Raw genomic sequence first — 72,089 nt, 5'->3', positions numbered from 1 at the left:
TAGTTCCCTGGAACTCTCCCTCCCCTTCCTCCCCTTTAGAACTCTTCTGCTTGGTCTGGAACTTCAGAGATGGACTTGGACATTAGTCTGCTGTCTTCCCAGGCCTATTTTTTCTTCCCAAATCTACATTTTCTTCTTGGGTGCATCTGTAAAAAAAAAAAAAAAAACCTAGAAAACACACTTGTGCAAGGGAGTTTTTTCATCTGAGAAAATAGCAGCATGTGTCAAGACCAGTCAGCCCTTGGCAAAATTATGAAACAGCAATGTTTATCTTCTGAGAGGGTGGCCTCCCATTAGATGTCTAGGAGCCCCATTCAGTAGGATTTTTCTTAGTACATGAAAACAAAAACTGACAAATTCGGTCACATTACAGTGTGAATCACTTAATATGATTAATTTTATTAATTACTTAACTTAATGTGTTAATTTTGCTGAATAAAGCAAACTTTCTTTTCCACCCAACATTTGTCTCTTGAGTATTGGCTTTCCAGTGGCGAGCAGCCAAACTTGGGTTTGTTTGGTTTTTTTTTCTCAATAATCCTAGCTCCTTTGCTAGATGGAATGCTGCCTAATTCATGAATCATTGAGTAAAGGCAATTAGATCTTCAAATTTACTCAGCTTAATTTTGTTTTTAAACAGCTTTCATACCTGCCATTGCCTCCCCCTGTAAGGGAAACAATCTTGCTTTGCTGCCAGTCACTGCAGCAAGATTGTTCGCTCACCTCCACAACATCCAGTTCAGGCCCCAGTGAGAGGTGACCCCATTTTCTACACTTTGAGAATAGCTGTGGATATAGTTATGCTGCTCCTTTTCTCTGTGTCCATTTCAGAAATTGCCTAGGTGTAAACCTTTTAGTCTCTTTGTAAGTCAGCTTCATAACCTTGGGCAAGTCATTAACCATAGTTCCATTTATTCATCTATAAAATGTGACCCAATGTTCTTTAGTGTTTTCCAGATTTCAGTCATGTGAATAGCATCTTCACAATTTCTGCCATATCTCTACACTATCTTATTGCCCTCTTACATATTGTATCATATCTCTCACACCATATAATTATTTTATTAATATTTTTCTTTAAAAAGACTAACTTATAAAACCTCACACTTACCCTATATGAAAATTAACAAATAAAATGTCAGATGTGATATGCTAGTTATATCACTCCAACATACTTTAAAATAAATGCGTAACTTTTAAAATAAAAAGTTTCCATAGATCATAAAAGTTCATCTTATTACCACCATCCTTTGTGAGACTCTTATGTGGTTGAAAAGCTATGAAGATTTGAAATCAGACAAAGTTTCTGATTTAGAAAACTGTCTTTGGCCCCTAATATGTGATCTTGGCAAGTAACCATATAAGCTGTTAAGAAGGTTAATTAAGAAAATGTTTAGGGTTGGCACTCAATAAATGCTGGGTTTTCTCTGTACCTCAGTTTTTATATCTGTGAAATGCATCCTAGTATAAATGGAAAGGAGCAAGGGCTTTGGAGACTAGCCAACAGCATTAAAATCCCAGATCCAGTTACTTAACCTCTTTGAGCCTCAGTTGTCTCTCTTGTAACTGGACATAATAACTAATTTGCATGAGGTTGTTGCCAGGATCAAAGATGATACATGTAAAATGCTTAAAACGTGAAGCACTGTATAAATGATAAACATCGATATTATCAATATTGTCTTCCTTAGTGCCCACAGGCAAAATAGAAGCAGACATCATCCATTGAACAAATAGAAAACAACCCTATTATCTTCTATTTCATGTTCTGCCTCTCTTCCTTATGTCTGATAATTTCTTTGGTAAACAGTCAGGGATCTACCACAGAAGCTACTGCTGGAACCAGGCAGTGACAATACCAGAATGAGAATGAAATGCAAAGTCAATCAGCGTCCTTCAAAATATGACACAAGAGTTAATATTTGCAAAGTGCTAAGAATAAGGCATGAGATAATATACGCTCTCTGTTAAATGCATAATCTAAGGATTAAAAAACTCACCCAGAAAGCACTGTGGAAATATAACAAAGATAAAAAAAGAAGAGTGATGTAATTATTGAATAATCAGGACATACCCATGATCCCACATGAAAAGGTTTATGTGTCATTCAGAGAGAAATGGGGTTAATGGAGAGGAGTTAGTAGGGACAGAAGGAGAAAGGAGTCCCCTTGTATTCAAGGTTAAAAGATAAACTCACACAGGCAAACTGGCCTGGATGGATCTTTGGATGCTTTTTAGCAAAGGAAAACTAAGCAAAACCAAATAAAAATGAAATGGGGCCTCACAAAGTGCTGTCTCTTCCTACACTGAGGTGGGAGTATAGGAACTCAGAGGGCTAAAACAGATGTAATAATGAACAATAATGCAATCCCTTCATTGCTCAATCTTTGTAGCAGTCATTGATGAAAAAAGTCATCTTTTTTTTTTTTTCTGAACCAGTTATCTTCCTACTATGAATTGCTTAATTTTTCGTCCAGTACAACGTCAGTAGGCTTACTGTACAGAAATTATGAAAGCAAGCCTAGCTAATTAAAGAGAGGCTTCACATCAAGCCTGAAATTAGTATTTTCATTAATAATGAATTGATTCACTAAGTATAAAATGTAAAACAGCTTGATATAGGACATCATAAAAATGTTTTTAAGTAAAATATACTTAAAAGAAAAGCCCTCTTGATTTTAGTGGGAAAATGTAGACATTATAAAAGTCATTAGTAAAAAAACACTAATTAAAGCGTAGCTTCATGAAGAGAATGAGTACACAGAGAACAGTTTGCAGTAGTCTTTCAAAGCCCAAAATCACGTTGCTTCTGAGAAACAACTTGCATGAGATCAATCATCACTAATCATCACACACCAAATGGCATTTTGTTCTGAAAATGCATTGTTTAATTAAAAAAATACTTCAAATATTATTTGGCAATAATCAGTTACCTAATAACAATGTTACAATGTTTGGTTGATTTATTTGTTTTATGCCGTCCTTTTCTTATTACTTTATTTTATTTTATTGTATGCACTTATTGGCTTCCTACTGAGTCTCTTTTTTCTAGCTATCTTTTAATTTTTCTCAGTTTTTAATCTGTATGATATGGTTCACTTCTGCTTGTTTCCTGATTTACAGCTGCACCTGCACCTTTTTCACCTGTGTTTATGTTCCCTAATCCTTCATTTAGTTCCAGAGCCATACAATAAAGTAGCTAGAAAATGAAGCTCAAAATTCCAATTGGTCCATTCCAATTCCGTAACTTGCCCTGCAGGATATTGAAGCACAAAGCTGTATGTCAAACCCTGGTAATTTAGTTCAGCATTTAAAAGCCCCAATACAATTAGACCATTGTCATACAGATACAGATTTAGCATACAAGCTTTACAAGCTAGATCAACACAATCAAAATAACGGATGTTTTGGAATTACTTTAACAATGCCAGAAAAAAAGCCCATCACTAACTCCTCCTTTTGACTGAAATTCTTCCCAAAGTCACTCTAACTAAAATTTCATATTAAATCAATATTATTTGAAGGCTTCAAGCACTCACATTAGAGTGAAAATTAACAAATAAATTTTACATGTGTTGTCTCACCTACTTTTGGCTTTAATAAGGATGAAAATAAGTAATTTGTATGTATTATGTTGTAAAACTTTATTGAGTACTTGTTCATCATTTTATTTTAACAAGGTGGGGAAGAACCATAAGTTAAGCAATATAAGTACAAATTCAACTTTTTTCCTAGGGGAAAGAAAAGACCTATGAAAACACATTAGAGATAACTACAGCAGGCCATGAAGGTCCAAGATGGCAGATCAGGTAAATGCTATGCCTACTGCCCTCCAGGATCACACCAAAATTACAAATAAATTATAGAACAATTAACCTAAAAAATCATCTGAAGACTAGGTGAACAGAACCCTTCTAATTAAGGATATAAAGAAGAGGCCACATGGAGACCAGTAGGAGGGGCAGAGACCCCATACCCACAGGTAGTGGTTGAACATGGGGAGGAACATCTTAGTGATGGAGGTATCCCCTGGAAGAGGGAGGGCCCTAGTCCCATGCTGGGATTTCCAGCCCAGAAGTCTTGTGCTGGGAAGAGCAGTTCCCACAAAACATGGCAGGGAAAATCAGCAAGGACTCTGTACTTCCATCACAGTGAGATGGAAGGTGGCTGGAAACCCAGACACCCTCTTAAAAGGCTCACACACAGACTCACTTGCAAATCTCACCTGGTCTTTGGTGGAGGAGCAGCAACTTGAGAGGTACTGGAGACATCCCGGGAAAAAAATGAGTTGTGTGGATTTGGAGTGAGGGCTGGCTGAACCAGAGCCATTGTCCCCGTGTGGAGCCTGCCTCATGTGTAGCCTAGAGGAGGGCTCCATCTTTTCCATGTTGAACCCTTTCCCAAAGGACCAAAACTGAGACCACCTTGGTCTGGTAAAATCCACGCATGTGCATGACCTGGTGATGCCCTGTGTCCCCATCCTACACTGCTGGTACTACATCACCGGGTACACTCCTGGTTACTGGGTGCCAGCCTAACCCCGTAAGTTGTAGGTGCCTTTTATAGCAGCAGATGGCCTGCAGTTGCCTGGGAAACTTTTGGGGATGGGCAGTGAGCCGTAACCTGTGCTACAACCTCTCTTGGGCAGATCTCGGAGACCTGCAGGACTGAGGTGAGTGGTGCCTGGCCATGGTGTTCTGAGGGTGTTTTTGAGAAGTGGGAACAGGCTCAGCACTGGTGCAAGAGCCAAAATTACACTAACTTTATAAACATCAAGGCCCACACCCTGTAACTCACTGAAACCCTGCCCCATCCACCTAGTGCTGCATCACCCAGGGCACTCTCAACACCAGGTCAACCAGCTTGGCCAATACACCTAAGGTGTCTCTCTCAACAGGTGAGCCTCACGGGCATCTGGCAGGTGGCAACAGGCATATGGGGCTCTGGACCAGTTCCTAACCTGTCTCAAGCCCAATACAACTGGCAGCTGGCCTTGGTTCACAGTGAGGCCACCCCAACATGCCTCCAGGTCCAGCACAGAAAGCAACCAACAACATATAGCTTTGTAGCTCCTACCAGGTAGCCCTGGGCTGGTCACAGGCAAGGCTGAAATTGACCTGCGTGGGAGTCCCTCCCAAGAGACATGAGAAACAGCACACCCAGAGGCCAGCTTCAGACCACAACAGAGCACTACCAGGTTAACCCCACATGCAGCACACCCAAAGAGTGCTCTCAACAAGCAGAAGAGCCTGTGAGGGTGAATCCCCTTCTGAGGGGTCACCCCTCACACAAGGGCTCATGCACTGGGCATAGTCAATCCTGAGTCAGTCAGACTGGGAATCAATCCCACCCACTGATTCACCAAAAGCAATCAAGTCTCAACCACCACAGGAGAATACACACAAAGCACATACAAGGGACACTCCTGGAATACAAGCACAGGTGAATAGGAAGACAGTGCCAATGGATCATACAGGATACCCAGAAAAGACTGAGAGACATAGGAGATCTACATAAAGCAAACACAGAAAGGCAGCCAGAATGAGGGAACAAAGAAAGACGTCCCAAATAAAAGAACAGTAGAAAACTCCACAAAGAGAACAAAATGAACTGAGGCAATGCACATACCAGAGAAAGAGTTTAAAACACTGGTTATAAGAATGCTTAAAGAACTTAGTGACAATTTCAATAAACAGATAGTAAACATAAAGAATGACATAGAAACCATTAAAAAAAGACCCAGTTAGAAACAAAAAATACGATAACTGAAATGAAGAATACACAAGAAGGAATCAACAGCAGATTAGATGAAGCAGAGGATCAACTCACTGATTTAGAAGACAAGATAGCAAAAATGCTTAACTGAAACAACAGAAAGGAAAAATAATTTTAAAAAAGGGTAATTTAAGGGACCTCTGGGAAAACATCAAGCATAACAACGTTCGGATCATAGAAGTACCAGAAGGAGAAGAGAGGGAGCAAGGGATTGAGAACCTATTTCAAGAAATAATGACTGAAAATTTCCCTAACCTGGAGAAGGAAATAGACATTCAAGCCCAGGAAGTGAAGAGAGTCCCAAACAAAATGAACCCAAAAAGACCCACAGCAATAATTCAAATGGCAGAGGTGAAAGACAAAGAGAGAATCCTAAAAGCAGCGAGAGACAGACAATTAGTTACTTAGAAGGGAGTTCCCATAAGACTATCAGTTGATTTCTCAACAGAAACTCTGCAGGCCTGAAGGGAGTGGCACAAAATATTCAAAGTGATGAATAACAATGACCTACAACCAAGACTAATCTACTTAGCAAGGCTATCATTTAAAACTGAAGGACAGATATAGAGCTTCCTGAACAATAAGAAGTTAAAGGAGTTCATCACCAACAAGCCAGTATTACAAAAAATGTTAAAAGGACTTATTTAAGCAGAAGAAAGGACAAAAAAAAAAAAAAAAACCACCAAAGATAAAAAATATGAATAATAAAATGGCAAAAACTATGTACCTATCAATATCACTTTAAACATAAATTGATACTCCAATCAAAAGACCTAGGGCGGTGGTCGAATGGCTCAGTTGGTTAGAGCGCGAGCTTTTAACAGCAAGGTGGCTGATTTAATTCCCACATGGACTGGTGGGCTGTGCACCCTCCAACTGATTGAAAACGGTGACTGGACTTGGAGCTGAGCTGTGATCTCCACAACTAGATTGAAGGACAATCACTTGGAGCTGATGGGCCCTGGAAAAATACACTGTTCCCCAATATTCCCAAAATTAAAAAAAAAAAAAAAAAAAAAAAGACATAGGTAGCTGAACGGTTAAGAAACAAGACCCAGGCATATGCTGTCTACAAAACACCCACTTTCGATTGAAAGAGACACACAGACTGAAAGTACAGATAGAAAAAGATATTTCACGCAAATGAAAAAGAGAAAAAAGCTGGGGTAGCAATACTTTTATTGGACAAAATAGACTTTAACATGACGACTATAGTAAGAGACAAAAGAAAGACATTATTAGGTTGGTGCAAACTTAATTGTGGTTTTTGCGATTATTTTTAACCTTTTAAACCACTATCATGTTTGTACCAACCTAATACAGAATAATAAAGGGATCAATCCAAAAAGAGGACAAAATCCTAGTAAAAATTTAGGCACCCTACATAGGAGGAGGCAAATATAAAAAAAACAAATGTTGAACAACATAAAGACAGAAATCAACAGTAACACAATAATAGTGGGGGACTTTCATATCCCACAGATGCCAATGAACAAATCTTACAGTCAGAAAATCAACACGGAAACAACAGCCTTAAAGAACACACTAGACCAGATGGATTTAATTGATATATTTAGATCCATTCACACCAAAGTAGCGCAATATGCATTCTTTCAAGTGCACATGGAACATTTTTCAAGATAGTCCACATGCTAGGCAACAAAACAAGACTCAATAAATTTAAGAAGATTGAAATCATATCAAGCATTTTCCCTAACCAAAATAGTATAAAAGTAGATATCACTTACAAGAAAAAAACTGAAAAATAGAAAAAAATGCATGGAGGTTAAATAACATGCTACTAAATAATGAAGAATCAACAATGGCATCAATGAAGAAATTTAAAAATGAATTGACACAAACAAAAATGAAAATACATTGACCTAAAATAGAGGGTCCACAGCAAAATTGTACTCAGAGGAAAATTAATAGCAATGCAGGCCTTCCTAAGAAACAAGAAAAATCTCAAATAAACTTTACACTTAAGTCTAACTTTACACTTAAGGGAACTGGAAAAAGTACAGCAAACAAAGCCCAAAGTGACTAGAAGGAAGGAAATAATACATATCAGAGTGGACATTAAAGAAATACAGGCTAAAAATAAAATACAAAAGATCAATAAAACAAAAAGCTGTTTTTTTTGAAAACATAAAACTGACAATCCTTTAACCACACTCATAAAAAAAAAAAAAAAAAAAAAAAAAAAAAGACAGAGAGAGAGAAGGGCATGGATGGTTGGCTCAGTTGGTTAGAGCCCTGTAATGCTGCTCATAACACCAAGGTCTCTGGGCCAATTCTCACATGGGCCAGTGGGCTGCACCCTCCAATCTAGAATGAAAACAATGACTTGAATTGGAGCTGATGGGTCCTAGAAAAACATACTGTTGTCTAATATTCCCCAATAAATATTTTTTTTAAAAAAAAAAGTGAACCGTAAAGTAACTATTAAAAAAAAAAAAATCAGAGAGGACCCAAATAAATAAAATCAGAAATGAAAATGATGAAGTGACAATGGACACCACAGAAATACAAAAAAATTAATAAATAAATAAAAATAAATAAAAAAAATACTATGAGTAACTTTGCAACAACAAAGAGCACAATCTGGAAGAAGTGGAAAATTATAATATTATAAGGGGAGATGACATCATAGAAATGGCGGCGTGAGGTGAGCGTCTTGAAACCTCCCCTGGAATTTACAACACATTGAACAACTATAATTCCACAAAGGACTCCCTGCGCAGCAGACAGGAAAGACTAAGAGACGCACAACTGAAATTATGTAAATGTGGGCAAATTGGGTGAGCAGGGAAGGAAGAATCGGGAAGCAAGGAAACACTGCCTGAGATGGCACAGGATGCAGACCGGAGCTGTGAGCTTCCTGCATTCTGGGGCTACCACAGCCATGGGAGAGGGAAGAATTTGGACTGCTAGTGTTCCACTTATGGCCCACAGTCCCGCCTCAGGGATCAGCATATAACATGGCTGAACCCAAAGATCACGGCAGAGACCTCAGAGCAAAGACTGAGGGAAAAAGCATGAAAATGGTGGTTTAAGCACTCACTAACAAGCAGAGGAAACAAGGCTTAGGGATGGAGCCTAGCCAACCTCTCCCTACCCTCACAGAGCTCACCCCACCCCCACCTTCCCAGTGCTAGAGGCAGAACAATAGCAGTGTCAGATCAAAAGAACAGAATACTTCCAGTTCTGAGAACTGCAGCTCACAACCATGGACTCTCAGTCCAACTATAGTTCTGGTGAAGGGAGGGAGCCCTGGGGGCTCTGCTGGTTGTTGCCGCCATTGCTTACAGCCACCTCTCACAACAAAACCCACCCCTGCCTCCACCTATCTGGATGCAATCCTGCAGGGGTAAACAGACCTGCTGAAACACACAGGCCTTGAATATGGTGCACGAAGAGCTTTGAAACTTCAGAAGTTTCCACATCCCCCAACGAAGGCAATGCCCTGAGACCCAGGCAACCTGCTCACAGAGGAGAAGCCCACCTGACAGGGAATGCCCCCATTGTGTGAGGAGCCAGAACCGTGCAGAGAAAATATAACACTATAGCATGAGAGACAATAAAAGGCTGGAGTCAAAGAGAAAATAAAGCATTCTACTGGAAATCACTTCCTACCAACCACTTCCTACCAACCTCTTGCAGAACCTACTCCTGTAGATGTCTAGGAAGACAAATAATAATTCATCAATTGCCATGAATAACCAAGTCTACAAGACAGTCCAGAAGAAAATGAAAAGTCTCCAGAAAATGAACTTAAAGATATGGAAATATGTGACTTAAATAACAAATTCAAGATTGTAGTTCTGAAGAAACTCAACAAGATGCAAGAAAACAGACAGGCAGTTTAATAAACTCAGAAACACAATCAAAGAACAAAGAGATTGAAATTGAAAAAGAACCATGTAGAATGTCTGGACATTAAACACTCAATGAAAGAAATGAAGAATGAAATAGCCAGCTTAGGTAGGGTAACAGAGCTGACCAGATGAAGGAAAGAATCAGTGACACAGAAGATAGAAATCTGCAAATGACACAGATGGAAGAAGAGAGAGACTTGAGACTTAAAAGAAATGAAAGAACTCTACAAGAACTTTCTGATTCCCTCAGAAAGAGCAATATAAGAACAATGGGCATACCAGAAGGAGAAGAAAGAGAGAAGGAAACAGAGAATATATTCAAACAAATTGTCGATGAGAACTTTCCAAATTTGTGGAAAGAACTGGATCCTCAATTCCAAGAAGCAAATAAAACACCTAATTATCTCAATCCCAACAGGCCTTCTCCAAGAGACATTGTATTGAAGCTGTCTAAAATCAACGACAAAGAAAGAATCCTCAAGGCAGCCAGGGAAAAGAAGACGGTAACCTACAAAGGAAGCCTATTAGGTTACCATCAGATTTTTCAGCAGAAACTCTACAAGCCAGGAGGGACTAGACTCAAATATTCAAACTATTGAAAGAGAGAAATATATCCAGCAAGAATAATATATCCAGTAAAGATATTCTTTAGATGTGAAGAAAGATTACAACATAAAGGAAGCTGAGGGAATTTTCTAACACACGACCTGCACTACAAGAAATACTGTAGGAGGCCATTAGACCATCATAAACAGTGATAATTTGTAACAACAAAAACATGAAAGGGGAGAGAGTAAAAGTCTAAACCAGTAAAAGGGAATGGAGAAAGGAAGCATGCTGAAGAAAATGGAATACTCTAAATATGAAACTTTCTTTAACATAAACTTAATGGTAACCACTCAAAAAAAAAAAAAAAATCCAGAACTGAAATATGTGACATAATAAGAAGAAATAGAGGGGGAAAAATCCTACAATACCATCACATGAAATAATGAACAGCAACAAAAAGGCAAAGAAACAATGGAAACACAGTCCTACCAAAAAACCAAAGATATAATGATAGGAAATCCTCATATATCAATAAACACACTAACTGTAAATGGACTGAAATCAGCAATAAAAAGTCACAGAGCAGCGGATAGGATCAAAAAACTAAACCCAACCATATGCTGCCTCCAAGAGACACATCTCAGCTACAAGGACAAATATAAACTCAGTGAACGGGTGGAAATTGACACTCCAAGCAAATGGTATTCAAAGAAAAGCAGATGAAGTCATAGTGACATCAAATGAAATAGACTTCAGGATAAAAAAGGTAACAAGAGAAAAAGATGGACATTTCATAATGATAAAGGGGACTATAAAACAAGAAGATACAACAGTCATCAATATTTAGGCCCCCAATCAGGGAGCACCGAAATATGCCAAGCAACTACTAACAGAACTAAAGAGAGAAATTCACCAAAACACAATTATAGTAGGGGCCTAAATACATCATTGACAGCTAAGGATAGATCATCCAAACAGAAAATAAATAAAGAAATATCAGCTCTAAATGACACATTAGATGAAATGGACATAATTGACATTTATAGAGCACTTTATCCTAAAACATCAGAATGTGTATTTTTTCTAGCATACATAGAACATTCTCAAGGAGAGACCATATATGGGGACATAAAACCAGCCTTAGAAAATTTAAGAAAATTGAAATCATACCAAGCTTATTTTCTGATCACAAGGTTTTGCAATTTGATATCAACTGCAAAAAAGAAAGCAAGCAAAACAAGAAATATGTCAATATTAAATAACATCTTTTAAAGAATGACTGGGTCAAAGAAGAAATAAAAGGAGACATCAAAGAATACATAGAAACAAATGAGAATGAAAATATATCCTATTCAAAATTTTTGGGATTCAGCAAAAGCAGTTTTAAGACGGAAATGTATGTCATTACAGGACTAGCTCAAGATGCAAGAAAAATCCCGGGAAGCAACCTCACATTACACTTTAAAGAGCTAGAAAAAAAAGAACAAATGAAAACCAAAGTCAGTAGAAGTAAGGAAATAATAAAAATCAGAGCAAAACTAAATGAAATAGAGAAAAAAGACAATAGAAAAAATTAATGCAACAAAGAGCTGGTTCTTTGAAAAGATTAATACAATTGACAAACCCTTGGCTAGAATCACTACAACAAAAAGAGAAAAGACAAATAAACAAAATCAGAAATGAAAGAAGGGAAGTTATCACGGATGCCACAGAAATACAAAGGATCATCCAAGAATATTATGAAGGATTATATGCCACCAAATTCAATAACCTAGAAGAAATGGACACATTCTTAGAAACATATAGCTTTCTAGGCTGAATCATTAAGAGTTGAAAAATCTAAATAGACCTATCACCAGTAAGGAAATTGAATCAGTCATCTGAAACTTCCCCAAAGCAAAAGTCTGGGACCTGATGGCTTCACTAGTGATTCTACCAAAAATTCAAAAAGAATCTAACAGCTGCCCTTCTCACACTCTTCCAAAAAATACAAGAAGAGACAATAGTCCGTAGCTCATTTTATGAGGCCAACATTACCCTGATACCAAAACCCAGTAAGGATAACACAGAAAAAGAAAATTACATACCAATATCTCTGATGAATACAAATGCAAAAATCCTAAGCAAGATTCTAGCAAATCAAATGCAACATGCATGAAAAAGATTATACATCATGACCAAGTAGGATTCATCCTGGGGCATAAGGATGGTTCAACATATGCAAATCAATCAATGTGATACACAACATAAACAAAACAACGGACAAAAAAAAACATGATTATATCAGTGGATGCAGAAAAAGCATTTGACAAGGTACAACATCCACTGATGATTAAAACACTCATAAAATAGGTATAGAAGGAAAATAACTTAACATAATAAAAGCCATACATAACAAACCCTCAGCTAATATCATAATTAATAGTGAAAAACTGATACCCTTTGCTCTATGTTCAGGAACATGACAGGGCTGTCCCCTATCACCTCTGCTTTTCAACATAGTGTTGTAAGTCCTCGCCAGAGCAATCAAGAGAAAGAAATGAAATACATCCAAATTGTGAATGAAGAAGTTAAATTATCACTCTTTGCAGATGACATGATGCTATAAATAGAAAACCCTAAAGTCTCCACTAAAAAGCTATTGGAAACAATAAACGAATACAGTCTAGATGTCACCTACAAAATCAACGCACAAAAGTCCATTGCATTCCTATGTACTAACAATGAAATCTCAGAAAAAGAAAAAAAATCCTTTTGCAATTGCAACAAAAAGAATAAAATACCTAGGAATAAACTTAACCAAGGATGTGAAAGACCTATATGATGAAAAGTACAAGACATTTTTAAAAGAAATTGAAGAAGATACAAAGAAATGGAAACACATTCCACGCTCATGGCTTGGAAGAATCGACACAGTGAAAATGGCCGTATAGCCAAAGCAATATACAGATATAATGCAAACCCCATCAAAATCCCAATGGCACTTTTGAAGAAACAGAACAAAAAATCATCAGATTTGTATGGAACCACAAAAGACCCTTAATAGCCAAAGCAATCCTGAGAAAAAAGAACAATACTGGAGGTATCACACTCCCCGACTACAGCTTGTACTACAGGCCAACAGTAATCAAAACAGCATGGTATTGGCAGAAAAACAGACACACAGATCAATGGAATAGAATTGAGAACCCAGAAATAAACCCACGTTAATATAGACAGATAATTTTTTACAAAGAAGCCAAAAAAATACAATGGAGAAAAGACAGCCTCTTCAATAAATGGTGCTAGCAGAATTGGAAGGCCACGTATAAAAAAATAAAACTAGACCGCTATCTGCCAACATGTACCAAAATTAAGTCAAAATGGATCAAAGACCTAAACATAAGACCTGAAACAATATACCGCATAGAAAAAAAATAGGTATTGAACTTATGGACCTTGGATTAAAAGAGCATTTTATGAATTTGACTCCAAAGGCATGGGAAGTAAAAGCTAAAATAAATGAATGGTATTATATCAAACTAAAAAGGTTTCTGTACAGCAAATGAAACCACTGACAAAATAAAGAGGCAACTAACTGAATGGAAGAACTTTATTGCAAACAATGCTTCTGACAAGGGGCTTACATCCAAAATATATAAGGAACTCACAGAATAACAACAACAACAACAACAAAATCCATTTAAAAAATGGGCATAGGATCTGAAGAGACATTTCTTCAAAAAGGACATAAATATGGCCAATAGACATGTGAAAAAAATGCTCAACATCACTAATCATCAGAGAAATGTAAATAAAAACTACAATGAGACATTACCTCACCCCAATTACAATAGCTATCATCAACAAGACAAATAGTAACAAGTGTTGGAGAGGCTGTGGAGAAAAAGGAACCCTCATACACTGTTGGTGGGAATGCAGAGTGGTGTAGCCGCTATGGAAGGCAGTGTGGCGGCTCCTCAAAAAATTACGAATAGAATTACCATATGAGCTATCAATCCCTCTCCTCTGTATCTATCCAAAATATCTGAAAATACTTATACATAAAGACACGTGTGCTCCAATGTTCATTGCAGCTTTATTTATGGTGGCCGAGACATGGAAACAACCAAAATGTCCTTCGATAGACGAATGGATAAAGAAGTTGTGGTTTATATACACAATAGAATACTATTTGGTGGTAAGAATAGATGAAATAGGACCATTTGTGACAACATGGATGGATCTTGAGAGTATAATGCTAAGCGAAATAAGTCATACAGAAACAGCAGAGAACCATATGATTTCACTGATATGTGGTATATAAACCAAAAACAACAAAAGAACAAGACAAACAAATGAGAAACAAAACTCATAGACACAGACAATAGTTTAGTGGTTACCAGAGGGTAAGGGGGGAGGGGGTGAGAGACGAGGGTAAGGGGGATCAAATATATGGTGATGGAAGGAGAACTGACTCTGGGTGGTGAACACACAATGGGATTTATAGATGATGTAATACAGAATTGTACACCTGAAATCTGTGTAATTTTACTAACAATTGTCACCCCAATAAACCTTAAAAATGAAATGGAAGTGTCTGGATCCTGATGGTAACCACTTTGAGCACCTCTTGTAATTGTAGAAGTCAAATGTAACTTGTATTCATCTTTTGTTATCAGTATATATTGAATATTGCAATTTTACTAATGTTTTCCTTTCTTAAAATGTGTATACATTTTTTTGGCTATATATATTTTCCTACAGGATGTGAAGTACAGCATAGTGAATACAGTTAATTGTATTATAATAGTTCGTACAGCATCAGGTGGGTAGTAGACTTGTTAGGGTAATCACTTTTTGAAGCATATAAATGTCGATTCATTATGTTATTTTTGTACACTTGAAACTAATAATAAAAAAGAAATAACTGCTGAAAACACCTAATCAGAACAACAAAAAGGAACAAAAAAAGAATCCAAAAAAATAAGGATAGTTTAATGGACCTTTTTGAAAACATCAATCATACCAATGTTCACCTCACACAGGGGTACCAGAAAGAGAAGAGAGACAGCAAGGAATTGAAAACCTATTTGAAGAAATAATGACAGCAAACTTCCCAAACCTGGCTAAGGAAATATACATACAAGCCCAGGAAGCACAGACGGTCCCAGATAAGATAAATCTAAAGCGGCCCACATCAACACACATCGTAATTAAAGTGCCAAAGGTTAAAGACAAAGGAAGAATCAAAAGCAGCAAGAGGATCGCAGTTAGTTATCTACAAGGGAACTTCCTTAAGACTGTCAGCTGATTTCTCAACATAAACTTTGCGGCAGGAAGGGATTGGCAGGAAACATTCAAAGTGATGAAAAGTAAGGATCTACAACCAAGATTACTCTACACAGCAAAGCTATCATTTAGAATTGAAGGACAGATAAAGAGCTTCCTAGATGAGAAAAAGCTAAAGGAGTTCATCACCACCAAAACTGTATTACTAGAAATGTTAAAGGGACTCCTTCAAGAACTTCTTCTTAAATGAGAAAGAAAAAAAAAGGATTAAAATTATGAATAATAAAATGAAAATAATTACACTGCTATCAACAATTACTTTAAATGCAAATGGATTTAATACTCCAATAAAAAGGCATAGAGGGACTGAATGGATAAGAAAACAAGATCCATGCATAAACTATCTACAAGATACCCATTTCAGATAAAAAGACACACACAGACTGAAAGTAAAGGGCTATAAGAAGATATTTCATATAAATGCAAATGAAAAAAATCTGAGGTAACAATATTTATATCAGACAAAATTCACTTTAAAACAAAGGCTATAACAAGAAACAAAAAGGGACCCAAGAATTCCACTTCTGGGTATTTATGTGAGGAAACCCAAAACAGTAATTCAAAAAGACATATACATCCAGATATTAATTACAGCATTGTTTACAGTGGCCAAAATATGGAAGAGACCTAAATGTCCATCAATGGACGAATGGATAAAGAATAGGTAGTACATATATACAACGGAATGTTACTCATCCATAAAAATAATGATATCTTGCTATGTGCAACAACACGGATGCACCTAGAGGGTATTATGCTAAGTGAAATGTGTCAAACAGAGAAAGACAGATGCAATGTGATTTCACTTATATGTGGAATCTAATCAACAAACAAAACAGAAACAGACTTACAGATACAGAGAACATTTTGATTGTTGCTAAGTGGGAGGGGGTTCAGGGAGATGAATGCAAATGGGGAAGTGATTAAGATATGCAAATTGCTAGTCATAAAATGAGTCATGGGGATGTGAGCTATAGCATAGGGAATATAGTCAGTAATATTGTAATGACTATATATGGTGTCAGATGGGTAGTAGACTCTTTGGAGTCATCACTTTGTAAGATATATAAATGTATAATGACTATGTTTTACATCTGAAATTAATGTAATATTGTATGTCAACTGTAATTAAAAAATCAAAAATTATTTAAAAATAAAGTAAAAAAAATTTTTGCTCAGAAAAAGAAATACCTACAGTGTTCGTCTTCAAAAGAAAAACCGAGGAAAAGGTACACTGATTCAATGAGTTCAGCCATGAAAATGTATGGCTATAAATTATAAACATAGAAACATGCTTATGATATATACTGGTAATATCTGGTGTTTATATATTGTGTGAAAACTTAAATATCACCTTTTTTTTTTTTTTACCACGATTATATCTCATTCAAATATCTGAAAGGTTTCAAAGAGTTTAAGGTACCATACAACTGTATCTACACGACATTTGAAGATGAGATGTACCGGAGAACTAAGGAGAGAATAATGGGAAAACGATAATCGTGTTACAATGGTAATTTATTCTTAATTATTTTCATAGTCTCTGAAGTGGTTAGATTTCATTTATAAATAACAAAATAAAATGTATTTGAAATGTTTAAATAATTGCGTCTTGGCCACTGCATACTTATTTCACTCCTTCAAGTTTTAGGAGAATTGTTAAATAACTAGAAATAGTATAGGTTGGGAGAAAAATTAATGACAAACAGTTCACTCTAAACCTATTTCATCATCTTAACTGCTCTGCAACACGCATGGCTTTTGATACAATGAAATCTCATATGTTCCCCAAAGCAAAACAAATATTTATTTTGAAAGTCACTTTCTGAACCTAAAGAATACAAATCTGAAATTTGTATATATTGTAACAAATGTTTTATTTAGAAAATGAGTTTACTCTGTTTTACAACCCATATTTATTTGCTTGAATATTTCATTTATCTTAAAAGAATATATTTTAATTGCTTTATATTTGAATTACCTAAACTAAATCAACTAGAATTTACCAATACATGTACTATACAAACATGTAAAGATAAGGTCACTGTCCTTTACAAATCTTAAATATGCTTAGAGATCAAGACTTGCTGATTAAACCCACAATCAAATAGCATTACATGTTCACCAGTTTGGCAAAATAAGTCTGACAACACCAAGTGTTGATGAGAATGTGAACAATGAAATCCACATACATTGTGGATGGATGGGAGCCCTCATTCACTGAACTTGGGAGTGTAAATGTATACAACCAGTTAGGAAAGCAGTTTGAGAGGTTAAAGATCTGCAGCACCTAGCCCATCCTCCAACATTCCTCTCCTACGGTTATGCACTTCTGTGTGAGAGGATATGTGAAACATTCATAGCAACGTGATTCATAATAGCCCCGAAATGAAAACAGCCCAATTTGCAATCAGCAGTGAAGTGGATAAAATAAAAATGTGTATTTATACAATGGAATACTGTACAGTAATAAAATGACAAATTATAGTCACTTATGAATGAATCTCACAAACATAAAAGAAGCAAACCAAGAAGAAGGGGTTGGAAGAGGAAAAGTAGGAAAAAAATTACATATGGTTCCATTTATCTAATGTTCAAAAACAGGTAAAGATAAGCTATCCTGTTTAGGAGTGCATACATTGTAAAAAGATTGTCTTTTTATGGACAAAACTGTAAAAAGAATCAAGAAAATATTTATCACAAGTGTCTAGAAAGGAATGAGGAATCATCGTTGAGGAGGTGCACACAGAGACATTCGGGTGCTGCCTATGATCTTGACCTAGGAGGTGGCTATGTAGACCTTTGGTTTAAAATTCTTCTTTAAACCAAGGATCAGCAAACTATGACCTAAGAGACAAATCCAGCTCACTATCTGTTTTATAAATAAAGTTTTATTGGGACACACACACACACACACACACACACACACACACACACACACACTAGCTGCTCATAAGAGATGGAGGAAAATTAAGATAAAATCATACGAGTATGTTTCTATAGGATATCATAGTTTAAAGAACCCAGTGAGGTAGTTTTTTTTTTTTTTTTAAACCTTTCCTCTTATTTTCCATTGATTAGTATATGAAAGTCAGAGAGGTTAAATAACTTGTCAAGGTCACACAGAGAGCCAGAAACAGCACCACATCTTGAATACACATTTTCTGGTTTCTATTTTGCTCTTAAATATATACAAGATATCCTTTGTACAAGTTTCCAAAAGAAAACATTTTATTTAGGGTAAATTGTATAGTACAGGATATATTGTAGTTCAGACTAAAATAAAATTTATGTGACACTTACTAAATGAACAACACACTGTCTGTAAATGCTAAATGACTTCAGTATTTCATGAATTTCACTAGCCCATTTAATCAGAGACACTGGTGAAGGATTAATTAAGAAAATGTAACTTGAAATGGATCTGGAAGTGTTTCACAATTGGTTTGTGGCATTTCACTTTTCATTTAGATTCAGATGAAGAGACAAGTAGAATTGAACAACAACAAAAAAGAAACACCGTGTCTCTGGATGGGAAGACTCAACTTTGTAAAGATGAGAATTCTTCCTAGATTTATGTATATATTTAATGCAATTGCAATCAAAATCCCAATGAGATTTCTTGGGGAATTTAACATATGACTTTCAAATGTATTTGGAAAAATAAGCAGGTCATATTAGCCAGGTGAATACTAGAAAGAATGGTACTACGGGTGCACTTGCTTAATAATAGATACAAAATAAAGTAGTGTGGCTAAGGCAAGGACCAGATGGAGAAGTGTACAGAACAGAAAATCAAGAAAAGACCCATATCTTTATTATAAATTCATATATAATAAAATTGACATTTCACATCAGTGGGATGAGGATCAATTATTCAACAAATAGTATCAGGAAAATCAGCTGTCCATTGAAAAGGGACATGCAATTAATCTCTCTAATTCATAAATTCTCAATAAATTAAAAATTTATGCTAAAATTAAACTATTAAATAAATATAAGAAAATATAAGGAGATTACACACACACACACACCAGGGGTGCCAAAAAAATGTATACAAGGGGACACTTTGGTCAATGTTGCTCAGGCAGTAGTTCGCCATAATCAGAAGTGTCTGGATGCTGATGGTAACCACTTTGAGCACCTCTTGTAATTGCAGAAGTCAAACGTGACTTGTATTCATCTTTTGCTATCAGTATATATTGAGTATTACAATTTTAATACAGCTTTCCTTTCTTAAAATGTGTATACATTTTTGACACTATATATATTATATGCATATGAAATATATAATATGTACTATATATATTACATATATAATATATGTTACATATAATATATACTACTATATTATATTATATATATACACATACACATAAAATTTTGGAATGGGAAAGGCAATTCTAAGCACAGCATAAAAGGCAAAATCCATAAAGTATCTATCTCTGGGAAAGAAGAAACAATGGCAGGAGCAATCTATTAACAACAAGAGGTCTGTCCTCTGTCCTTTGCCAACAGGGACCCTGCACTGACCTGGCCACATGCCCATTTAATAATATTACAATTCAATAGGGAAGCTGCAGTGCTGGCAGCATGTCTACCAAGGGACTGCTGAGTCATTCTCTGAGCAGAAAACACAAGGCTATTGATTTTTACATTTAAATTTTCACTCTGGTTAGGCTCAGGATCCTGCCAACCTTATTTTGGCAAATTCTCATTATAAAAAATATTTTTGTGTGATTTTCTCATTAAAATTTAAGGAAAAACAATTCTTACTATTGGAATTTGCTCATGGGAATCGTTTGAAAAAATCAAATTGATAATGTTAATCTCTATTGTACTTATAGTAAAGATAAGGTCCTGAAAAATATTTTAGGTTGTGACTATTACATTCAACCCTACTAGAATTAGGTTAGATTGGGGGAATTCAAGGAAGGTCAACTTGGTTATTATTCTCATGCAAGTGTTGCCTTGTACAATAGCCTGGAACTGCTTCAAAGGGACTATCTGCAGATGGCAATTCAAAGAAGCAACAACAATGGAAAACCTCTAAAACTCCCAAAGCAGGTGCGGCTGAACTTTGTTGGCCCTTGAACACATCTAGCTTCTAGTTGTGAGATTGACAAGCATTATAAGCATCATCCCATTTCATATCTTGCACATTCAATTTTCTTTTTCATTCTTATACCATATGCTAGACATAACTACAATATTTTGCATATTGAAAACCTTTAAATAAACTGAAAGAATCAGGCCAGTCATAGTGAAATAAAAGGAACGATAAAATATATCTCATCTTTATGTTTTCTCCTTTCAGCAAATGAATGGATAAAAAATTCAAAAACCTGTTTTCAGCTCATCCTAAAACATAAAGAGAAATGAAATTTTGTTTAGTTTGCTTGTTCCCCCTACTAGCCTCTTCTAATTCCAACAGGTGGTTTTATTTTTCTTCTCAAAACAATTCAGTTCTATTTAAGTACTTGAGCTCCTACCGTGTTTCCCCCCAAAATAAGACCTAACCGGAAAATAAGCCCTAGCATGATTTTTCAGGATGACATCCCCTGAGCATAAGCCCTAATGCACCTTGTGGAGCAAAATTTAATATGAGACTGGCCTTATTTTCGGGGAAACACGGTATTCTAAAGATCTCTGCCTCAGCTTCAGGTCACCCTGACTGCTGCCTTCCTTTATCCTTAGAGAGACTGACTCTCAGTTCTCTGTGCCTCTGCCTTTCAAGGGCTGCATTTCCCAGTGGATTCTAATTCTACTTGATCCTCAGAGTTCTTGAGGTCCTTTCCACAGCTCCCTTTCTTCTCCCTGAGATTGTTAAATATTTGAGGTGTTCCTGGGAATCTACAGAGGGTGCCAAAAAAATGCATACACATTTTAAGAAAGAAAAAATGAATACAAGTCATGTGTATACATTTTTTGGCACCCCTGGTATATATGTTTAAAGCTTCCCAAATTATTATGATTTGCATAAATGTTTTGGAAACACTATCCTAGGTAGCTCAGCTACCTTAACTGGGTTTCTTTCCTTTTTTTTTTTTTTTTTTTTTTTTTTAATTTTTTTTTTTTATTAAATTTATTGAAGTGACATTGGTTAGTAAAATTATATAGGTTTCAAGTGTACAGTTCTATAATGCATCATCTATACATCACATTGTGTGTTGACCACTCAGAGTCACTTCTCCTTCCATCACCATATATATTTGATCTATCCTCTTCTACTATCCCCTCTCCCCCCTTACCCTCTGGTATCCACTAAACTGCTGTCTGTGTCTAGAGTTTTTATTTGTTTGTCTTGTTTCTTTGTTTCTTTCAGTTTTATATCCCACTGACACCTACTTTCAGAGCAAGCTCTGCCCCTTTACTCTTTTCAATCTACCTGATTCGTACATCTGTGCAGTTTGATCTTGCATTACTACTGGCTCTATACCATTTGTACAAAATTTCTGGGGAGAAACTTGGCTTATTGACATCACCAGTTTTTCTCAATATGTGGTCCCCAGAATATTTATATCAGATATCATGAGGTGGAATGATGGTTCTTGCTAAAATGCAGATTTCTGGAAGCTCCCACAGATCTACTGAATCTGAATCTCTTCAAATGGGGCTATTAATGTCTTTGGTGAGATGTCATTTCTTTGAAAAAAAGTATGTTATGGCAAATTGTTAACATTTGTTATAACTGGGTGGTTGAGTATATGGATGTGTTATATTATTCTCTATGTTTTCCTGTATGTATAAAGTATGTTTCTTTCAAAATAAAGAAAAAAGGACAGAAGGGGGGATACAAAATATATTAGGTTGGTGCAAAACTAATTGCATTTTTTTGCAATTATTTTTAACCTTTTAAACTGAAATTACTTTTGCACCAACCTAATACCTGTTATATCTCTTAGGAGTAGGATATGCTTGTCTTTTTCTTCTATTTCTACATACTTTTTTATGCTTAACAATTTTTCCACACTAACCCTGTTGATCACATTTATCATTAGGAACAACTAAGTTAAAAACGGTGAAATGTACAACAGATTTTAATGTATACAGAGATTTTTGTCAATTTATCATAAGTGTGTACTGTATTTCTTCCCATAGTGCATAAATCTAAGAAAATGCAACAATAATTTAAAAAAAAAAACAACAGTATGGAATACAAACAAGGTATGCCTGTGTTTTCAAATGCAATAAGGATGCCATCAGGGAAATAGTTCAATTTTGCATTCCTATAACCAGAAGAAAACATTTCCCCAAATCTGCATGCGCCACCGCCTCCTTCAACGGAGCGCACTGTTTCTGACCAGCTCACTGTTTCGGACCAGTACGGGTTACCGTAACCCTCCTTCTTCGGTTTTACCCACCACAATTCTGCAACCTTCACTTTAAAATGTATTACCTTTTGAAGTTTTAGCCTTATTTTAAAATCACTTCCCTATTTTGTATTACATTCATCTATCAGACTCTAGGGTGTTCTTCCACCAGATTCACGGACATTAGTATCTCATAGTCCTCACACCAACCTGTCCTCTTACTTATGCTGTCACACATTTGAATCGCTGTAAGGATGACATTTGCCTCCTCAACCTCCATCTCATCTGTTCTAATCGGTCACCCAATAATGCCACTGTATAATTGCTCTCCTCGTAACTGAATACTGTTCCATTTTCAAGATTATAAATATTGAATGCCTGTCTCCTCACAGTAACCTAATTCATTGACTCTTCTTACTTTACTCAGTCAATCATTCCAATTCACTATACCTGTTTGTGATGACTTGAGACAACTAAAATTACCTTTTGCTTCTAATTATTATGGGTGGAAATTTCCTTAAAGTAACTTATTTGTAAATAGGAAAAAAACATAAAGCCTTTGGCCAAAATAATTAGGAAGTAAACTTACAGAGTTTCCCCAGTTCCTTTTGATCTTTCATTGGGGTCTAATATTCCAGATGCCAAATCCTTGGGCCACCTTTGTGTTTTCCTGAGGTTTCTATTCTAAATTGGAGTCAGGTTAGAAAATTGCTATGTTAGTTATAAAATGGACTTTTGAAGCCAAGTGTAGCACTTTAAAAAAGTCAGCATGTTTTCATTTCTGGACATGGGCATCAGTCCAGAAAAGAAGTCTCAGTGGAAGAACTCACGTCTTGTTACACAGCGTAGGATGATGAGTTTTTGCTAATCTTAATTAATATGCTATTAAACATATTACTTTCAGAGGTGAATCCTAAAGCCCTCTATGTGAAGGTCAGGAAAAAGCATATACTTGGTCTGACAGAGCTTAACACCCATTTATGGCTCTTCCATTCAGATGAGGCCTGGCATGACCTATCCTGCCACCTAGGTGTTTTTACAGTTAGCTTCTGGGATTCACGCTACAAAATGATTCAGATCAACTTACAGATTCAGTCATCCTTATAGCCATGTAGTCTAACTCTGACTGCTGATATCTGAGAAGCATATATGACTAAATGATAATTTTTGTGATTTACATCTTCACATGTGAATCACATTATAGCACTGTTGAAAAATGTTATTTCTACTTTAGGTATCAGGGTGTAAAGTGAAACTATGTTATATTTATTACTTTTTAAGGCATAACACTGTCTCATTCATATCTGGCTTGTGAACACATTTTCTAGGTACTGAGGATAACCCATTCAAGTACAAAACCATGTATTAATTAAAAAACCTATTAGTAAGTATTTCTATAGTTATCTCTCTATATAAGCTTATAAAATATATTATGCATGCCCTTGCCTTCTTATACAAAAGTTATTAAACATTATATACAACTTTCTTTTGGATAACTCACAGTTATCATTATAAATATTCAGTATGGTACTCTAGCACACAACCATATTCTGGATCTACACTTTCATTGTAATATTTCACTATGATTGTTAAAACTCACTGCTCTCATCTTGCTCATCCCCAGCAGTTCTCTATATATTCTAAATTGGTTACGTCTATCCTAGTAGAAAAAGAGATAATAGAATTTCCTTAAATGTTGTTTTATTTTTTTAAGTAGGCATAAAATGATATTATGTCTGGGATTTGCTTTAAAATACTCCAGTGAAACAAACATGCCAACATACAAAAGTGAGTGATGCAACATTAGCAAACTGTTAATAAACGTTGAGGCTGCATGATGAATATATGGGAGTTTATTACGTTATTTTATTTTGTGTATATTTGTAAATTTCTTTAATAAGAAGGCTTTTAAAAGGAAACTTTCTTGAAAGAAAATACTAATAAATTTGAAAGGGATAATGGAATTAGATATTCACTAATTTGCAACTATACTATAATGACTAATTTCAGCAAGGATCATGCTAATGACCTTGATGCATGCTAAAGCCATTGGGTGAAAGGGTGTTGGGGAACAAGATACTTATATGGTTTCAAAGTATTACCCCAGTTTACTTATTAATTATTAAGGGAAATGTACCTTTACAGAAGAGAAAATTACCTTTAAAGGCAGATATTAAATGATCAATCAAATTCAGCATCACTAAAAATGAGCCAAATTGTCATTGTATTCTTTCTGACGTTATGTAAATATACAATCACCTATGTAGTAATCTTACCAAAAATGTTTAATCTGAATTTAATAATGAGGAAACACTCATACAAACATAGCTTATACTATTTTTATAAAATAACTGTCTTGAATTCTTTTAAATGTTTTAGTTGGACATTGAATCAGTTAAAAACAATAACTAAAGACCATTATTAGAATAACTAGGGACATTTGAAATGGTTGGTATAGTAGATAATATTTTACACATATTTACATTTCTTGGCTATGATAATAATTTTGTGGTTATGTAGGAGAAAGTTCATGTTCATAGGAAACACACGGTGCTGCTGAAATACTTAGGTAAAGTATCATGATATCAGCAAATTACTTTGAAATGTTTCCAAAAATGTGTGTGTGTGTGTGTGTGTGTGTGTCTGTCTGTCTGTGTATCTCTATTTAAAGAGAGGAAAAAGAGAACAGGAAGCAACTGTGGCAAAATGTTATCAATTGGTGAATCTGGGTGAGCGGTATTTTATGGGTTCTCATTATTTTATTCTTTGAACTTTTCTGTAGGTCTGGAATTTTTCAGATTAAAATCTTGAGGAAATGTATATCAAAAAGGAATAGTCAAAAATAAGTAGGTTTATGAGAGCACAGTCTCTCTCCTTTGAAGAGTGAAGTATATGAAGGCCATTTTCTAGTTAGTTAACAATTTTGTCCTAAAGATTTGAAAGTGCTTAAAGTAAGCAAGATATTACTATATTTAAAAATTGTGAAAATTTTATTTAAACTGCAGTAACAAAAAATCTAATTTCCTTTAACATACTTCATTAAATTAACAGTAATAAGTTATTAAAATAATAATTCAATAATGAAGATAGACAATTGATTAGCTGTCTGATATCCATATTATACTTTTACTATTTTGTTTAAAATGTCATGGCTAGAAGGACCATAGAAATTCATTATCTAATCCTGCTCTTTGATTTTGCAGATTAGGAAACAGAAATTTGGAAAAGTAAAATGATTTGCCCAAAGTCCCCCAGACCAGATTCCCTTAGTCTGTTTTTCTGTTACAACACACTACTCATTGGCATTTTAGTATTATTTGTACATTAAATACAGGTCAAGTTTTGCTTTAAGGGGAACACTGATTATCACAAATCAACTTATTTCAAATATATCAAGGATAAAAGATGTTAACTCTAATCTAGGAAGTCATCTCTTCACTGCATCTGCATTATGTACTACAGTTAATATTATTATCTGTATAATTAAGATCTGTATTAAAATCTTATTGTATAATTAAGATCTGTGTTATAATGTATATGAACAGTTGTTTAAATAAGAAAAAAAATTGTCCTCAAGGGTAGGTATAGAATTACACTATATATTAATATCAGCAGGACCTATGAGTTCTTATGACATCTGAGGAAATTAAATTAAATTTAATTTGTTCAGGGGTGAAGCAAAACAGAAATAGCAATAGCATTGGATATATTTGAGAATGTTTTTCCTTTGAGAGTAAAAATAGAGAGAAATGTGAGCATTAAGAAAACATGAAAGCTATTGCATTTTTCTTAAAAGTAAGAAAACAATTGAGAAATTGGAGGCTAATGCATACTTAGAATGAAATTTATTTTCGTATTGAACACCCAAAGGACTAATAATAATAATAAAAGGAATTAATATTTGAGTCCTCAGGAAGGAAATTATATATGCATGCAGTTGATAGTCCTCAAACCAATATTTAATCTGAAAAATTCTCCAGGTAATTTACTTCAGGGACTATTGCCTGAGTCAGGGATTCAAGTCACACATATAATGAGAAAATCTGAAGTGTAACAAGTTTGCTATAAAAAGCTGAGGGGGAACACATTGGGGATAAAAGACTGAAAGTAAAAGTGAAGATGTGTAAGGTAGAGAGCCTGTTAATAGATGCTAAAGTGCACTCAGAATCAGATAACATTAAAATGGCTTTCCTTGGGCAGTCTTTCTCTTTCATTGATTTAATTTCATTTTAAACATTGTTTTCTTTCTGCCATTTAGTAGTATAAATTTTTTTCTAATTAAGTGTTGAGAGATCAAAAATTGGCCTAAACTATTTTTCTATATTACTGCATTTACGTTTTAGATTCTAATGTAACATTTGTTCTTATATAAGATTTCAATACTTCTGATGATACGATGTCACACATACAGGAATTACTGAATTTTCATAGAGCAGAACATATTTTAAGATAAAAGGGATGGATGACGCTCATTCTGCATAGTTGAAATAAGGATTAAAAAGGGGAAAGAATCTTAAAGAGTAAGGATATTTTCAAAACTACTTTTGTTGAGGATTGGTAAAATGTATCACTTGTTCTAATGAGAAAGGTGGAGTTTGAGTCTTGCTACATTTGAAGAGTGTGTACAATCAAGCCCACATGGCTGCGGAGACAAACATGTGATTTACATTGAAATGTAGTAACTAGTAAGTGTTACATCACCATGGCCTCAGGCAGTCCTATGTTGATAAAATTTTACACCTATCAGAATAAGGAGAAAAGAAGCATAGTCTCCATGCCACATTTTAATTTCAAACTGATAAACCTAGCAGAATGAAAAAACTCTCATAAATCATTTTGATAACCTTTCTTCATAAAATATTCTACCTGTTTGGGAAATAAGAAGTTGCTTTTTAGTCTGTATAATAATTTATTTCTGATAAAAGTTGGAAGTATTTAAATGCCTTCACTTTTGATTTCAGAGACGAACAGTTAGCTAAAGAATAAAGAAAGACAAACAGACCTAATTTTTAAAAAGGAAGTACCAGTGGTCCCTCCTTATGTGCCAGGGATACCATTCCAAGACCCCCAGTGGATGTCTGACACCATGGATAGTACCAAATCCTAAATATACTACAATTTTGCCTATACATACATACCTATGATAAAGTTTAATTTATAAATTAGGCACAGTGAGAGATTAACAACAATAATAAAATTGAAGATTTATTACAATATACTGTAGCACAAGTTATGTGAATGTGATCTCTCTCTCAAAATATTGTACTGTATCACACTTTTTGTGATGATGTGAGATGATAAAATGCCTATGTGATGAGATGAAGAGAGGTGAATTATGTAGGCATTGTGATGCAGTGTTACATTACTATTGACCTTTTGACCATATGTCAGGAGGATCATCAAGTCATGAAAATGTCATGTCTTCCACCCACAAATTTAATGCTTTTTCCATCTAAACTAAGCACTTATCATACACTGTTGCTGTAATTTTTGCATTTTGAGATAGGAGAGCAAAACCAGCACAAATTTATTTTCCCTTCTTCACAACTTCACGGCTAGAAGAATCATTTTTACCATAGATCTTAGCAACCTCAGCATACAAGTTTTTCATTTCCTTATTTAGTTGAGAACATTTACTTTTTCACTTAAAGAAACAATTTTACAGCTTCTCTTTTGTATATTCAAATTGCCCGTATTACTACACTTGTGCTTTGGGCCATTAGTAAGTAAAATAAGGGTCACTTGATCACAAGCACTGTGATACAGCAACAGTCAATTTGATAACCAAGATGGCTACTAAGTGACTAATGGTCGGGGAGTGTCAATAGCGTGGAGACACTGGACAAAGGGAAGATTCACATCCTGGGCAGGACAGAGCAGAACAGCACGCGATTTCATCACGCTGCTCAGAATGGCATGCAATTTAGAACTTATGAATTGTTTATATCTGGAATTTTCTATTAAATATTTGTGGACCACAGTTGACCATGGGTAATTGAAATCCTGGAAAGTGAAACTGTGGATAAAGGGGGAACTACAGTATGTCTAAATTTGGTCTCAAATTTTGAATATTTCATGATTCCAGTGTGAAGCCTTTGCAGTAATGTACAGAAGTTCCAAATTGCATACAGGATATGGCCAGAAAATACTTATTTCAAAATATTTATGCATTGCTCTTCAAACATATATATTAAAATATATATATAGCACTAGGAACACATGCTGAAAAATATTGGTACTCAGCAAATGGTACTCACTATTATTCAGATTATTCATGTTTATTGTAATACTTTTTATTTTAATTGTTCTCAAGTATATTTTAAACATGAGCAACTGTGTCTCTAGGTGGATACCCATACACCCAAATGCGTAAATGCATTGAAATTTTATTTATTGCAATAAAAAAAGATGGTTTGGGAACATTTGGGTAAAATCAAACAATAAATTGAGAGAATGTTGTTCTTAAATCATTATTAACATATCTCTAATGTAGTAAGTGTCAGAAAACGTAGTAGAAGATAAGCTAAATAATCTAACATGGTCGGAAAATGTTTGATATAGTGCCTCAGCTTATGTTCCCATGTAGATTCTGATTTAAAGTAGATCTTTCAATATAAAGGGGGTCAAATACATGATGTTGGAAAGAGAACTGACTCTGGGTGGTAAATACACAATGTGATATATAGATGATGTATTACAGAACTGTACACCTGAAATCTATGTAACTTTACTAACAATTGTCATCCCAATAAACTTTTTTTAAAAATATGCTGAAGAAGTTTGATTTAACAGTTATTTCTGAGCTACAAATTGTGGAGACCTAAGAATATAACTAAGAGATAGTAAAGTACTTGTTACAGAACGGAAATAAATGTAAGTTAGCAAACAAGTAATCAAATTGGCTTGTTTTTTTTAATAGGGAATAACATTTCATCTTTAATGAACAACATTACAAATTGTCAAATCCACCAGTTCCAATATTTATTTCATTTCCAGAACTGTTTTAAGCATATGTTGACTTGACAGACAGTCTCCATGTTTGGAGGAGGGGATGAAATGAGAAGTGTGAATATATAGATCTATATGTCGCCTCGAGCATTATATAGAGTTTGTGCTTTTCTATTTTTTGTGTTCAGCACTATGCCAGACATATTATGTGTTTTGCCTCATTAAATACTCACCTTGTGAGATAGGTATGATGCATATTTTAAATATGAAAGACTGAGTTTTGAGCCTCAGAATGTTTAATTGAGTTTAGGAAAAAGCACACAGTTACTTATTTGTAGAGCTGAGACTAGAACACAGGTATACTCAAGTTGTCTAGTAAATAGTGAATCTAGAATCTAAACCCAGATCTGCACTTTTAAGGACCCCATGCTGCCCAGAGAAGCAGCAAGTTTAGGCAGAGACTAGGACACTGTCAGAGCAGGAATTTCCAAGTGACTTGTTAATGGCAAAACAGACCTTGAGAACCTTAAGTTCTATACTCATTATTCTAGATGGTAACGGATCCAAATTTAATTAAGGAAAATAAGATTCTACGTAGAATGTAGGCACTTATCTTAAAGGTTGCACTGGATATTCAGAAACCTTGGTTCACAGCCCCAACTTGCCTACTTACTAGCTCTCCGAACTTGAGATAGTAATCCAATGGCTCCAGATTTTAGGTACCATGTTTTTAAAAATGAGGATAATAACTAATTAGGATATATTCTTAAACAAGTTTTAACAATCATATTAGAAAAAATGAAAACACTTGGAAAACTTTTTGTCAGTCCTAGTAAAGTTTAAACATAGTTATAACGTAACCCAGCAAAACCACTCCTAGGTATATATGCAAGGGAAATGAAAACATGTCCACACAAAAATGTATGCATGGATGTTTACAGCAGCATTATTCATAATAGCCAAAAAGTGAAAACAACACAAATGTCCATCAACTAATGAATGAATAAACAAAGTGATATATTCATACACTAGAATATTATTCAAAAATAAAAAGGAATGAAATATTGATATATACTATAATATGAACTTTGAAAACATTATATTAAGTGAAAGTCAGACACAAAAGGCCACATATTATATGATTCCATTTATGTAAAATGTCCAGAACAGGCAAACCCAGAGAGACAGAAACTAAATTAGCATTTGCCAAGGAATGGCAACAAGAGGAATTGGGAGTTTCAGGCTTTGTTTTGGAGGTGATAGAAATGTTCTGGAAGTAGACCACGGGAATGGTTGCAAAACTCTGTGAATATAATGAAAATATTGAATGTTCACAAAGGGTAAGTTGTATGGTGTGTGAAATATGTCTTAATAAAGTTGTTAAAAAAGAAAATCAAAATATTTTGCCAACTAGAAATAACTATAAATTTCAACTACATATCTGTATGATCACTAGAGCAATGATAGAAGAGTAGATGTTTCATAAGGTCAAACTATATCTGCTCTTTATGATTTTATTATTTTCAATGAAACAAGTAAATATTAAACAGTATTATCCAACTAGATAAATGCCAGTATTTCATAAACGAGGTCGGAAAATTAAGTTCACGAACTTGTTGCAACAATGTTGCTAACCTTTTTCCGTATCAGAGGGATTATTCATTATGAATTTGTACCAACTGCACAAACAGTTAACCAAGATTACTATTGGGAAGTGCTGAAAAGGCTGCATAAAAAAGTTAGATGACCTGAACTTTTTGCCAACAATTCATGCTCATGCATCACAACAATGCACCAGCTCACACAGCACTGTCTGTGAGGGAGATTTAGCCAGTAAACAAATAACTGTATTGGAACACCTTCCTATTCACCTGATCTGGCCCCCAATGACTTCTTTCTTTACCCAAAGATAAAGGAAATATTGAAAGGAAGACATGTAGATGACATTCAGGACATCAAGGGAAATACAACAACAGGTCTGATGGCCATTCCAGAAAGAGTTCCAAAATTGCTTTGAAGGGTGGACTAGGCGCTGGCATCAGTGCATAGCTTCCCAAGGGGAGTACTTCGAAGGTGACCGTAGTGATATTCAGCAATGAGGTATGTAGCATCTTTTCTAGGATGAGTTCACGAACTTAATTGTCTGATCTCATATGTATTTATGTTCATAAAAATAATGATTTACTTTCTAGGTAAGGAACTGAGGTCCAGAAGTTAACTAGGTTAGTGGTTCTCAAGCTGTGCTGCATCTTACGATCAAGAGTAATGATGCCAAGGCCACAGCGACCAATTACATCACAAGCTCTGGGGGTGGGACTCTTGCATTATCAATTTTTAAAGCTCCCCAAGTTAAATTCGAGAACAAGTGAATTAGGTCATATTAGATCAGAGGCTAAAATAAGTTGTACTATTGATTATCTTAATTTATGCCAGTATAGGTTAGCTTTAGTTAAGTTCCCATGTATGCTGTTTCTCATAAAAGGAAGAAGAGGTTGGTCTCTTGCTCAATGCTACTGAAAGGTGAGATGTAAAACTGTACAGTGAGGTCATAAGTCTATTCCAAGAACAGTGGTGCTCTATAGTCAACCTATAGCACTAGTTCCCATCCACAGGTGCTTATCAGACTTACTAGAAATTTAAAACAAATACATATATCTAGAAACTATCTTAGATTCCCTGAATCAAAATCTCTAAAGGAGGTATCTGAGCTTGTAAAATTTTAAAAAGTTCATGATTTTGATGCCCAACTTTGGATGGAACTTTCTAGAGGTGTGCCATGGTATGTCTTTAGCTGTTTTTTGTTAAATTATAAGGAAGCATATTTCAACTTAAGATAGAAAAATAACTTTAAAAATCACTTTGAGCTACCCAGCAATGGAATGGTCTGTTTTAAGGCCGTAAGCTCTGAGAAGTGTGAGAACAAGCCCTGTGAACCATCATTCACTCCCTCTCAACAGAGAAGTGTCCTATCTGATGAGTGATGCTGGGAGAAGGAACTTAGCATGTACAGCCCAGCCCCTGGTAGATTCTCACTGTGAAAGCTAACTGGTCTCAGAATACAAAGATGGGCTGTGTACACTTGCAGGGTAGAGGTGCGCAGTTCTCTTCAACCAGGGAGATACATGAGGTCTGACAATTCTGTTTGCAAACTCATCCTAGAAAATGTTCTACATACCTCATTGCTGAATATCACTACGGTCACCTTCGAAGTACTCTCCGTGGGAAGCTATGCACCGACGCCAGCACCTTGTCCATCCTTCAAATTAATTTTGGAACTCTTTTTCTGGAATGGCCATCAGAGCTGTCATCGTATTACCCTTGATGACCTGAATGTCATCAAAATGTCTTCCTTTCAATATTTCCTTTATCTTTGGGTAAAGAAAGAAGTCATTGGGAGCAAGACCAGGTGAGCAAGGAGGGTGTTCCAATACAGTTATTTGTTTACTGGCTAAAATCTCCCTCACAGACAATGCCGTGTGAGCTGGTACATTCTCGTGATGCAAGAACTATGAATTGTTGGCGAAAAGTTCAGGTCGCCTAACTTTTTCATGCAGCATTCTCAGCACTTTCAAATAGTAAACTTGGTTAACTGTTTGTCCCATTGGTACAAATTCATTACGAATCATCCCTCCGATATCAAAAAGGACTAGCAACATCATTGAAAGAAGTTCACAAACTTAATTGTCTAACCTCATATTAAGGAGTCTGGGTGGAGATCATGTCAGCCTTGCTCTCTATTTCAGCTTCATTAACAATAAAGCCAATATTTTGATCTCTCTCTGACTGTCTTATTTCTCAATTTCTTCCAAAGTGAAGGGAGTTACCTGTTAGTGTCCTTGAATTCCATAGCATCACAATAGAGTCATAAATTGTAATGGCCCATGTCCAAAATACTTGTGTTCTGAAATAGCATTGCATTATTTTTTTTGAAGTCAGCGAACAATTATATTCTAAAGTGTAAAGTACTTCTAAATTACACACACACACACACACACACACACACACACACAAAACCAAAATATATACAAAGGCCCTCTTTCTTTACTGGCATCAAAACTCTGGGAAATCTAACTGCTCAACTGTCTATCTTTGAGAACAATAGCATTTTCCGAATTTCTACTTTATTGAGAATAATCTTAGTCATGATCTGCAGAAGTTGGTCCTGGGCAATTTGGAGACAGGTCTTCTTTATCTTTACAGGCTGTTCCACATGAAATACAATACAGATGTTCTTCTCTTAAATAACTAGTCAATATTTGTAATTGGTCCAGTACACTTAAATCTTCACTCTTATACCGTGTTTCCCTGAAAATAAGACCTAGCCGGACAATCACCTCTAGCGCGTCTTTTGGAGCAAAAATTAATACAAAACCCATTCTTATTTTACTATAAGACCCAGTCTATATAATATAATATAATGTAATATAATATAATATAATATAATATAATATAATATAATATAATATAATGTAATACTGGGCATAATATAATATAATATAATATAGTATAATATAAAATACCAAGTCTTATCTTAATTTTTGCTCCAAAAGACGCATTAGAGCTGATTGTCCGTCTAGGTCTTAGTTTCACGGAAACATGGTAGTCATCTCCATCTTGTTCTTTTTCTTCCTCTTCCTCTTCTTCAGTCTCTCCTTCAAGCTTCAACCAGTACCAGCCCTCTCTGGGAACCTGAATATTCTTCTGTCTATCCAATTGTTGACTGGCTCACTGGCTTCTTCTAAGATCTTCTAGCTTCATTTCATCTTGTTGATTTTTAAGTCACATTCAAAACTATTCTGCAGATTTTTCTTCAATTTGAATTTTCATGTGAATCTTTCCCCTTTAGCTTTCTAATTTTTCCTCTGCTTTCCATTTTAACAATGCCTCATGATCAACGTCACTTTCCCCTGTTTTGACGTTGAGAAGAATTGGTTCAACAATACGAACTCCACCCTTGCCAAGGGTCTGACCATTTTTATTTCCATTTTCTGGAGCAAAGAAAATGAACGTCATGTCTTTCTTGGTCTTCTTTTAAAATCTTGTGCCTATTTTTCAAATTAGCTTCCTGCTGCTTTTCTTCTTTTCGACGGGCTTCTTGAATTTGCCTTAACATTGGCAACCCTGGTCTTACATCTTATTGAACAATAATGAAGGAATCAGACATATAGTCCTCTTCTTCTGCCATGTTCAATTTCATATGACAAAAGTATCTGACTGATCTACTCACCAGGGCCAGCTAGTGTGCATGCATGCAGCACATATGCTCACCAACCAGAGAGGACTTGTGGGAGTCAGCCTCAATCTGAGTTTGGGTGTGCAGTATCTCTGCTCTTTTAATGTCATCTAGATTTTAACATACCTAGTGTGTCCCCTGCTGGTACTAGCAATGGATCCCTCAGTCCTCCCTAAATACTTTTTACCAGTTGAAGCTCATTCTGCAAATCACTGCTGAGAATACATTTTACTTCTTACCGCTCAGTAACAAAACTGACTGCAACAAAGCACATATATGACCCATAGGCATGACTGCACTACCAAGGAGGCAGCAGATTAGTTATGAATCTAAGTGGTTATGTATCTAAGTGGTTAAGCAAAATAAACACATCAATTCGATAGGAGGAAAATTTCAAAAGTACAGATTTTACAATCAGCCTCTCCAAAAACAAGGAAAATTGCATTGAGTGTTAATTATAGCAGTATTTCTGAGAATATTTATTAGAGTTTGACCATGTGTGTGGAGTAGAAACTTAAAACTTTAAAATCCATTCATGCAGCCAAGCCAAAACATTCAGTTAGGTAGATTGCTTCTAGTGTTTCCAGTTCTCATGACAAGGAACAGCTGGCTCACAGGTTGGACTACGACCCCTTAGGGCCAGGAAACCACACATGCATAAGAGGACATTAACTGCAGTGCTAATCTGCTCCTCTGGGCTCAAAGTAATAAAGTCCATTTTTGTACAGATGTTAATCAAAAGATATTAGAGATATAATCAAGGGCTAGTATGCTTTTAATTGACCAGACTGTTTCTCAGCAGCAACATGTTCCCTCTTTACCAAATTATAATTATCTGACTCTTCATGTGGTCTTTCTTTGCTGGTTTTATTGATGTTATTCCCTCATATCAAATTCACTAGCCCTTCTGCTCTCAATATTAAAAGGTTTCATCTCTGAGATAAATATCAAATGATGCCCTATCACAGTTAATTGTAACAAAGTCCTACTTTCCCTATTCAAAAAGAAAAATAACCTACTGAGTATGAATGTTAATATTCATGAAGCCATTCAGGCAGTGTGTCCAGCTAAGCATAACCAAAATATACTATGCATCCAGGCCTCTTTATTTCTAAAGGCAGAGCAAAACTTAAAAAGAAAATCAAAAACATGGTCTTTTCAAAGGATACCAAATTTAAAAAAAATAAATCAACTTATTGTGCAAAGAGGAAAATACGAAACTTTTTAAAATTGTCGACATAAATGCATTTTCTAAGGTCATAGTAATGATAATGACAACAAAATAATATAAACGTATTTTACTGCTTCTGAGCATCTTCGTGTTATGTGAAGTAAAGAATAAGAGGCACTGTTCCTAAACACACAAAGCCCCTCAAAATGGAAAAAAAAGTCACACAATCTGGTAGGTCAATTATTTTGTTTCTTAGGCATATCTTGGAAAGACTATATTTTGTTAAATTAAAATAATATAATAGTTAAAATGTTTACCATTTACCAAGCATTGTTCTAATTGTTTGATATGTATGAATTAATTTGATCTTTACAGCAACCCAATATGGTAAATACTATTTTACAAATCAGGAAATGGATGCATAGAGAGGTAAAGTAACTTACCAAGCTCACTCAGCCAGAGAACCACAATTCAAATCTAGACAATCTGGCTCCAATCTTCACACTTGACCATTGTGCTACACCGCTACTACATAATTAGATAACTAGCTAACAAATGCCGTTTTTCATCTCTGCTTTACACTGAATTAAGTCTGAAATTCAAAATGTCCCAGTCATATACAGTAGTTTTTTATTCTACATGGATGTTAGTCAAGAACGGAACATGTATAACCAATGATTGCTGGTTTAGCTATAAATGTAATGTTTAGATGATATATTATATAATTCCATGACTTCAACATACCGTGATTTTGTTGACTTTATTCTCTTCTTCCTAATGAAATATTGTACCATTCATATCCCACTTACGAAGGTCAGACAATTAAGTTCATGAACTCATCCTAGAAAAAGTGCTACATACCTCATTGCTGAATATCACTATGGTCGCCTTCAAAGTACTCCCCTTGGGAAGCTATGCACCAACTCCAGTGCCTAGTCCACACTTCAAAGCAATTTTGGAAGTCTTTTTCTGGAATGGCCAACAGAGCTGTTGTCCTATTACCCTTGATATGCTGAGTGTCATCAAAATATTTTCCTTTCAATATTTCCTTTATCTTCAGCTAAAGAAAGAAGTCATTGGGGGCCAGATCAGGTGAGTATGGATGGTGTTCCAACAGTTATTTGTTTACTGGCTAAAATCTCCCTCACAGACAGTGCTGTGTGAGCTGGTGCATTGTTGTGATGCAAGAGCCATGAATTATTGGCAAAAATTTCAGGGTCGTCTAACTTTTTTACACAGCCTTTTCAGGACTTCCAAATAGTAAACTTGGTTAACTGTTTGTCCAGTTGGTACAAATTCATAATGAATGATCCCTCTGATATCAAAAAAAGTTAGCAACGTCATTGCAACAAGTTCTCAAACTTAGTTGTCACTTAGATTCAATAGGCTTCACTGGAAAATACAGTGCAACTATGGATCACAGGCTTAGTCACTGCCAATATTTGTAACCATATTTGTTTTCAGATTCAATAAGTCACATGCTATCAAAGATGATAAAATCATTCATTTATTTTCAATATGCCCAATAGTATGGATTTTAAAAAGCATGCTCATTGGAACATCAAGAGTTGTAGGTTTATGATACTGGCACTAAACGCAGAGTCCAGGCAAGTTAGTGAGGGCAGTGATTGAGCTGGGTCTTCTTTACTTTTACTCTATCTAAATTTTAAGTGATACCAAGAATATAGTAGGGGCTCAGCAGGTAATTGTTGGTGATATGAGATTTTGAATATTTGATTGCAATATTTTATTCTGCATCTTTTGAAAATAATAACTAAGGTAAAAAAATGTTAGTACACTTCTCAGATATTTGAAAATCACTGATGCCTGGTGTATTTAATTATACTTAGATGCTTCTTTCTTCCATGCTGCATCATGTATATAACAAGCAGTATAGTGCATTGGATAAGGTTATATAGCTTATGGAATCAGCCTATTCAATTCAAATTCTGATTCTGCTAAATACTTAACAGCTCTGTGACCTTAAACAAGCCACTTAATCTATTTGAATCTCCATTTTATGATACGCTAATAACACTATTATGTGTCCCAATCCTGGGGTTGCTTTGAGCATTAAGTGATATTTCAAATATTCTTAACAGAGTGCCTTGCACACGGCAAAGGCTCAATAAATGTTAGCTACTATTATTGCTATTACGTTTGATCAGTTGTATGAACATGCCCAAGGGTGACACAGACTTCCTATCCTTCTTAATCCATCAGGAAAGATACACCACAAAGGTTCTCAAAGGGATGTCATGTATGATGCACTCAGAGAGACATGCAGCACCAAATGTAGACGTTGGTAATTAGGAATAAGGGAATAGACATACTGGCTGTTGTGTTCTTGATCATGCCTAAGAAGAAAGTATAATGCAATGGAGAACAGCATGAGTAGCCTCATGTTAAATTCCAAGGACTGAAAAAAAAAATCCAAAAACTGTAACTCACACAGCAGTACGATGCTGATCAAATCACCTAAGTTATTGAAGTCTCAGTTAATGGAAGATAGTAATATTTCACAAAATTTTTCTGACAATGATATAGTATATATAAAATGTCTAGTACAGTCTGAGTATCTAGTAGCACTCAGGAAATATTAAACTGCTTCTCCTCATTTCATAGATAACTATGGTCTGACTACAGAGATGTTTCTCTCCAGCCGGCTGGAAGCGAGGGTCATTGATTCTGTAAGAGGTACAGAATTCTCTTCCCTCCTTGCCAATATATCCTATCCCCTTGAACTAAAATATCCTTGAAGTAGAAATTGGAAAATCAGTGAGCAATTTCTTTACCCACATAAGAAGTAAGAAAAGCATAACTGTAGTTCATCACTAGGGTTGAACAACTGCAAGTCCAGAGCTGTGTGTGAATTAAAGACATTTCTTAATCTCCTACTGCTACCAATCCCCCAACCTTGTAAGCCTTCCACTCAGAGCCTAAGAGAAAAGCAAGATGAAAAGAAAACCTTTGTTTCCTTTGAACAGCAAAGAACAGGGCAGCAGCCTAAAAGAAATAAACTCTTCTTTCACTCTATGAAAAGAAAAAAAAGACTCTTGTACTATGATAGACAAAAATGTCAAATAAAATTCGACCAAACTGTAGAGAGAGTTAAACCCAAAGGGAAAACTTTTTTTCAAAATTACTGCATTTCCCTCTAGCTATCTGAGACTTTTCCATGGCCACTGCTAACGATGTGAATCAAAAGGAAAAAAGCAATTTGAAAGCACACCGTAAAGAAGTGTGAGTGTGAGTGTGTGTGTGTGTTTGAAATCTCAGTACATTGTAAGCACTAGGTTCTGGAGGGGGAAAGTTTAATGTTGTACAAAGCAAATCTTTAAAGACTGTGAAAGGAGAAATGTTCCCTTTATGCTACAGAAGGTTATCTTTTTATCTCAAGATAGTCAAAGAAACATTTTGTCCTTTATAACTGATATTTAGACACTTTCATCCTTTTGGCAAAAGAGCTTCTGAATTAGTTGAATTTAAAGTCAAGGTACAGGTTTAATAGAAACCCTTTGAGTGATGTGGTTTGGAGTTGATATTACATTATGTAGGCAGTTGTATCCGATAGCCTAGAAAAAAATGTATTCACAGAGTTATTGCACAAAGATATATTTCTAGTGTTCTCCAAAATTATATGGCATTACTGAAATTTTAAGTTCTAGAACCAAAGAATAAAGTAGCATCTATTATACCTTTCTCACCCCTCAATGGGTATACACTTCCTTCCTCCAATTATATGGATTTACTGTGCTTTCCAGAAAAAAATTATAACAATAAAAATAATTCACCCAAGTAAACCTAGACACTTCAGAAAGCTTCAGAAATAAATACCCCACTCACAGAGAAAACTACACTAGGTTCACCAGTATGGATGGCGGTAGAGAAGTAGGTTCCTTTGGTCAAGTAAGACAATTTCTGGTGGCACCAGATTCTGCAACCTAAGCTCTAACTAATTCCATAAGGATTTGGAAGGGTATTTTCACTTATGATAAAGGGTTGCTGAGGGCAAATAGTTTCCATATAACATTCTCTCAAAAACCATCCCTTCTGTAAAATCATGTGCTGATTTCTTATTGCACTTAAAACAGAGTTTTAAACACATCCCTCTGTAATCTTCCCACCACCTCCTTTTCCAACTTTACATCTTACCATTCTTCCCCTTGTCCATGATTCCCCAGTCACACCGCCCTTGTTTCACGAACACATCAAACTGATATCTGCCTCAGAGCTTTTGTATTTGCTGCTCTGTTTGTCTGAAATGCTCTCCCCACTTTACATCCTTCAGACTCAGGTCAAATATCACCACTTCCAAGAGGCCGTCCCAAACCATCTTACCTACCCCCAATCCTGTCCCCACCCACCTTCCAGTCTCTGTACCATTACCTTGTTTTATTTTCTTCCTACCAGAAGATTCTCAACAAATATTTGTGGAATAAAGGAACACCTCATATAGTAATTCTTGAAGTGCCTCTACTTCCAGATAACTGTGTGGAGGTCTCAGACTAATGCAGAATCTACAACAGGATAAGAACAAAGGCAAATCTATAATTTGTGTGTTCTCAAATTTTGGAATACATAGTATCAAAAGAAAAAAGAACATCCAAATCACTAGGGGTTTGTTTGTTTTAATTTTCATCCCATAGATATGATGGATGGCTCAGTTGGTTGGAGCGCGGGCTCTCAACCACAAGGTTTGCCTGTATGACTCCCACCAAGGGATGGTGGGCTGTGCCCCCTGCAACTAGCAATGGCAACTGGACCTGGAGCTGAGCTGCACCCTCCACAACTAAGACTGAAAGGACAACTTGAAACTGAACAGCACCCTTCACAACTGAGATTGAAAGGACAACAACTTGACTTGGAAAAAAGGCCTGGAAGTGCACACTGTTCCCCAATAAAGTCCTGTTCCCCTTCCCCAATAAAATCTTAAAAAAAAAAAAAAAGAACAAGACAAGGATACCAACTTACACCACTTTTATTCAACATAGAATTGAAAGTCCTAGCTATAGCAATCAGACAAAAAAAATGAAATAAAAGGCCTCCAAATTTGAAAAGAAGAAGTAAAACTGTCATTATTTGCAGATGACATGAAAATATATAGAGAGATCCCTAAATATCCCTCAAAAAAAAAACTATTAGAATTAATAAATGAATTAAGTACATAGCAGAATACAAAATTAATATTGAGAAATCAATTGCATTCTTATACACCAATAACGAACTATCAGAAAGAGAAATTAAGAAAACAATCCCATTCATAATTTCATCAAAAATAATACAGCATTTGGGATTTTCTTTAAAGTGAATTTTGGGCAGATGATTGAAAGTGGGTAATGGTGAAACAAGACTGAAACTGTAAAACAAAATTGCCAGTGTGTCCATAATTGTTGCAACTCAAAGATAGATACATGGGATAAAGTGGTCATCACATTATACTCTCTTTTATATATGTTGACAATTTCCTATAATAAAAAGTTAAAATAAATTAGTATGACCTTTGCTCATGGAAGTTTGGGAATATGTATCAAACGGCATTAATTATTAAAAAAATAGTCAGCATAATAATCCCAACATCCATCCATGTTGGCACAAAGAGCACTATTTCATCTTTTCTTATGGCAGAATAGTATTCCATTGTGTATATACACCACATCTTCTTTATCTAATAATCTATCAAAGGACACTTTGGTTGTTTCCATGTCTTGGCCACTGTAAATAAAGCTGCAATGAATAACATGGATGGATTTTGAAATTATCATTCTAAGCGAAATAAGTCAGACAGAAAAAGTCGAGAACCATATAATGTCACTGATATGCGGGATATAAAACTGAAGACAATGAAGGAACAAGACAAACAAACAAAGAAACGAAAGTTCATAGACACAGACAATAGTTTAATGGTTACCAGAGGGTAAGGGGGGTGGGGAGTGGTAGATAAGGGTAAAGGGGATCAAATATATTGTGATGGAAGGAGAACTGGCTCTGGGGTGGTGAACACACAATGTGATATAGAGATGATGTATTACAGAATTGTACACCTAAAACCTATGTAACTTTACTAACAATGGGCACTCCAATAAACTTTAATTTTAAAAAGTCGGGTAAGTGTGAAAATATGTATGAACAAGGATGCTCATTCCAGCATTGTTTGTAATAGTGTAAAAGGAGAAACAATCCAAACATCTATTAGAAAGGAACTGGTTGAATAAATAATACTATGTTCATACAATGAAAGACTGTGCATCCATCAAATTTTATAATCAAGATATATATTTATTAAAATGAAAAGATGTCCATGACGTATTATTAGGAAAAAAGAAATGCATGATTGTTGGAAAATTAACATGGCCCTTGTGAAAGAAAAGAACAAGCAAATTAATAAAATTCTTCATTTTATTTTGGAGAGAAATTTGGCAATGTCTAACAAAATGTAAAGTAATTACAGGTAATTCAGTTATTGAAATCTTGCTTATAATAAAAAAGAAACTGGAAACAGGTTCAGTGTCCATCAAAAGGAGACTGACTGTATACAATGGAATATAATGCAGTTGTCAAAAAGTCAGAGATAAGAAGGCAAACATTCTAACAAAAATTAGGCAAAAGATGTAATAGCTGTTTCAAAAAGGAAAATTATAAATGACCAATAATCTTATAGAAAGATGCTCAATGCCACATGTCATCCGAAAATGCAAATTAAAACCCCAGTGAGATATATTTAACCACTAACTAGAATGCCTAAAATTAAGAAGACTGAAAATACCAAATTTTGGCAAAGATGTGGAAAAACTGGAACTCTTATTCTTTACTGTTGGAAATGGAAAATGCTAAAACCCCTATGGAAATAGTATGACAATGACTTGTAAAGTTAAGCTTACTACCCAGAAATTCCATACCTCAGTATTTACCAAAGGAAATGAAAAGTATGTTCATACAACAACCTGTTTATGAATGTTCACAGCAGCATTATTCATAATAGCTAAAAAGTGGAAGCTACCCAAATGAACCTCAATTGGTGAATAGATAAACAAATTGTAGTATATTCCTACCATGGAAGACTACAAAAAATACTATAAGAACAACAACAACAACAACAAAGAAATGTTAATAGTTGAAACAACATAGATGAATCTAAAAGTCATTACACAAAATGAAAGAAATCAAACACAAAATACTAGAATTCCATTTATATGAAACCCTATAGAAGGGAAAACTATAGTGACATAAAACAAGGCAATAGTTACCTGGGATGGGGTGGGGAGGGATGGACCAGAATTGGATGTACAAGTGACAAAAAGGCACCTGGAAAGTTCTTAGGGTGAAGGAAAAGTTTTATAGCTTAATCATGGTAGTTACATACTTTTATACCATTACCAAAGTTCATCAAATTATGCAGGTAAAATTGGTGAATTGTATTGTAGGTTAATAATAACTTAATAAAACATTAAAGAGTAAAAACCAAAATAGCAGTTAGAGGTAGTTTCCCAAACTCTTGCCCCTACTGGAGGTGAAGAAAACAAAAGTAAAAATCACAGGATAAATCCTGTGTCCTTTTCTGATTCAGGATGTGGAGAACAACCACCCCTGTAGTCCTTTCCCCCAACATCAAAACCTTCCAGTGAAGTTGTGTATTATTTATTTGGCTAAAATCAATTTTTAAAAGAATGATTCCTCTAGATCATCTCCGAGTTTGTAGCATGCAGACTTCTTTTATAAAATTGAAAAAATAAAAGAAAGAACTTTGAATTTGTGGAAAATAGAGTAAGTTAGCCTAGTGGTTCACTGAAAAACTAGAGAAATTCCAAAGATATTTCAGCTAAGTTACAAGGTTAAACATTTGGTTACTGTGTTTCCCCAAAAATAACACCTAGCCGGACCATCAGCTCTACCGCGTCTTTCAGAGCAAATATTTATATGAGACCTGGTCTTATTTTAATATAATGAGACTTGGTCTTATATAGTATAGTATAATATAATATAATATAATATAATACAATACAATACAATATAATATAATATAATACAGGGTTTATATAGTATAAGACCCTGTTTTTAATATGATATAATACCCGGTATAATATAATATAATATAATATAATATAATATAATATAATATAATATAATATAATATAATAAACATAATACCGGGTCTTATATTAATTTTTGCTCCAAAAGATGCATTAGAGCTGATGGTCTGGCTAGGTCTTATTTTCGGGGAAACACAGTATTTGACCCAAAAGAGCAAATCAGTCACTTGATGTTAACTCTATAACAGACTCCTGACTAATGACAAAATACCTTTTAAAGATGCAGACAAATGAGGATTATTTCTAGACTCATTCCATCAAAAGAATTTCCCACATGGACACTTGTCTCATTAGGGAGACCACTTCAGGGGTGGTGTAGATGCCTGATCACTCCACTGTACACCTGAAGCTGAAGCTGAACAATAAAGAATGTCAACTATAATTACATATATATATATATATATATATGTAATTACATATATATATATATATATATATATATATATATATATATATATATATATATATACACAAGAAGCGGAGTACAGCATTAGGAATAGAGACAGTGGAAATGTAATGGCTGTGTGCTATGTCAGAGGGATAGTGGATGGGGGGAGAGGGGTTATCACTGTGTGAGGGATATAAATGATAAATGTCTAACTATTACATTGTTTTGTTTACCTGAAACTAATAAAAAAAAATTTAAAAGAAAAAATAAGAATTTCCCACATCTATGAAATACTATCAATGGTTGGTTTTAACATTGGGACTGTTCTAGGTTGTAAGACATCACAGAAAGAAACCAAAAAGTGGAAAAACAAGTTCCTTCAAAAGCAGCAAGTTTGGAGACTTAAGATAAGCTATTTTGAAAAGTTCTAGAAATAAAATTAAAGTATCTCCAAAGGCTGCAAAAGAAATGCTTGGGACAATCTCTTCTTTGACAGTCACAGCATCAATACCACTTTGGATTATTAGAAATTAGAACTGGTTCAGATATGAATCAAGATTATTGAAAACAGAATGATGTATCAACAGATCTTAGTAGGAAGACAGACACAACCTTCCCCCACCCCCAGAGTATTTTAACAGAAACAGAGCAGCAGCCGAGTCTGAAACATGCTGAAGAGAAAACTTCAGACTTCGGTGGTCTTTTGTACTCTTTTGTAGTAGCAGAGCTATAACCAGAGAAATCTTCTGAAATTCTAACCTAGGTGTAAGTTGTATTTCAAGCCAGATAACCTCTGCTTACTCTTTTCTGAAAAAATGGTTAGGGTTTCATTCTCAGCCAGCCCCTTCACAGGTTTAAAAACAAAACAAAAGTGTGACCAGGATCACACTGACTGGAATAAACCAGGGGGCCCCTTTCTTCTCATTTAACAGCAACTAGTGCAAGGTCAGTTTTGGAACTACCAGCTGTATGAAAGCTATTTTATAGTCTCTGTTTCATTTTAGTCATGTTCCAATTATTGATTCACCTAAGCAAGATATTTCATGGAAGAAAATCCCACTCAATGTCCTTATCAGGCTTCCACACTCTTGCTTATTCAGAAGGATGCTTCTGGCTCTGACACTAAGAACGGTTTACTCCAGAAGGTTAAACGTGCCATTTCAGCTACTTCCAGAGATTCTCTGGTTATATGCAGAAAAATACTTAAGATTTTTAAGCTTTTATTGTGGAAATTTTTAAACATAAATAAAAGTAGAGCCAAGATTACAAAGAAACACTGCACATCCAACACCCAGCTTCAACATTTATCAGCTTCTGTTCATTCTTGTTAAATTTATACTCCCCTTTTCCTTTTCATGAATCATTGAAAGCAAATCCTAGATATTGCATCAATTATATATAAATACTTCAATGTTCTTAAGGTCCCCCCCCACAAGTTCTTAGAACAACTTAAAGAGGATAACAACAAAAATAAATAAAATTTGAAATATTAAAGCCATAACTGAAAAAATAATCAGATATTTTTATTACTAGAGAATACTGATACTACTAATTTGGAATTTGAGATTCGGTAACATATCATATGTACAGCAAGTACAAGCGATCAGTCATTCCCCAAATAGAACAATTTAATGACCTCTCCCTTGACATTCCCCAAAGGAAAACAAAACAAAACACTGCCTCCTTGGTGAACGTAAGATCCTCTGAATCTTTTCTTTGGGCAAAAGAACTAGAATATTCTTATTAGATGTGGAATGAGAAGTGCTTTTGTCATGCATAAATATAACTGACTATGCAGAGTTCTTATTCTTCATCTAAAAACATTATAGCTTAAACATGACTATCTCACTTTACAGTCTGGTCAGAAAGTCAGAATTTCAAAAAATGTGACTAACATTTCATTGCATTAAGACTATAAAGCTGTGTTTTACCCTTGGGAGTGCACATATTTCCGTTTCTTAATCACTGAAAGCTTCTCACAAGGTGAACTAACTTCACTATATCCCTTTTAAACAATCAAGGAAATCTAACTTCAAATTCCAGAGTTTCATGGCTTTATGAATTGGCCCAAAGAGTAAGAATGAGTTTATTAAAACCTATGTGGCCCTTATCCAGAGTCTATGTGAAATTTCAAACAGAATAGCAGCAGAAAAAACTGGGAAAAAAGATTTTAATCTGACAGAGTCTGATAAATTCACATTAGAAAACACGGGATTGAAGGAAATGAGCAAGGATGAACATGTAGTAGCTGTTTTAGAGTTGAGAGAGACAGAGACAGAGACAGAGAGATCTCATTGTTTGGACTGTGAAGATGATGATGAACCTGCTGGCAGCCCAGATATAGGATTTGTAGGGCTTATTTTCCAGTAACGCCTGAAAATCTGGAATCTGTGGAACTGAGAAACCCCAGTCACTGATCCAGATCCTGACAGCTTGAATGAGATAAGAATAAAGTAAAAAAGAGCATCAGGGATATGTTGACTAGCACCAGGAGAAAGTCTTAGAACAAAATAAAATAGGATAAGCCCTGCAGGAAATACTTAGCTCAAAGGTCTCAAGAGTAAGAAAGAAGATGGTGACATGAAAATTGCTAAATAATATGCATAAAGATGCATTCAAACAATACATGGAAACAACCAAAACGTCCTTCGATAGATGAATGGATAAAGAAGTTGTGGTATATATACACAATGGAATACTATTTGGCAGTAAGAAAAAATGAAATAGGACCATTTGTGACAAAATAGATGGATCTTGAGATTATAATGCTAAGCGAAGTAAGTCAGACAGAAAAAGCAGAGAACCATATGATTTCACTGATATGTGGTATATAAACCAAAAACAACAAAAGAACAAGACAAACAAATGAGAAACCAAAACTCATAGACACAGACAATAGTTTAGTGGTTACCAGAGGGTAAGGGTGTAGGGAGGTGATAGATGAGGGTAAAGGGGATTAAATATATGGTGATGGAAGGAGAACTGACTCTGGGTGTTGAACACACAATGTGATTTATAGATGATGTAATACAGAATTGTACACCTGAAATCTATGTAACTTTACTAACAATTGTCACCCCAATAAACCTTAATTAAAAAAAAAAGATGTGTTCAACAACACTTAGTTCTGAGTGTTTTTGGTTCTGATAAGAGCTCTGAATATCTTTAGATGTAGTACACAAAACTGAAACTGAAGAACAGAAAAAATGTCTGAAACTAGATGGTTTCCTTATTCCTATTGGCTGCCAGCCATTGATTCTTCCTCTTCAAGTCACTACACCAACAATTCATATAACATTTAAAAGCAGACATGGTTCAATTATAATGATCTAGAAGTATCTAACATTCAAGAGGGCTCAGTGCAGAGTAATTGAGATTAGAGTAGTTACAATTTACTTGCAATAAAAGAGATATTTGCTACATTGCTGGAAATAAATTGGGATGTAATGTACAGCATAGGGAATACAGTCAATAATATTGTGATAGTGTGGTGTGATGTCAGATGGTTGCTGAACTTATCATGGCGATCACTTCTTTAGGTATATAAGTATTAAATAACTATGGTGTACACCTGAACCTAATATAATATTGTGTGTTACCTATATTTTAATAAAAATATTTTTAAAAAGTGGGTAGGTTTAATCATTAGGCCTTGTGATGAATAAAATCCTAGGTTTATGTGTGCACTTTATTATACACACACACACACACACACACACACACACACATTTTCCATCTGAGAAGAACCCTGATTTTGACCTGATATATAAATAATCACTAGATCAGATCCAAACAAAAGAATAAAAATACAATTGTGGGCAGTCCTTATTTTGCACCCACACATAGCTCATTGATATCCTTCCCTCCTATTTGACCTGAGTTAATACATTCTATTGTTCTGGGACTGTGTGGGTGTATATAGGTGTAAATGTGGGTGTAAATAGAAAGATAGATAGATAGGCAGACAGACAATGGGAAAACAGAAACGTAATGAGCTGGGAATATGCATGCACAAAGACTAATAGCACAGCAGTATGGAGAATAAACGAAAGTAAGATAAAACCCACTCATTAAGAAAATGCATGAAGATTCATAATCATTTGGTTTTCTGCCTTTATGTTTCTCCAACACTTTAAGTAATACTCTATAATTATTCTTATAATTTTCCTGTATGTTTCTCATTAATAGAGATTATTGGAAAAATCACTCTCCATATTACTACATTAATGGCAGTTTGCCCTACTTAACAGAGCAAATGTTTTGGTCACTTGAGTTTAAATTACTTTTCCATGAGTTTTTAAGTTTTTCTTTGTTTAAATATAATCCAAGAGAATAAATATCGGTACTTTGTGAGGGTAAGGAGAGACTAAGGAAAATATATAGGTGCTGACAGAAAAGTGTGTCCAAGTTGATGATGTTTAATATTATTATTGATTTTTAAAAATTAGGTACAGAATAATAGTTTTACCATTATATCATTCTCATGAATGATGTGTGCATGTATGAGGTTATATATGCTGGTATATGTGTAAAATATTTTTAAAGAACACTTTTAAAAATATTAATGGCTATATCTGCAGAGTAAGAGAATTCTAATCTTCATTTTATGTCTTATTATACTACTTCATTTTTTAATTATGTGTATATATGATGTCTATTTTTAAATTAAAAAAAAAAAACTGTTTCAGAACAATATAAACAGGATGATGCCATTTTTTAAATGAAAAAGAAAGCTGATATATTTCCATAAGAAAAAACCTGGAAAGATATTCTCCAATATGAAACCAGTAGTCATCTTGTGGTAGGGGCTTTTTGTGTGATTTCAACTTAATATTGTCATATTGCCTGTTTCTATTTTCTATATTTTTATGTTGAATATATATTACTTGTGTGAAATAATTTGGTAAAATAAGATTGTAATTTTATCCATACTATGATGACTGGATTATGCTCAAAGAACTCTCATTTTGATTTAAAATCCCAAATGTAATTCTAAGTTAATATTGCTTGTATCAGAATTACCTGAATACACAACAATCTGGTTACTACAGAGGTATTTAGAAAAATATAAATTTTGTTCTTTATTGACCATACCTTTACCCCTAGTAGACAGCAGTAAGGAGGATGGGAAGACTTTGGATTTATCTTCTAAATAGCAATGTTCTTAAATAAGATATATTATAAATGAAGTAGATAATATTCTAATCAAAATTTGAACATGAAAAGGTTATTAAGTTTGACTAATGATTTATGATGTATACCCTCATGTATTATACAGTTGGACACTAGTTATGTCTCAATATTCAACAGTTACAACTGCTTTTCTACTTCCCATCTGATATTTTTAGTTATGACACAAATAATCTTCCAAATGTAAGATGAGGCACAAAAACCAGAAACCCACATGAAGAAATCTGTTCAAACATTCTCGTGAATATGCACCATCAAATGGGCTGCATGTTTTGTTGATTATCAAGGATTAGGTGATCAGCTTTTTTACACAATAATCAATGCTATTTTTTTGCCTCACTTGCTTTTTTTGGCCTCTAAACTATTCTAAAATGAAGAGCCTTAGAGAAGAAAAGAAAGAAAAAATGAGACATTTCTGTTTCCTTTTACTAACTGTGGTAATTTTTGCTAAATATGTAAGTTGAAAATACTGTTTAAAACAAGAGTTGGACTAGATCATTCATGGATTTCACTCCTCTATGTTCTTTTCCTCCAAAATATTAAAAGTTGAGAAATTAATTTAGAGCCACAGAATTTTTACCTACTTTGGGCTTTGTATCTTTTATGGAATATTCCCAAACCACTTATATTTAAAGACTGATCATGAAAGAAGTAACTAGGAGTCCATTCTCTGAAATAAAATTTAATGGATATTTAATGATCAGAATTGCTGAAATTTGATATCAATTTCCATTGCTCCCAATATTCCAGAGAAAACAACATGAAAGATTTCCTGTCTTTTGATGTAAATATGTGTGTGTGTGTGTGTGTGTGTGTGTGTGTGTGTGTGTGTATTGGAGTATTGCAGTGCTGGAAAGAGGGAAGACAGTAAAAGGGATACTGAAAGGGGTGAGAGGCCTGACGTTTGCTTATTGAATTGTTGGGTATTCTCTGGATATGTTCCAATTAGTCTCTAGCAATCTTTTGCCTTCCTCATGTTCTCCTTGGGACATTCTCAGTATCCCAGGCCTTGGTCATACCTTCCTATCTTTTCTTCAAAGTAGCCCTCTGGGATCCTTGGAGAAATGAATGATTTAAGGCAAAAAATATACAAAATGAGTCTGAAACATCATTTGACAAGAAAGCAAGTAAACTATGAAGGACTTCTAGGGTCTTTCAGAAGGCAACTTGAAGGGGTTCTCACTGACAAAGAGGAGACAATTTGAGCCTTAACACTATTATCTACAATGGATTGAAACACATATGTTTAAAGTACATGATTTCATATATATATTAAACTTTCTTCTAACCAAGATCTAGTAAAAGGGACTATATTTACCCTCTTTTCTGAAACAAACAAAACAAAAACAAAAGATATGAAACACTGGTTTTCAAAACACTGAATATCAGACAACGATAGTGATCACAGAGAGACAGAAAACAAAGTGATTGCTGCAAATGTCCAAGCTTACTACCTTCAGTGAGTTTCCAGGCCATGTGCAGTGACGTAGAACCCAGGGGGATCCCATTGGCTTTCCTGAGTTTTCACGGAAGTTAGAGACTGGGGACACCAAGATGGCTAATTTCTACTAAGTGGGAATGAAGTCCTGGAGAGGAGAGAGGTGCATAGAGAGAGAATTCTGGACATATGTAGAGGACCCCTCCCTTGAGTATCCAGATGAATACTGATTATGCATGTAAGTAAATTACCCAAGTCTAGGGAAAGAACCACCTGATTAGACGGAACAGTGTCCAATGTTCACACATGATTGGGAACAGTATCTGTTCCCACCCGCTAGATTACAAAAAGCTCAAGATTTCAGGGCACTGTGTAGAGCAGGGGTGTCCAAACTGCAGCCCACGGGCCAACTGCAGCCCGTAATCCATTGTTAATTGGCCCACAGCAAATTCCAAAAATATATTTAGTTTACTTAAATAAACCAGGTGAGGCAATACGTACTTCACCTCGAGTGAGTGGCCCATCTGTTTGTGTATTTTACCGCATATGGCCCTTGGTAAAAAATGTTGAAAAAAGTTTGGACACCCCTGGTGTAGAGTATCAGAGGGTCATGCCATAATAATGAGGGATAATTAGCCTAGACTGAGCCTATTGTGGCCTGACCTAACAAATCTTAACAGCAAAATATGAAAGGATCAAAGTATTTCCAAGTAAATTAATTGTGTTCCAGAACAAAGTTCAAGAATATTTGTAGAAATCCAAAAAAAATAAAATAAAATAAAAAAAAATCCAGCACATAACAGGGTAAATTTCAAAATGCCCGACATTTGATCAAAGATTATTAGGCATGCAAACATGCATGAAAATATGACCTGTAATGAGTGGAAAAATAAATCAATTGAAACTGAGAACTGACCCTGATCTTAGAATTAGCAGACAAGGATATTAAAACAAGTTATTATACTTTATTCCATATAATTATGATAGTAAATAAAAAGCAGATATAAAAAGGAGACCCAAGTCAAACTTCTAAAGACAAATATTACAATGTCAGATGAAAAGTATACTGGATGGGATTAATGGTAGATTGCATATTGCAAAAGAAAATATTAATGAACCTGAAGGTATAGAGATAGAAACCATACAAAATAAAACAGACAGACAAAAAAAATGAGCAAAGAATCAGTGAGCTGTGGAACAACTTCAGATATTTGGAGTCTCTGAAGGAAAGGGATAGAGAGACAGAAAAATATCTAAGGAAATAATGGCTGGAGATTTTCCAAATTTGATAAAAATTATAAATCAGTAGATTCAGAATCTCAATGAAATGCAAACACAAGAAACAGGAAGAAAACTACATCATAACCACATGTTTCAACTCAGTGATAAAGAGAAAAGTCCTTTTCAAACAGCTAGAGGAAAGAGACACATGTACACAGAAACAAAGATGAGGTCAATAGCAGATTTTTCATTGCACACAAGTGAGAAGACACTGGAGAAACTGTACGCCGCGAAAATAACTTCCAAAAGTAAGGGAAAAATAGAGACCTTTTCAGACACAGAAAAGCTGAAAGAATTCATCACCAGCAAATCTGCATTACAAGAAATGATAAAGAGAGAGGAGAACCAAGATGGCGGAGTAGGTAAATGCTGTGCTTGCCTCATCCCGTGAACATATCAAAATTACAACAAATTTACAGAACAATCAACACAGAGAACTGTCTGAAGTCTAGCTGAAGAGACGTTGTATAACTAAGGATATAAAGAACAAGCCACATTAAGACTGGTAGGAGGATTGGAGACGCGAAATGGGCTGGTCCCACATCCACATGTGGTGGTTGAAAATCAGGAAGAGTATCTCAGCCACAGAGGTTCCCCACGAAGGAGAGAGGGACCCCAGCCCCGTATACCTGGCTCCCCAAGCAGGAGCAATGGTGCCAGGAAGAGGAGCCCCCACAACTTTTGGCTGTGAAAAGGTGAGGATTCTGACAATCCAGGTGGGATGGAAGGCTGTGGGAAACCTAGAAATCCTCTTAAAGGGCCTGTGCATAGATTCACTCATTCGCAGGCACTCACCTTGGGCTTCAGCAGAGGGATGGTGACTCTGGGGTCATCAGAGATATATTGGAAGAGATTCAGTTGTGTAACTTCGGGGTGAGGACTGGAGAACAGTCCCATTTTCCCTGTGTGAGACCTTTCTCTTGTGCAGCCGGAAGGCAGGAACCATCTTTCCTGTGTTGAGCCCGCCCCCTCTGGCCAAATCTGAATCTGATTGGCCTGGTGAGCTCGGCTACTCCACCCTTCTGACTCACTGAGACTCTGCCTCACCCAACTTGTTTACCGCAGGAGGCTGACTTTTGTGCACCTACCCCAGGCCCAATACTGGTGGCAGCTGTCCTTGGTTCACAATGTAGCCTCTGCCATGTGCATCCAGGTACAGTGCAGGCAGTGACCAAATGTGGCTCGCTTTCTATTTCCTACCAGGTAATCCGTGGCCAGTCATAGGCAGTGGCTGACCTGGGCCAGCACTGGAGCCCCTCCCAAGAGGCCCCAGAACCAATATACTTGGAGATTGGCTTCAGACCACATCACAGCATCATCCAATTAGCCCCACAATTCGCAAACACAAAGGGCAGTTTCAACAGGCACCAGAGCCTGCTGGGGGGAATCCTGCTCCATGGGCACAAAATATTCAAAGTGGGGAGAAAGCAGGACCTACAATCAAGGGCATTCTGCCCAGTACAGCTACCATTTAAAATCGAAGGACAGATGAAGAGCTTCCCAGACAAGAAAAAACAAAAGGAGTTCATCACCACCAACCTAGTACTACAAGGAATGTTAGAAGAACTTCTTGAAGACTTTAAGATGAAAAGAAAAATAAAAAGATCAAAAATATGATTAATAAAATGGCAATAACTACATATCTATCACCAATTAATTTCAATGTAAATGAATTAAATGTTCTGATCAAAAACATAGGGTGGGCTGAATGGATAAGAAAACAAAACCCTTACATATGCTGCCTACAAGAGACTCAGTTCAGATTGAAAGACACACACAGTCTGAAAGTAAAAGGATGGAAAAAGATGTTTCATGAAAATGGAAATAAAAAAAAAAAAAGGCTGGGGTAGCAATACTTATGCTACACAAAATAGACTTTAAAACAAAGTCTATAACAAGAGACAAAAAAGGACCCAGTAATCCCACTTTCTGATATTTATTTATCTGAAGATGCCCAAAATACTACTTTAACGGGACATATGCATCCATATGTTCATTGCAGTATTGTTTACAATGGCCAAGAGGTGGAGGCAGCCTGGGTGTCCATCGATAGAAAAATGGATGAAGAGGAAAGGGTACATATATACAATGGAATATTGCTTGGCCAGGGAAGAGAACGGGATCTTGCCATCTGCAGTGGCATGGGTGGACCTGGAGGGTACTGTGCTGAATGGAATATATCAGACTATGAAAGACAAATGCAGTGTGATTTCGCTTATATATAAAGAACAAAATAAACAAACAAAACAGAAACAGACTCATAGATACAGAGAACTTTTTAATGGTTGCCAGATGGGAGGGGGCTTTAGGGGGTGGGTGAAAAGGTGGAAGGGATTAAGAAGTACAAATTGGTAGTTACAAAATAGTCATGGGGATGTAAAGTGAAATATAGGGAATATAGTCAATTATATGGTAACAAGTATGTATAGTGCCGGGAGGTACTTCTTAAATTATATAAATGTCTAACCATTATGCTGTACACCTGAAATTAATATAAAATAATACTGAAGGTCCACTATAACTGAAAAATTAAAAAGGGGGGAAAGGTGAAGGGCAATAAGTGGTCCAAATTTCTAGGTATAAAACAAATAAGTCATGGGGATGTAATGTGCAGCATAAGGAATATAGTCAATAATTTTGTGTTAGCATATTACGGTGTTAGATGGTTGCTGGACTTATCATGGTGATCACTTCTTTAGGTACATAAATGTTGAATAACTATGGTGTACACCTGAAACTAATATAATATTGTGTGCTAACTATATTTTTAATAAAAATCTTTAAAATAAGATTAAAAAAAAGAAATTATAAAGGTAGTCTTTCAGGTAGAAGACAAATGATTACCAGAGAGAAACTGCATCTACAAAGGAGTGAAAAGAACTGGAAATGGTAACTATGTGGGTAAATATATGAGATTTTTAAATATTTAAATCTCCTTTTAAAAACATATTGATCATATTTGAATGATGGAAGAAAATTAAATTAATCATTCTAAAGAATGTTGAAAAAAGAAGAATCAAGCATTTATCCTGACTTTTCTTTTTTTTTTATGAACTGTACATCAGGTAACCAAATCATTGACAGGAAAAGTTTTCCTTAAAATAACTTCTTAAAAAATTTAGAATGATGCCAATTAATAAATGAAGTAATCATAGACTCACAATATCATCAATTTGAATCTCCTAATAAAATAATGAAAAGCTGATGGAAATTTTTATAATGCAGGGATCAGCTAACAACACCTGATTTCAATGATCAATCCTAACATGACTAAAAGAGAGAAAACTAGACATTATATGTTTTCTAACGTGATACAATAAAAAGGTTGAAGTACCACCTATTAGATATTAACAAACAAACAAAGCAAAACAAGCCTGAATCTGATGAAGCTTCTGTATTAAACCCTCAGTTTACAAGCAATATAGGACATAGGGGGACGTTTGTTTTTTTAATACCACAGGGCTGCAACTAGTAAAATACAGGATGTAAGGAACCAGTAAAATCCAGGATGTAAGGATTACTAGTAGGGCTGCAACTAGTAAAATCCAGGATGTAAGGAACAAGACAAAAAAAACCTGATTTCTTGAACAAATAAACTTCAAGGAAAAAAAGTGGGAAGGTAAAATTATAGACTAAAAGAGATTTGAGAGACATGTAAAACAAATGCAATGCTTCGATGGATTTGTTCGGATCTGGATTTAAATAACTATTAAAAAGAGTCTAAAACATTTGGGGAAATTTGAATAATGATGGTACATTTGGTAGCAAGTAATTTATTGATTATTTTAGTTGTAATAGTGGTATTAGATATTTTTTTTACAGAAAGTGTTCCTTTGTTTAGAGATACATACAGAAAATTTTAGGGGTAAATTGATATGATGGCTGGGATTTACTTCAAAATAAGTCAAGGAGGGAAAGGGTGAAATTACAGGTGAAACAGGATTGGCTATTACTTAATAATGGTTGAATCTGGGTGAGGTGTTTATAGGGGTTCATTATACTATACTTTTTTCTTTTGTACATGATTGAAATTTTCCATAATTAAAAAAAATACCCTGTTTAGTTTCAGCACTAGATCATAGGCTTCAGAGGGCAGTGAGTATAAGGAAATGAGCAGCAGGAAGACTAGTGTTCCAATACGAAATTTACTTCCCTTATAAACAATAAAGAGAAAATAAGAAATTCAAGAACAATGGCTTTAATAGCTAACTTAGCTTATTTTGAACAATTATGTGATGCATAGTCTATAAAGGATGATTTTTTAACACTTCAAGGCTTTGAAGATTCGTACAAGTTTACCTATGTGTAAATAACTACCTTAACCAATTCAGTTCTGAAATGTCATGAAGAATACTTCTAAGATTTAGGAATTGCAATAGTCAAATAGTATGATGGGATCTTAGCATCTATGATAAAAACAGAAGGCAAGCTTCTGATCTTTTGCCACACTATAATAAATTGGAAATCAGTGAAAATTTTACTGTTTTGAATTAAATGTATGCCTTCTCATCATGCTGCTTTTTTCCCTCTTCTGTCTTATTTAATGCTTTTTTCCTGATATTTCATTATAGATCTGGAATGTAATGCAGAATTGTGTAGGCTTCACAATATAGCACAAGAAACAGTGTGTTAGAAAACTAAAATCAATGGGGAAATATTAGTTAAATTTTAGCCTACTTACCCGAATCAATCCTTTCCAAAGCTGTTTCCATTTGGTCTCTCTGGTGCAAGTTAGTATTTGCTGAAATTAAAAACATAACAAACAGGAAATAGCTGTTAGTGTTTAAGCTATCTTAAATCTGAGTTAGTTAGCAGCCTGAACGTACCAGTCTGAATAATATGTAGCAGCAGGCAGTATTTGGCCTGGGAAGAGGAGGAGAGAAGAACACCAAAGCAGATGAGGAAAGTATATACCAGGCTGCCTTCATTCTAGCCACAGGGCCAAATAAACACATGAACAATGAAAATTTCAGTTTGGCCTCTCAACGGAAAACATTCGGATATTTCAAAGTCTTTGCAATTTTCACTTTGCAGGAAGATATTAGGTTTACTCAGCTATAGCAATATGATTCTATAAAGAAGTCCACGAGTCTATGATTTCATGCAATTTGTTTAGCTGTCATGCCATGTACCTAAGTGACAGTTTTTATCACTAGAAATTTCTGTGCCCATGAATATCTTTTGAAAGCAGTGAAGCATAGCTGGATTTTACAAAGAAGTAAATGGCCTCTATTTGAAAATAAAGCAAGAAAGAACACTGAAATGGCAGTCAAGACACTTGGAATTTTGCCTTAATTTTGGTACTTACCAGCTCTAGGATCCTGGGCAAGTCACTTCACCTCTTGACCCCAGTTAACACATTCTTAAAATAAACTAACTGAATTTATTAAATGCCTACTATAAGGGTGCAACATAGTAGCTAAGAGCATGTTTCTGAAATCACACTACCTAGGTCAGAATTCTGTACCCTTTCTTTATTAACTGTGTGTGTCAATGGACAAGGTACTTGAACTTCTCTGTGCTTTGGTATCTTCATCTATAAAGTGAGGATTGTTATAGCTCCTACCTCATAGAGTTGTAAGAATTAAAGGGAAACAGTGTATTTAAAGAATTTAGAACAGTGCGTAATATTCAATGACTATTATTATTTATTATTATTATTATTATTTGTTAACTAAGCATTGGGGATAGAATGGAGAACAAGAATGAAATAGTCTTTGTTCTTAGGGAGCATCCAGAAAAGAGGAGGAGGGGAAGAAATGACAAACATGAATAAAGCTATGATAGCAGAAGTACCGGCTGTGGAGAAACACAGCAAGAACTGCAGGTGGGTGTGGGGGAAGACTTAATGTAACTTGTAGGGGAGGCTTAAACTGTGAAACAAAGGAAAAATAAGGAGTAGCTAGTTAAGGAGGAATAGGATCCAGGTAAAGTAAACAGCATGTGCAACAGCTTGGGTCAATGATGCCTCTGGGCTAAGACATGGTATTTTCATGTAAATGTAATCAATAAAGTAATTACCATACATTAAAAATGTACCACAACTTCCTTTGTATCAAAACGCACTATTGGGGGGTGGCTGGTTAGCTCAGTTGGTTAGAGCGTGGTGTTAATAACACCAAGGCTGCCGGTTCAATCCCTGCATAGGCCACTGTGAGCTGCACCCTCCTTAAAACCAAAAAAATAAAAAACCAAAACACCATTAAGGGAGTTAAAAGGTAAGTGACCGAGTGGGAGAAGATACTTGTAGACATATATTTGTCTTAGGACTCATCCAGCATCTATAAAGAGTAGACAACTCAATAGAAAAATGAGCAAAAGACTTGACCAGCAGATAACTCATAAAAAAGCTAACCAAATGACCAATAAACATACAAAAAAGTGCTCAACTGCATTTGCCATTGGGACAACGTAAAGTTAAAACCATAATGCAGTACCACTACACATCCATGAGAATGGTTAAATTATTTTTTTAATCAAGTGCTCACAAGTTTGTGGAGAACCCTGGACTTTCATATACTGCTGGTGGGAATGTAAATTTGTACGAACATTTAGTGTATCTATTAAAGCTGAACATATGCATATTTTACGATTCTGCTAATTCACTCCAAGATATATACTCAATAGAAATGTGAACATATGTTCACCAAAAGACATCTACTGGAGTATTCCTAGCAACACTATGTGTAATAATTCAAAAACTGAAAATCTGAGTATCCATCAGCAGTAGAACAGATAAATAAATCTATCATGCTATGTTCACACAATGGGATGCTATACAGCAATGACGATGAATGATCTACCACTAAACCCCAAATTATGGATTCTCACAAACATAATGCTTATGGAAAAATGCAGACACACACAAAAATATATGATTCCATTTATGTAAAATATAAAACTGGAAAAAATTATTCTATGCTATTAGGAGTCAGGGCTAATGTTACTCTGAAGGAGAGGGCAATGACTTGAAGGGAATGCAAGGGTGACCGCTAGGTTGCTTGTAATATTTTGTCATCTGATGAGCATGATGGTAAAGCAATCTAAAAATCATACTTGAATCTTCCCATTTTAAAGTGGATGGACAATGTCTATTAATTAGAAACAGAATTCACATTCTTCTTGTAGATCTTTCACAATTAAGCGAAGAGATGATCATAGCCTTTCCAAGAGTTGCATGAATTTGCACTTCCCTCTCCCTTACGAATCTAGGATGATGATGTTTGCAAATCCAGAGTCGTAATTAAAACATAATAAAATGTTGAGGAACCCCTGGACATGTGTGTAATTTGCAATAATGAAACTAATAGAGCAAGGTGGCAGCTGACATGTCAGGTGCTATAAATATAGATTGGGCATTTTCTTTATGAATATAATTTTACATTCTATACATCTATTACTTGTATTAATTTAGGAAAGCATTAATGTTGGTGGCATTATCCTTCTTGTGACACTCAACTCATGTTCTTTGAAATATGAGTATCCACTATTGGATTCCACACCTCTCATCTTGCTCCCACCCCTCAGGCCACACTATGTACTCCCAACCACGGTTTACACAATTTCAAGTAGGGACAGGGGTCTCCTCATTTTCCAGGGGTTAAATGAGAGAATCATGTCAGATCTCTTATACTTTGAGGGGATGAGTCTCTTGGAAAAGCTTTTGTAGTTCATAAATTTTCAATCAAATAAAGAACCCAATGTAATAGACTGAATAATGTTCATCCAAAGATATCAGGTCCTAATCCTTGGAACCTAAGGATCTTGACATAGCAATATTATTCTGATTATCCAGATGGAGCAAAAATCCAATCACATGTGTCTTTAGAAGAGTGATACAGAGGTGAGAGAATGACAGAGACAAATAAGTGAAGGCCCTCTGAAGACAGGCAGAGATCAGAGTGATGCGTCCACAAGGCAAGGGACAGGAGGAATACCAGCACAGACAAGAAGTTGGAATTGGCAAAAAAATGGATACTCCCCTAGAATTTCCGGAAGGACTGCAGCATTGCTGACACACACCTTGATTTCAGATCAGTGAAATTGATTTGGACCTGTGGACTCCAAAACTGTGAGAGAATAAATTCCTACTGTTTTAAGCAGCCAAATTTGTGCTAATATGTTACAGCAGCCACAGGAAACCCAAATACCAACTTTCTCATAAAAAGGAAAATACATACATATATACCACATAATAAATGTGTGCACAAGAAAGAGATAGGCAGAAATTCAATATGGGTATATACCTTTCCTTTCTACCCTTTAGAAGAGTTGTTAGCTGGCCACAGAGATGAAGAGGTCCTATAGACCACCCACCTCCCTGATTCCCAATGCCTCATATCGTGCCAGCTATACGCCAAAGTTTGTTTTGAAGTAAATGAATGATCAGAAACAGTATTGTGTATTTCTCTGACATCTTTGGGCACATTAATCTCTAAATTAAGAAATCTCTAGCCTATGGTATTAAAAGTTTAGAAACAAAGCAAAGAAAAAAAAAAAGACCTTGCTAATTAAACTGTGATCTGAAAACCAACAGCATTGTCATCATCTGGGAGCTTGTCAGAACTACAGGATCCCAGGCCTTTTGCCTCATTGCATACGAGAGAGCAAGATCTGTTACCAGCAGCTCTATCGGAGCCATCCAAGGAAATTCGGCCCGGGTTCTCCTTTTTTTGCCGCGTCTGCTCAAACTGGCTTGGTCTGATCCAGAAATACGGCTTCAGTATGTGTCACCAGGATTTCTGTCAGTATGCGAAGGGTATAGGCTTCATTAAGTTGTACTAACTGAACTTCCATGAATGAGTCATTCAAGATATCTACCTTACTGCAGAAACAATGCTAGCTCTTTGTACATAAAATTAAAAAATTCTTCAATTAAAAACACAATGGGATTTATAGATGATGTAATACAGAATTGTACACCTGAAATCTATGTAATTTTACTAACAATTGTCACCCCAATAAAATTAATAAAATTAAATTTAAAAAAAATGTAAATATAGGATCTCAGGCTCCACCTGAGATCTGTCTTATAAGAAGATTCCCCTGATGATTCCTTTGTATATTAACATTTGAGAAGCACTGATCTATGAGCTAATCAAGGAAATCTGAACTGATTATTTGATAATATTATGAATTACTGTTAACTTTTTGGGAGTGTGAAAATGACACTGGGTTAAGAGAGTCCTTTTAGAGATAAATACTGAAATACTAATTGATAAAATTATATGATGTCTGGGGTTTACTTCAAATCATTCAGGGAGTGGAGCTAGGAAGTAGATGGGGGTATACAAAGAATAGTATGGCCATTAAATAATAATTGTTGAGGCTGAGTGATACTTACGTGGAGGTTCATTATACTATTGCCTCTAGTTTTGAATATGTTTGAAGTATTCCATAGTTGACTGTTTAAAAAATGTTTAGGTGTGGGGTGGGTTATTTTCTCCCCACAGATCTTATGTGTGTTCCCTGGTATTTTTTCCTAATAGAAACTGTCCAATAACTGAACTATAATTTAGATACAATTGATTCAGGAAAAAATACACAGTAGCAATCCCATATTTCTCTCTACTCCTACTGTAACCTATTAGCTGGGATGGAGAGTTTGGGAGCAGGGGCAACTACAAATGACCTCGGAGAATGTGCTCATATAGAATTCTGGAGAATTATGTGGCCATCCTGGACTTGGGTACAGAGCCTTTTCAATGCACAAAACACGTAATCTGAGCAGACAGTCTTTCAGACACTGTCTACAGCCAGAATGCTTGATTAGGGAGTGAAGAACCCTAACTGGATAGTCTTCATTATGGATGAAGGATGTGGAAAGGGATTTTCTGGTGTTCCTTTAAGGGATGGTGAGTGAAAAATCAAGTTAAGTAATAGCAAAAGGGATCTGTTTTGCTGGCATCAACTTAGCAGTATCACAAAGCAGTATTTGTTTTAGTGATAAATATTGTACATCTACCACTTCACAGACAGGAGTCTGAAAATGTGCTGCAGGTATCTTATTTAGCTCCATTCTACTCTTTGGGGTTTTCAACAATAATTACCGTGTTTCCCCGAAAATAAGACCAGGTCTTATATTAAGTTTTGCTCCAAAAGACGCATTAGGGCTTATGTTCAGGGTATGTCCTCCTGAAAAATCCTGTCCGGGCTTATTTTCCGGTTAGGTCTTACTTTTGGGGAAACGGTACTATTCATTTGTCTTACCTGTCTGCCGCTGCTACTACAGCAGGACAAACGCAGCAGCAGCTCCTGTGATGATCTGTCTCTGGGTGTCCTGAATTTCTACCCAGCTGCAGAAAAAGTTAAGTCTCCCTTTTGCTAGGCCACAATGCTGTCATCATTACTGAAGCTTCAATGCATCTTCCGGAAATAACTCTAAAACTAATTCAATTAAAATGAGTTTGCCTACAGAAAACCAGAAGATTCTATCCCTTTCCCATTTCCTGAATACCTTAGGCTTATTGAGAAGATGTAAATATTACCATTCTTTAAAAAGGATACTCAATACTTCTGTCTCCTCTGGACTCCCTGTTCTTGATAAATAATCAGGTCACACCCAAACTGAAAGCCTAAAAGAGCTGACAGATCAATTGGGTTGAACAACAGAATTGTGACAGAATTTACTTCCATCCTGCTGCTTTCAGAGCCTAGGAATGGGTGGGTGGGAGGTAGGGGAGTTTGGGTTTTCTACAGCAATGTAAGTATACCATGTACATCTTTCAATTAAATTGCATTCATTTTTGAAATCAAATTAATGAAATTGACTTTGCAGTCTTTTGAATATGAAATTGCTTTATATCTTCAATGCACTACAGGTTTTAATATTTGGGCTCAGTATATAGGAACTCCAAGTTCCAATTAGATCTTTATTATACTACTTTTATGTAAACACTGAGATCAATTACTACAGAAGGATATCTGTGGAACCTAACAGTGATGCCAAGAAAGATCCCAGATAGAACCTTCCCACTGTGAAAGAGTCAGGCTAAAGCTAAATTAAATCTCTTGGCCAGAAGTTCTGCGTTATCAGTTGCTGACTGGTAACTAAAGGGACAGATCCTGAGAGTAATTTCATTCCTTTCCTCACAAGCCTCAGGGTCTCCAATTCCCACAACAGAGGTGTAAGTTATTATTGTGCGCATTTTACAGATCAGGAAATTGAAGCGTAGAGACGAAGTGACCAAAACCCTTTTGAAAATTTTAATCCATTCTGTTGGGTACTCCTAGATAATGTTTCTTCAAGGTGAAGTATGTACACTCCTGATAATACATGAACACTTTCCAAGGAGTCCACAGGTGTGGGTTGTTTAAAGAAATCCTTTCCAAAATCTCAACTTCCATATGTACTTTTTTTCTATATTATTGATCATTTGCTAAGGCCCCTTTTACTTTTTAAAGAGGAAGAGCAAATCTCTTACCCTTCCAAAACGTGATTTATCACAATTCTTTCAGAGTGTGCAGCCTTCAAGGAATGCTATAATATGAAGTAATCTCAAAAACATTGTGCTCAGTTAAAGAAGCCTGACACAAAATGCTACTTATTGTATGATTACGTTTACAAAAACTTCCAGAAAAGGTAAATCTATATAGGCAGAAAACAGAATAGTGGTTGCCTGGGCCTGGGGTTAGGAGCAGTAATTGATGGCATACAGGCATGAGCAAACATTTTGGGAATGATAGAAATGTTCTAAAACTAGATTGTGATGATGGTTGCACAACTCTATAAATTTACTAAAATAGTACATTGACAATGGGTGTATTTTACATATAAAAATTATGCCTCAGTAAAGCTATTGGGGGAAAACTATAACTCCAAGGAGCTAAAAAGGGACAATTAGAAATATTGGTGTCTAGTTGGACTGTAATGTTTGGGAACAAATCCATTTGCAATCCAGGTAATTTCTAATTCTTTGCTTTCAACAAAATTGAAAGCACACTCAATCCAATTATAAGCTGATAGGTCATTTACAAATAATTCTTGATGATAAATAACATTTTTAGCACACAATGCTTAGGGAAGACAAAAAAATTAAATGACATTGCTATAACAAATCTCTTTGCATTCTTATCTACTGAGTAAATTTCTTCATTACATTTATAACAACAACAAAAGAGATATAGGTTTGATGATAAACCATGTTGTTATACTAATAAGTAATATTAATGCATATACATAAATTAATAAAAATCTATTATGTTAGAACTGCATTTCAAATGGCATTTTTAGTTTTAATGTTTAATGACTATTAATCAAAAATCATATATTTCAGTTGTTTTTGATTAATGTTCTTCGAACAATAATTATGATAATAACCCAGTCTAGAAAAAAGTGTTTTAACCTAGAATCTTAGGAAAGGATATATAAACAATTAAATGTCAACATAATTACATATTTTTATTGTAAGGGGTATGATAGGATAATCAACAAAATATTTTCCAACATAAAAGTATAATGTAATAACATTTGAATAAAATTCTGTGAGGGTAAGAGTATGGAAGTAAAAGTTCAAGGAGAAAAAGAAATTATGTAGAATTTTCAACTGTTAAAAAAGAACTCTTTCAGGAATTTTAAATGGATAATAATGGGTTTTAGTCCAGTATTTAGCTTCCATTTGGTACATCTATAATACTGATACAGTAAGTTTGTTTATACACTGTTATAGATGTAGTTCAAAAATAGGCAAAACTATTCCTTTGTTATAAAAGTAAAAATAGTGGTTATCTCTGGAGTCTTTTGACTGGGAGGCACATGAGAGAGCCTTCAAAAAGTATGGAAATACCCTGATTTAAGTGGCTGCAGGACTGCACTGTGGTATGCATATTCAATCCAGCAGTACATTTACGATCTCTGGACTTTTTTGTACTTATAGCACAAGAAAGAAATTAAAAGACAATAGTATATTGATAGAAACCTGGAAATCACACCCTTTTCAACTATTTAAACTCATGGTGAAAAAAAAAAATCAAGAGATCATCTTCAAAACGTGCAAAAGCATACATAGTTTTTCACAGTTCTTTTAAGAAGCGTGTGAGCAAAATGTGTGAGGACCACTGAATTAGCCTTCCTGACCTGAATTAGCCACCTCCTCTACTACGCAGGTGCAGCTCACTGTTACAGGACTTTTACTCCCAACTCCATAGCTACCCCTAACTCCGCCTCTAACCTGGGCCTCTCTAGCAGTCGGTAGCTCACTGTACACCTTCATTTTGGGACTACACTTCCCAGTAATGCAACCTGGCTCCTGGTGGAAGTTTACATTTCTCACATTGCATTCTGGACTGTGAAGTAATTAATTCAATAGCAGGAAGGGGTAGAAACTATTTGGGAGCTTTGCTCTCTGGAAGTTGTAGTTTTCCATGTGCTCATTCTGACAAGGAAAGAACTACACACTGTTTCAAATCTCCCAGAGGAAGGAAAAAATAAAAAAAGCCTACATCTGCTTTAAAGAGAGAACCAGACACAGCAGGAACAGAGGCAGGTTAAGTATATCTTTGTAAACCCCAGCAATTTGGTTTAAGGACTATGAATGGCAACTGGCATCAACAGATTAAAAATTAAACAGAATTTAAAAAAAAACAAAAAACTACAGTGTTTGTGCTGGTTATAAAGGAAATGCTTACTCATGGTAAAAAATATTGAAAAGTATGCATACAAAGATAAAAATCAAAGGCAGTCATAGCACCCAGAATGGCATGGCACCCAGAATGGCATAGCACCCAGAATGGCATTCATTTTATACACTGAAGTCTATCTTGCCAAATTCTGACAGATACAATTAGACTGCATAACTATTGAAATGGAGAAGTAGGGCTACTGGAAATGAAGAGACAAAATATTTTGCAGATGATATTGTATACTTCGTATATCCAGGAACATTAATTGAAAAAAATCAAGAGCTAATAATAGAGTTTAGTAAGGTGGCTGCATACAAAATGTAAAATAATCACAGAAACAAACAAAATAATAGCTTTCTTATTTGCCACAAATAGACGTTTCAAAATTATAATGGGGGTATGGGATTCTGTTCACAAACTATTAGAATTTAAACAAGAAATATGTTGATCTTGTAGGAAGGAACACCAGAATTAATTGAAAGTCATTAATGGGGGAAAATAACATGTTACTGCGTGGAAATTTGAAATTTAAAAAATATCAATTGTTCCCAAAATATGTTTGCTTAAATATTTCTATTGTGCTTTGTGGAGTCTCCCCACCAATTTAGCTCTTATACCTATTGGTTTCTGGTCCTAAAAAATACAGCAACACTTTTTTTCTTTTTAATTAAATTTACTGGGGTGACAATTGTTAGTAAAGTTACATAGATTTCAAATGTACAATTCTGTAATACATCACCTATATCTCACATTGTGTGTTCACCACCCACAGTCAGTTCTCCTTCCATCACCATATATTTGATCCTTTTTACCCTCATCTACACTTTTTAATTTTTTTTGTTTTATTCTTCTATCTCTTTTTTTCTTTAACCTTGGGGAAAGAAGAGTGTTGTAGGAGGAGGAGAGGGAAAATGAAACTAACATTTGTTGGACATCTACTATATATCAGGCACTCTTAGGAAATTTACATACTTTACCTATTTTAATTCTGACACCAATCCTATAAAATAGATACCAACTCCATTTTAAAGATGAGAAAATTAAGGATCAGAGAAATTTAGTAACAGTTACCCAAGGCCTCATCACTAATAAGTGGTAAAGGCAAGATAGAAACCTAGATCTTCGAATAGACCCATGTTTTATCTACTGAGGCATGGCTTTTCCACAAGTTAGCTTTGTAGGATTGGATGCAGTATTTATTGGTCTATGTTTGCTTACCTTTGGAATGGAGATAAAAATCATATTATATCTAATCCATAGTGTTGTTGTGAGGATAGGATGATTTGATCCATGTAATAAGTACCTGAGACATAGTGTTCAATATACGATTGGTATTATTATTATTGGTGGTGCTGTTGTTATTACTACTAAAAACATATTGGGAATGAAGTCCATTTGTTTTTCAGATATTTGTCAATGCTACAGAAGTGGAATAGTTTGTAACTATTTTGTTTAATAAATATTAACTGAGCAATTTTTTATACCAACATTGTTCTAGGCATTTTTGAATATGCCACTGATAAGATATAGAAATCAAAAGAAGTGGAGCTAGAAATAATTTATATAACCTGATGATTACCATACTCCAGTAACTTATTGAAGCTACAAGAAATGTCACCCTGTTCACATGACCATTTTTCTTATTAGCATATAAACTCAAAATTCCTATTTTTTTACTTCCATTTTATAACAATCATTTTATTCATTTGTCTAGAACATTTCAGAATATATCTCCTAAGGAAGTGTTCATCCAAGTGTATAAATTTTTCATATGGAAAACTGAGATTGCTTATTAATTTTTTCCCATTAAAGAAATAATCTATAGTAGCTTCATTGTGTTTTCTCTACTTGCTTAATGAACTGGATTTGGACAATATATCTTACATGAATGAGAAATTTCCTGGCACATACTTGAATTTGAATTAAAAGCATTTAGTAATAAGGTGCTAAGGGATGAAGTCACACAATTGGTTTGGCGCCAACAGTTCATAAACAATAAATAAATCTAAATAAGTTGCAATAAGAGTGAGTTCAATATACAGAATTAGAAATTCTGTCACACTGTGAGTAATAAAAGTAGCACTTAGGCAAATTTGAATAACTTCTATCCCAGAATCTGATTTCAGTGCTCCCTTTTGATTGATTTTTAAGAAACATCTATTAGAGGAGTATCAAAATATTTATAGTGCAACTGTGTTCCTTTACAATTCCATAAAGATACTGCTTTTAAAAATCTTATAATTTGAGAATTACACTATATGAAATTGATTTGACTATTCAGAAGTGTCTTAGTTATCTAGTTTTAAATAGTTTTATCATCCTCTGTGAGTAAAAAGCTAATTATTTAGTTTTGTTGTTGTTGTTTGCTTGGTTACTGTCTGCAAACATTCTCCATGTCCCAGACTAGCTTCTGTGAGAGAAGGGGCTTGGTTATGTTCACTATTGTATCCTCTGAGTCTAGATTAGCTCCTAGCAAGAGCAAGAGCTCAATACCTATTTGTTGAAGGAATTAATCCTATGCCAGCATATTAGGAATATTTCACTTTCTAAAATACAATATTTCACCAACACTTGTACTAAATGCCAATATTCAATTAGTCTACTATCAGCCTACATATCATAGTGTTCCAAAATGTTTGGGTACCTTGGATTTTCCCATATGACTGGTCATTGCCCTTTTTGTATGGGAAGATCTGGTAAAAGACTCATTTTGAAGATAAGTACCGGAAAGAATATAGGACTCAGAGATGACAGATCATAATTTCAGTTCTGATTCCACTCACTGCGTGACCTTAGGCAAGGCAGTTTTCCTCTGTGCCTTAGTTTGCTCATCTATAAAACCAGCAGAACAAAAGCTTTCCTAACAACTTCTCCTGATGCCTGTGGAAAACAATGAAAATACGAAATAGCATCCATATGTGACTAGCACTGTATCTGACTCACAAAAGGCACTTAATATTCTCTTCCTCCATCCTTCTTCCACCATTCTTTCTTGTGTAAGATATTGTTAGTTCTCAGTGCAACAATGTAAATATGTTAGCATTTAATTGACATTTGCAACATCCCCTCAAGGTTTGTGATCCACTTTTAACCCATCAAGATGTCATTATCCATAGAAATAAACCTTTTTTATTATTCACATTTGGAGGAGGAGGATAAAATACATCCTTACTCCCTCCTTTGGAGCCATAAAAATACTGTTTCAGGTCCTCAATAAATAAAATAAAGCTGTGTTGATACAGTTTTCTCATCTTCACAATCAGATAGCCTTTAGAAATGCATGGTGTGGCCTGGTGGCTCAGGTGGTTGGAGCACTGTGCTCCTAACGACGCCGCTTGCGGGTTTGATTCCCACATGGGCCCGTGAGCTGCACCCTCTACAGCTAAGATTGTGAACAATGGCTCCACCTGGAGCTGGGCTATGGTGAGCAGCTGTGTGCTGCTGTGAGAGGGCGACCGACTGCCTCAGCCGGTGGAGCACAAGGCTCATAATACCAACATGGGCCAGGGAGCTGTGTCCTACACAACTAGACTGAGAAACAACAGCGTGAACCTGAGTGGGAAGGCGGTGGGGGAGGGGGATAAGAAATACAGTGCAGTACTACATTGGAATTTACAATAACCGTAATTTGACTTTAGTCTGCCATTTACTGGCCATATGACTGGACAAATCTGTTAACGTCTCTGAGCTTCTACTTCTTCCTCTGCAAAATGGAGATTTATATCATGTGTCTAGGTAACCTGGCTCGCCAGAGAAATAACAAGATAATGTCTGTGAGATTGATGTGGGAGATTTTTCTGTTTTGAGTGCTGGGAAACCGAAGAGTGGAAGCATGGACCAAGGAGAGGAGAGGAGTTGTAAAAGAGGATAAGTTATTGAAAAGCAAAGAAATGCAGCTCCCCAACAGGAATTAGTTCCCTAATGGGATGCCTGACTGAGACAAAAGCTCTTACTTTTATACCTTCCCTTGCCTGTTTGGGGAAGGGGAGCTGGCGCCTATTAATGGAATTTGTCTACCAGGTTTGTTCTGTTTGTGTATCCTGAAAGGATTTATGAGATAACTTATTAGCCTCAAGGCGCCCTTACATTTTGTCCTGGAGTGAATGAGCTATCTCAGAATCTGGAGTTTCAGGATATGGCTGTCTTATGTTTATTCCACCAGGGACCTTCCTATCTGTCTAACGACATGTTAACTAACATGTCTCAAAATCATTATCATGCCATATAGACGGAAGACTTTTAACAATCTGAATATACCTATTCAGCAGTGAATTTATGCTATATATTTTTTTACTAATGTTTCTTTGCATATCATGTTTCTTTGGCTCTTGTCACTGTCTTATCACCCTTACCTATATTAAAGACTATACTACCTGATGGGAGGGATTTTAATTTCGACTACATAAACTCACTGTACATACTAATCTCACTCTCTGGAAGAACCACAAATAATCAGATAATTGTTTTATAACATATAGCATTTACTTGTTCTAATACATAAAAATTTTAAAACATCGTAACTAATGTGTGTGTCAACATTATTTCTTACATGTAAATACGAATATATTTATATTAGGCTGAATTAAATAACACCAGTTTTAGGTAATATTCTCTGTCATAAACTATAGATATTGCATTTCAAGGTATGATAGTGAGATAGCTGTTTATCAGAAAATATATTTCAAAAAGCAAATATTACCAAAGCCTATATAAAATATATCCATTTGAAAATATAATCCATTTAAAAATATATTTATTGCCATTTTGTTTTGGACAAAAACTATAAATTAAACTTACAGTGTTTCTTGATGCCCATATTACATGCAATTTAGTTACAATTTGTCCAATATTTAAAAATATAAAAGGTCATAGAACAGATAATAGCAAAATTCGGATAGGGGAGGTAGACAGATAGAAATGAGCAGGAGAAGGAGAGATTCAGCCTCAGTTAGAAAGGCCCTCCCTGCAGCTCCAACTTGGGTCAAGAGCCCTGGCAGCTGCCCAGCAGGACTCCAGGCTTATACATACCTGTAAATCAGAGATGTGTTGTTAGAAGTCAGAGAAGGGGTGGGGAACACATCCTGTTTGTCAGGGCCACCAATACCTTACTAGCCCAACAGGATTCCAGGTTTACACACACCCCTAAGGGATTTGTTTACATATCTCCCCCAAATCAAGGAAATGTGTTTACCCAAGTCCCTAAAATCAAAGAAATGCATTGTTAAGAGAAGACATCCTGCTTATCAACACATCCTGTTTGTTACCAACACCTTCCTAGCCTAACAAGATTCCAGGTTTTCACACCCCCCTAAGGGATGTGTTTACATATGCCTCAAAATTAAAGGAATGTGTTTACCAAGCCTCTGAATCAAAGGGATATGTTTACTTATGTCCTAAATCAAAGAAATGCATTGCTAAGTGCCAGAGGACCAGGCAACTCAGCAGAAGGAGAGATAAGAGAAGGGGGTGGGGGAGGCAATTCTACCCATAGAAATAAAAGCCTTCACACAATGTGACGCAGGGCTGCTTCCCCACCTTGGGTCAGCCAGCTCCATGTCTGGAGTGTACTTTCTTTTACTAATAAACTTCTGTTGTTCATGCTGCATAAATTTCTGTCTCTTGATTGAATTAATTCCTTTAAGAAGACGAAGAGTCGAGGTGTTCAATGTCATTTTCCTGGTGACAATTCCATGAGGTTGAATTAAAAAATCAACCTCACTTTGTTTGGTTTAATGAATCCATATTTATCTATTAGGACAATTCCCTTTGTTTAAATTGTGTGTGTTTCCCAGTCATTTTTAATGTCATTTTTGTTGTGCCTGCTCGCTTGCAGACCGTGAAAGAATTCACGACTCAGACAGAAATATAGAAGATTTATTAAAGT

The 72,089-nt window shown here is 35.3% G+C and overlaps 2 pseudogenes; one reads left to right on the top strand and one right to left on the bottom strand.

Annotated features, from left to right (window-relative positions):
• Positions 1 to 33,930: 33,930 nt before the first annotated feature.
• Positions 33,931 to 35,006, bottom strand: LOC109438211 (G patch domain-containing protein 11-like; annotated as a pseudogene).
• An 18,229-nt stretch (positions 35,007 to 53,235) lies between these two features.
• Positions 53,236 to 61,369, top strand: LOC141569580 (small ribosomal subunit protein uS14 pseudogene; annotated as a pseudogene).
• Positions 61,370 to 72,089: the final 10,720 nt, after the last annotated feature.

The sequence above is a fragment of the Rhinolophus sinicus genome, chromosome 18, assembly GCF_057876585.1.
Source record: "Rhinolophus sinicus isolate RSI-liver-muscle chromosome 18, RSI-T2T, whole genome shotgun sequence".
NCBI classification, from domain to species: Eukaryota; Metazoa; Chordata; class Mammalia; order Chiroptera; family Rhinolophidae; genus Rhinolophus; species Rhinolophus sinicus.
This window is presented reverse-complemented; position numbering and strand designations above follow the sequence as displayed.